Below are 71,754 nucleotides of genomic sequence, written 5' to 3'. Positions count from 1 at the left end.
CACACTCTCGAATAAAATGTAGCATCTCGTGAGCACGTTCATACATCTTGTTCCTAGCAAAAATTGAAAGCATGGAATTTATCAACACCAAATCAGGTTTATAACCATTCTTGAGGAATTCTTGAAATGCTCTCTCCATACCCCTGAGAGATCTGCACTTGAAATTTGCTAGAATCAGAGTTCTCAAAAGCATCCAACTAGGAAATATTTGACCGTCATAAATTTCTTTAGCAATCCTTTCAACGCCTCTGATATTTCCTCCTTTTGAGTAGCTATGAAGCATCAATGAGTATGTGGTCTCATTTGGCTTGAAACCCTTATTTCTCATGTCTAAAATAACAGATTCTGCAGCTCTCCAATCCCCTCTACGAGCCAATGCATTTAGAAACGAATTATAGGTTGTGATACATGGTGAAAATCCTGCTTTAATCATCTCATCATGCATCTTTCCAGCATTGATTTGGGACCCACACCTACCATATGCACTTATCAAAGTATTAAAAGTATCTCGATCAGGTTCAAAACCACAGTTCTTCATCTCATGGAAAACTCGGTTCACATACTTGTGCATCCCTCTGTTACCACACATTGCAAGCATGGTGTTCCAAGTGACACGATTGGGTGTGCACCCATTGGATTTCATATCAGAGATAATCTTCATCATCTCTTCTATGCGTGACTTCTTTCCCAGCATCCCAAGGATAGAATTATAGGTACACACATTAGGAACACAACCTGATTTCTTCATCTGTTCGAGCAGACTCAAAGCTTTGTCCTCCTTCCCAGCTTTGCCATAGGCATCAATCACAGTGGTATAAGTGACAGCATTTGGCATTATACCCTTTTGTGTCATAGTGCCAATCAATGCTGCTCCTTCCTCAAGGAAGCCTGCCCTTACATATGCAGCCACAAGTTCATTATAAGTTACCGAGTCAGGAGGGCAATTTTTTTCCTCCATCTCTTTCAAAACACTCAAGGCCTCATTGTAAATCCCCGCCTTCCCATAGACTTGAAGTAAAGCATTATAAGTGACTGTTCCTGGTACATAACCATTTAACTTAAGTCCATCAAAGAAACTCTTAGCTTCCTCCAACAACCCTTCTCTCCCACATGCCGATATCACAGTGCTACAAGTGAATTCATCGAATTCAAGCCCCACGCTCCTCATCTCGTCCAAAAGTTGTAAAATTTTATCCCAAGACCGACCCTTTTTCCCATAAACATCCAACATCACATTGTAAGTAACCAAAGTCGGGCATGATCCTCTGCATTTCATAAAGTCAAACAATGCTATTGCCTTTTCATACTTCCCACTGCGTGAATATGCATGTAAAATTGTAGTCCATGCTCGAACATCCAGTGCAAACTCCTTAACAGGGATCACATCAAATAATTTCGAAGTAACTGAATGCTGAGACTCCCTACCAAGAATCTTGACCATCAACTCAATAATCTGATTATCTAATTTATCACTATTAGACACATCCAAATTGAGAACAACCCATTCAAACAACAAAATCGCCTTGTCACTATTTCCAGAAACATCCAAACCTTTCAACAGACTAATCAAATCGACTTCTTCAAGCAACTCAAACCTAGCAGAATCGAAGAACGACCGCAAACTAGAAATGGGCTGTCCCAAAATCGAGTTAAGCAAGAACTTACATTTCAAAGGAAGAAAATCAAGCGACGCCTCATCTTTCACAGAGTTCTCACCAATTCTTTGGGTTGCAACAGAACTCCCATCATCTTTCCTGAAATGGGCGGACAAAGAATCATGATTATGGGAAGGTCCTATGTGGGAAGAAGTCAAAGACGACTTGACAGGAGAAGAAATATGGAGGAGGTGCTGAAGGAGGGAATCAAGGGGAAAAGTGTGCGAGGAATTGGAAGATTGTTGCTGCTGTTGCAAAGGAGGGAGAGGGAGAGTGGATGTGTTGAACTTGAGGCGCTGGTGACTTGGGTTGAAGGCTGGTTTTGTTGGTGGAACTGGGAGTGTTGGCCTGTTGGGAAAAAGGGTTCCTTCCATGGCTGAATGGGAAAGAATTCTCTGAAATTCTGAAAGATTGAAACTGGGCTTCACATTTGGATGAAAGAGATAACAAACAAGACAGCACAAATGCAATTCTATGGTGTTCTTGGGATTGGATTGTTGTTTCAAGCTCCACTAGATGCTTTATAGCCCCATCCTATCTCTTTATGCTCTCTGTGTGTGTACCTCAAGTTCAACCAGTATTGATTTTTCTTTTTTAACCATCGGTCCATCTTATTTTTACGTGTGTAAAATAAATAATTTTTAAAATTTTAAAATATATTATAAATATAAATAAAAAAATATAAATTAATAAATTATATTTAAAAAAATGAGATTAAAAGAATTAGTATAAAATATTATCAACATAATAAAAGAATTGATACGACTTAGAGACACCTTTTCTTTAAAAAGAATAATTATAATTAATTTTTAAAATTATCTAGTTAGAATTATACTTATTATATTTAAAAATTAGTATCACTGTTTCATTAAATCATCGTTTGTAATTGAGAGGGAATTTTTTGGATATTAGTATAAATATTATACATATAATCCATATACTTTTTATAAGAAAAAATTATTGTTTAGTCCTTTAAATTTATCTATTTTAGTTTTAGTTCGATAACTTTCAAAATTGATTAATTTTGGTTCTTTGAACCAATTTCGGATAATTTTACCCCTACACAATTTTTCGATAGCAGTTTTAATTCATATATATCTATTCATTTTGCATCTTGTAGCTAATGCTCGCTTAGAATGGTATAAAAGTCTAGATTTATTGAAAGAATATTTGTTTATATTACACTTAAAGTATTAGAATAGACTATTATCCTTTATCATCAAAAGGGCAAAAGAATTGTAAATTAGGTTAAAGGACAAAATTTACGCAAATTTAATAGATAAAGGACTAAATCTAATTATTGGCAAAAATAAAGGATAAAAATGAATTTAAACAAAAGTTATATGACTAAAATTTTCTTTTTTTCCCTTTTTATAATTAAAAAATTTTATTGTAGTGTCTTAATTTTTCAATATGTTATTCTTTTTATATTTTAAACTTTTTTAGTAATTTTTTATTTTTTTTGTCAATAGTTTCAATTTTCACATCCTACTTTTTCTGAAACCTTCTTACATCATAAAAGAAATTATTATTGGTTACAATAGGTGTTAAATAACTCTTATTAACCACGTTAAGTAAATTTGACGTGAAAAAAATAATTTTTTAATTATAAAAAAATTATTTGTTATATTAAGAGTCATAATAGAAATATTTGTCGTAATTTTTAGCCACTCTCGCAAAAATTATAGTTAACAATTATTGTGTGATCGTGTTAATAACTATTTGCTATAGCTATTTATTTATTAATCATGACAATTAGTCATAATAAAATATTAATTTTTTGTATTGTTATCATTTTTTAATATTTTTATTTATTCAATTACAATAAACATAATAATTATTTTTAATTTTTTAAAATTAATTGTGTACATATATATATATATATATATATATAACAAACATGCGTCATTCTCACAAGAATTGCAAAATGTTTTGTCTTTTTCCTCTCCAAGAAAGGCAAAAGGGCAGTTTTGATGTATGGTCCCTAAAGTTTTGGCTCATATGCTAAGTGGTCCCTTAATTTGGAGCTTCTTGGTCAGCTAAGAGATCCCAATTTTCACAACATAGGGGCTATATGAAAGACCAAAATTATTTTTTTTCCAAAGAATAAAATACCAAAAACAATTTTAATCACAATATGGGTTAATATTGTTGCATAATTTTCTCATAATAATACAAGTTTGTGTAGGTTCATTATTCGGTTCACTCTTCAAATCAGGAAAGTTAAGGAAATATGCGTCGTACTTGTTTGAGTAAATTACGGCTATCTCTCCTGAGATATGACATAATTATGAATACCTTCTTGTTGTTTGAAAAAGTACAAGAAATACTCCCATTAAATGAAAAACGATTATGTAGCTCCTAGACGATGAGGTAGAATCATTGTTGTTTTTTTAAATATTTGAAAAACTATAAAAGATATTGAGGATGGGTAGAGTAAATAATCCGCAGAGCATACTAGTCCAAAAAAATATTTTAGAGAATTTTAAAAAATATATGAAATTATAACTCATAATACAAAAGGGTATTTCAGTCAGTTCACCACAAAAATTAGATAAAAAACTAGACAGAAGCTAACAGAATGGGCTCGTCGTTAGACAGACGTTAAGATCATGGGGTGGGTGTGTATTTTTTCAAACAACGAGCCATTTGTGATATTCAAAACCTTAGGAGAGTCCAAACTATTTATTAAGGTTTAAAGCCCTCGAATAACTAATTTCGAGTCAACAAAATGTGGATTGATTAAAGTACCTTTACGTATACTTATTTCTTCCATTAATAACCATCTTCCGTTATTGATTAATATCAATAAATTTCTATTCGTATATATTTACAATTAATTCATTTTATCATCGGTGATTAATTGTTCAGCTTTTTGTTTCTTCTTCTTTCGTTTAATAAAAATAAACACAATAAAATTTAATTTATGTATACGTATTGGATGTGTTTCGAACGCTTCTCCAGTATGTATATATTTATCGTTTGCTCGTATGGACGTCCAATATAATTAAAGCACGTCCAAATGTATATATAAACAAAAAAAAAAAAGAAAAAAGAAGAAAAAAAGTGATGCTAAAAATGTAATATTGATGGTTGAATAATTGATTTAGAAGTGGAGGCAAAGAAAGTAAGAAGAGATCTTTGTCAGGAAAGCCAGCCGGCAAAGGACTGCAGAGTCTGAAGCGTGAGGTGCAGTGCAACTCCACTGTTTCATATTTCTTTTCGACATCTTTGTCTGTTTTCTTCCCTTCACATGCCAAAGGTAAGGCCTTGTTTGGTTGCATTTTGCCTATAAATATTTTTTTAATAAATATATTTTATATATATATATATATATATTACAATTTTTAGATTGGAGAAAAAACAAAAAATTCAATTTTGTTTAAAGTGAAAGAAGATGAAGCAAATAGTATTGGATTATTGTTTTATGAATTTTTGGTTCGCTGTGAATTCAATTAAAAGTTTGAAATATGTTAAGATATTATTTAATAAAAAGACGAAAAATAGAGCAATAATTAAAATTAAAAATTGCCATATAAAGTAATAACGTGACGTATTGGTATTTTTATTCGAGAAGAGTTAAAGTTCATTTTAACCTCATGTCATAAGAAAAAAATATCAAAAAATCCTTTATGAAAATTTAAACATAAAAAATCATATTTATGTTATAATCAATGACTCACATCACTTCTTGATCAATCTAAATCTATTTTTTTAATGACAATGATTAATCTAGTCAACTTGGTCAACCTAAGTCTATTAAAATATTATCTACAATATACAAAATTAAAATTTTATATAGAAAAATTGTATTTTTTAGCCCGTTAAATATGCTCAACATAAATTTTAGTATGATAATTGTCATTTTTTATAAGTCCATTAAGTTTTAAAATTGATGAAATTTAGTTTTTTAGTAGCCGAAATTTTAATTTTTGAGCGAAAAATGACATGGCATGCCAATTGAATATTTTTGAGAATTTTTAGCCCTACGTGGCTTTCGAAAATGAGTTGGATCACATGTTGGATACAATTATATTATATTTATTATTATACTTAATACAAATAAAATTATTATAATTTATAAAAGTAAAATTATTATTTAAAAAAATAATAATCAAAACCCCCCAATCCCTCTTCACAGCACGATCGGCTTCCCCTTCCCCCACCCCATCCTCATCGTCGCCCCTGTCTGGGCGACAGTGATCTCCCTCGCCCAGTGGTCAAGAAGGTGTGTACGTCCCCTTCTCTGCAACGGCGGCTTCGCCACTGCTGCTTTTTTTTTTTTCAATTAATTTAATAAAAAAATATATATTAAAAATATTAATATAATTATATATTTATATATAAATTAATATTTTATTATTAATAAATATTTATATATTATTTTAAGATTTATTGAATTATATATATTAGACGAGAGAGAAGGACAAAAATGTAGAAAAAAATACTTTTGATACCTATCTTCGCAGTCAACACATTTGCACTGTCAAGCCTAACCTTAGGGTGTTTTTTGAATTTTGTTTTATATTATAAAGGGTGTATAATTGATACTTTAATTTTTACAAAATATTTTTTAAATATTTCTGAAATCATAGGAGCTCCTTCGATTTTTCTCCAATTTTTTAGTACATTATTTTGAGTGTTTAGTAAGAAAATGAAAAGGGCCAAAAAGCTAATTGCCAAAATCCTTAAAAAAGACCTTCATATTTCTTTCAAGTTTGACGCTTTTCACCCTATTTTGGATAAAATTTATATACTAAAATTCAATTTCCAAATTTAAATATCTATATACAATAAATGTTACTCAATTATAATAATTATACATTATTAACTAATTTAAGTTATTATTTAGTTTAAATATATTTAAATAAATTATATTATTTACTACAAATAATATTTATTTTGATTTATTAAAATTCAAAAATAAAAATCTAAAAATTAAATAAAAAGGAAATCTGGGCGAGGATGATGCAATGGTTGTCGTTGCCACTGCCCACATCTTCTCTGACGACTTTTGCCCGAGGGTACTGGCGATTTGGGGGCTGGGGGCAGGTGGTGGAGGAGGAGGGCGTGGTAGCGTGGAGTTGGGTTGAAGTTAATTTTATTATTTTTATTTTTGTAAATAATAATTTTATATTCTATAATTTATAATTATAAAATATAATATATATATATATATCTAAATTGATTAAATCCAGACACTTAATAATTTAAGATCTAACGATTGAGATCGATTAATTAAATGCTACGATTTCTATGCGATAGTAAAAGATCCAACAATCACTAAATAAAAAATAATATACAATAGATAAGAGCATGCGTAGTATAAGAAGACAGAGGAGGTTTTTGTCCATTTTTAAAACAAAAAAGAGTTTTTAGGTAAAGTTTTTAAACACAGGGGGATTTTATGCAATTTGAACTTGTTTATATATATATAGTTATTTTTTATTATATTTGATATTTCATATTAAATATATATATATATATATATATATATATATAAAATATGATCCTACGGTTCATATATTTAATTATCCTAAATTAGTATTTGGCTATGCCTGAATATGTTATATCGGGACATTTTATTTTTAAATTATTTTGAGAAAAAGTGAATAACAAATATTGAAGAATGTACAAATGATTGATTAATAATGTCATATAAAAAATTATTAACAATATAATAATTGAAGGAAAAGAAAAAAGAAAAATAAGACATACTAAAAAATGAAAGATGGTGTTTTGGCTTTTTGGAGATTTTTTTGGAAATGTTCAAGAATGGAACCAAACACAGTGTTGCCACGCACTTTGGTTCAAGGCTTGCACATTCCGCTGTAAGAGTAGTACCTTGAGCGCTCTATTGTCACCGATTTATTCACATGCTTCAACATCGTTTGTTAGCTACTTCTCAGGAGTCACGATTGTACTACATGCAGCCGTCTTCTCACTCATCCCTCTTCGTTTTCTAGAGAGAGAGACTGAGACTCAGATTATTCATTGCTTTTCGTTAATATCGGAGCTCAGTCATTTTTCAGTTGCTGCAAATTCAAGAAACACAGATTAAAAATGGAGTCGTTGTTAATTGGGTCGTTTCAGAAACCTTCGTTGCTGCTTTCGTCTCCAATCACTGCTGAGTTGTGTTCACCTCCCATTGGTACGTGTATCTGTGCTTGCTAGTGTAGTTTACCATCTTGCAAATTGGAATCTTGGATTTTCGTCTTGTTTTCTTATTTTCTGTTCTGGGAGTTGAAAGTTCTTGGCTTTTGTCTTTTTGTAAAACTTTCTAAGATTGATTTCAAGGATTATCTGTGGTTTCAGCATTGAATTGAATTTTATTCAAGTTGCTGTCGTACAGTCTGGGTGTTTGGTACTATATCTGCTTATTTAGATTAGTTGGGTTAGTTTCCTTTCATTTTTTGATTTGTTTGTGACTTTGTAGTTCGTCATCCAGCGCGTGAATTTTGTAATTATTGGTTTCTATATGGATTTTTATCATGATTTGCACATTATATTTGTGATATAGACTGATGTATCTCTATGTATATTGATAATTGTGTATATATCTATATATATATATATTTACGTGTGTGTCCGTGCGCTCTAAGAATGGTCTTTCAATATCTATTTATGGTAATGTTTAGTATCTGGAATTAATAGGTGTACGTGCAGGGGGGCAGGTTTTAAAATGCAAAGGGTCCAGCAATACAGGAAGAATTTATGCCCTATCAATGAACTTGCAAGTAGAAAGACGGAATTTATTGCAGCTGCATGTCAAAAGTATTGGTGAAAGAATTGTCACATGTAATCCAAAACGTGGCTCGAGGCAAATAGCGAATTCAGCCTCTGGACATTCTCTTGAATCTGAACCTGCTAAGAGCCCTTGGAGATCAGTGCAGCATGCCTTTGATGCTTTCTACAGGTTTTCGCGGCCTCACACGGTTATAGGAACAGTTGCGTTCAGAACCTAGTTAACTATTTCTGCACATGTTTATGAATTTCTCTTAGTTTTGGTAAAAAAAAGAAGGAAAAACTTACAATCTGTTTTCATGAGCAGGCATTGAGCATAATTTCAGTTTCTCTCCTTGCAGTTCAGAAGCTCTCAGATTTTTCCCCTTTATTTTTTACTGGGGTGCTAGAGGTGTGAGGAAATTTAATTCATTAGAATCTTTGTACCTTGATTGATGCTATACTTACATTCTGAACTATTTTATTGCAGGCAATTGTTGCTGCACTGTTGATGAACATATACATTGTTGGCTTGAATCAACTGTCTGACATAGAAATAGACAAGGTTAGCGTTCAAAGATGTCCGTGCAGCGTTTTATGTTCTGAAGAAACCAAGAGGATAGTGTTTTAACAGAGGACTAATCTAAGATTTTGAACGGGGGATGTTTACTTCTTTGGAAAGTGTGGATATGTATCTGGGATTAAAAGACGTTTTATTGTTTCTTGTTTAGAGGAAAAACTTTGATAATGGGCTGTCAATTTGTCTCCACTTATATGAAGAACATATGTCCCTTTTGTGTTTCTGTTCTTCCTGTTAAACACATTTGCTAGTTCTTTAAGATGCTTGAACTCAGGTGAGATGATTCTTGAACTAAGGTTATGCAATGGAGTGCCCAATGACTGATATTAGATATCTATGCTGAAGCGATACATCTTTCTTGCAATGTCATCTATTTATTCCTTCTTGCTAGTCTTATTGATCATTTGGAACATCTGGACCTGAAAAAATTTGTGGGAGCTATTAGTATAATCAATGTATCTTCTATCAGATAAACTTCTTCTTTAGGAATATGAGTAGGAATTTTCTTTAGGTTTTGAAGGATGGCTAAAAGTGGTATGACAAGGTTCTATATTTGTCTTGACTGTATGAGCTCTGTTTTTGCCCATGCTGTTCAATTAGCTCAGAAATCTTCACCAGAAAAATTGTAATGATCTACAAATGGAGCTCTTTCCTATATTCTTTCGTTCAATCTTTTGTAGCATTTACCATTTCAAATTTCTTTGCTGAGGCTTATGCTCAAGAATATTATTCTTTTTTCTCTTATGTTCAATGTTGCCTGATGTTACAAACTTGAGAACATCAGGTAATATTTGGCAGCCCCTGCTGTCAAACATAATATTTCTTTTGAGTTCCCTCAAGAGATCTTGTTTAATTATCATGATTAGCCATATGGGTTTTATTACCTATTTGCTACTGGTGAAACTTTTTCTTCTTTCTTTGGCCATTCTTGTTATTCTTTAGTTCCAGTTCTGTTCAATAACGTTTTTCCCTGCTAGATGAAATCTCTGGTGGCATCTCTTATCAGGTAAACAAACCATATCTTCCACTGGCATCTGGGGAATATTCAGTTACAACTGGTGTAGCAATTGTCTCATCCTTTGCCATCTTGGTGGGTGAAAAGATATTAATTGACTATGTTTGTAAGTTTTTATGTTTGTATCTAATTATGGAAACCAATATCTGAAGTTTGGTAGCTAATTTTCTGAAGACGATGGAACTTCCTGAAGAACTTTCTCATCCTTTTCTACGATGAGTGTTCTGTCACCATATTTTACTGTGCAAAAATCTGACATTATGTCTTTCAGCTAGATCCAGGAGCATTGAGTTATGCTTTGCTACTAGATTGCATTGTAATACAGATAGAAAAAACTACTGCTTGTGCATTGCAATTTGTTGTAGCATTTGCTCATCATCTTGGATTGACATCTTAGTGTTTCAACTTAACAGAGCTTTATCCCATTACTCTATAAAACTCATTTAGTGCAACTATTTGCCGGCTTCTGCGGGAGTCATCTACATGTTTTAATGTGATGATGTAGTGAATACCCATGATGTTGTATTTTGCAGTCCGTGTTTTTTTTATCTATCTCTTATCTTTTGCTAATAACGAGGTTTGGTTATCGTCGAACTTTTTAAAGTTTGAATAAGTTTAAGCAATTCAGAGACTGGTATCATCCTTGCTAAAAATTTATTTGATTAAAAAATGTGTTTTTGACTAATTGCAGAGTTTTTGGCTTGGATACGTCGTTGGTTCGTGGCCATTATTTTGGGCTCTTTCTGTCAGCTTTCTACTTGGAACTGCATATTCCGTCAATGTGAGTTGATTCTTTTGATGCATATTTGTCTTGCATATGGTTTTACAATGAACAATTAATTGGTATCTAGACTTATATTTATGTTTTAATATATCCATTTATATTTTTATTTAGCTCATAGTGTAAGTTATTATTTGACATAACTTTTTGAAAATTTGATGAATTATTATTCTAATTTATACTCAAAAATATCTTTTTAATGCACTTGTTACTAGGCATATGATAGAACTACTTTGTAGTTTGTAGATGCAAAGTACTTAAACCAATATTATGATGTTTGTCCTCTAATGTTCCAATCCCTTGTTATTTAATTTTTTTTTTTAAATACATATTATAAATTTAATCTTACTAAAAAGATACCAATATTCTCTTTTAACATGTCAAATTTGGCAAATTAACTCCGAATTTGTAAGGAAAAATCATGATTGTGCAATGTTACAACTGTGTAAGAATATACATATTTAGATTGCTTAGCAAATTCAAACATATTAGTTAAATATTTTGAATATGACTATTAAGTTAAAAGTAGAATAAAAAATAATCTATATCGAACATTTAACACCCATTAGTACTTCTTATGAAGACTAAAATTTCTTGTACTAAACATAAAAATGATATAGTCTATACTTAAGCTTTTAAAATTGATCATTTAGATTTAAACGTTATTTTAGCTTACACATAATAAGTGAGATAAAGGGCGGTATTATCTTAATGATGAATACAAATTGTAACATAAAATAGTAGATAGTCGAATTTAGGTTTTAAAAAATAAAAAACTTAAAATTAATATATAAAACCTACCCAAGCAAATCGCAAAGTGTAATCTTAATGATGATCTTTTTGATCTTGGGCAACACAAGTCCAAAATCGTAAACATCGGGTTGAGTTAAAAATTATCAAAACCCTCCCAAATCTTAGCTTGAATGTTTCTATGTGAAGATATGAATTCATGTCTCTAATCAATTACATGAATTTCTGTAATTTTTGTCAAAAGCATTTGTTTATTTGGTGATCATCCTTCAAATTTTTAGAATACATCAGCATCTAAGAGGCAAGGAATTAGATTAAGTAAACTAAATTAAATAATTGAAACACATTTCTACATTTTCATTAGATTCATCCAATAATTTTACCAGTCCACAGCACATGGCTAAAAAGTGACAAAAAAAGATGCATGTGCAAAGAATATTAAGAAAATAACGTGACAAATATTAAAGAATGTGTTATATCTAAAATTAGTATACAAAAAGTGTGAAGGGGAACAAGAAGAAAGGATATTTGTAAAACGACATGATGAATTTCCATAAATGGTTAAAACCTCCATGACTTTGAAATCTAGTTTTTGTTAATAATGTCATTTCAATTCCAAACTTGGAATTAGTTGCTAAACTGGAAAAATAAAACTTAAAGATTGTTCTTACTTGTAGAAAAGGTAAACAAAAGCAAGTTCAAGAAGTGGGTAGAAGCCCAACTTGAAAGGCATCCAAGTGACTGAAGCTCTAATCACCCACTTGGTGACTTTTTGCAAGCACCATTCCCCTTCGTTTTTCTGTGGGTAGCTATTGTAATTGACAACATGGATGTGGGAGTGGAAGTTACTATACGGCAGTTATCTATACTAATATAAAAAGAAAAAGCCATCCGCACTTATAAACGGCAATTAATGACACAACAACACCAAATTTTTGTGAAGCAAAAAATGTTCTTCAACTAATAAAACAACTAACTTGTTTAACTTTATAAATTTTACATTAACTGATGAATTAGGTGTTTTTTTCTTTATTTCTTTTTTCTAATGTAATATAATGATTTAATTTTACTTTTATTTATAATATATTTAAAGTGTAAAAATATTATTTATTATATGCACGTAGAAACAACATATCACAACGGCTAGTATAGATAAAAGGATATGGGTAATTTTGTGACATCAAACACACCAAAATTAGATTAGGGGGTTGGTGCTTTATTAATAGTACAAATAGATATAGATTTTGTATTTTATGTTTGATTGAGGAATTGAGGGTAAGTAGAGATGTGTGATTTGTACCAATACTGGAAGGATCACTCCAAAAAGCAGAACTTATCTTATAAACGATCCTACTCGACATGGATGAAAGGATTCCCTTGGTAGTTATCTGATGCTCGAATCTCTTACTAGGTGTACTTGATGGAAACAACCAAAGACCTATATATCCTGCCTTTCAGTAGTTAGTTCCATTTAGAGATAATGTCAAATTTCTTGATATCATTAGTTAATTCTATACCAAATGGAATGCCTGTTAGTTGAAGCAGCACCCTGTTGTAATTATCAATATTGGATAGAAATACTCAACTTAGAGAATTATATAATATGTCGCTTGTACGCGGGACGTTTGGTTCATATATGATGCTGTATATATTGTCATCCAGCTTGTGATTCTAAAATAGTTTTGTGCCTCCGCAGCTTCCCCTTTTGAGATGGAAGAGATTTGCTGTCATTGCAGCAATGTGCATCTTGTCTGTGCGTGCAGTTATCGTCCAAATAGCATTTTATTTGCATATCCAGGTGTTAATTAGTTACTTTTTCTTATCTGGAATACGCTTTTCTTTTCACTATGTGATCTTTTATGGTGGTGCGCCGTACTGCTATCTGATCAAGTATTTAATTTGCTTTGCCATTTTCAGACATATGTGTTCAGAAGACCAGCTGTCTTTACAAAGCCTGTGATTTTTGCGACTGCATTCATGAGCTTCTTCTCAGTTGTTATTGCACTATTTAAGGTAAATGATTTTAATTTAATAGAGCTTACGGCCTATACAGATTTGCTATAGACTTGTAAAACAAATCAAATATTATTAGCAACAGATACAAATTTTACAAGATCTTTGGAAGCACGATTCTCCTTGTTGTATAATTATGATTATTAACAGAAAGTATACCTTAGATTAGAAGCATAAATGGGCTTACAAATTGCTTCAACTTCATCAGGTGATCTCTCTTCCAACTTCTACATAATTAGCATTGCTCAAAATTTTGAATCAATATAAACAAGTGAACACATGATATTTCATTCTTTGTTGGTAGGATGAGGAGCTAATGTCTTCATTCGCCTTGATTATGCTTTTGTAAAGTATTTAATGCTTGAGAAGTTTGTCTGACTTTGAAACTTCACATTAAAGGACATACCTGATATTGCTGGCGACAAGATTTATGGTATCCAATCTTTCAGTGTCCGCTTGGGACAAGAAAGGGTTAGTTATGAGCTAATACTGCAACGACTCTAGCACAAGCATCGCGTACAGTACTGTTGTTATTACATTTTCTGGGTTGATTTTGCTGAAACCATTGTGGCAGGTCTTCTGGATTTGTATATCTCTACTAGAAATGGCATATGCTGTTGCTTTGCTAGTGGGAGCAACAACTTCTTGCATTTGGAGCAAGTGGATAACGGTAATCCAATCTGTCATATTTCCATTCTCTAATAACAAACATGTGCATGAAGAAATAACATGAGCTATGATAAGTCTTAAAACTAGAAAAATATTTCGTGAAAATCAACAGCTAAGACCATTCTTTAATACTAAGCTTTTGAGTACCCATTCCTTATAAACATCGCATAAAAAAAGCATCCGAATTGATAACTTTTACAGGATCTTACATGAAACCAAAGAGATTCAAATCTCAGACTGTACAAATTGAAGGTTAGCACTATTTATTGCCTTACTTCTTCTCCCGTGTGTTTTAGGTTATTGGTCATACCCTGTTGGGTTTATTGCTGTGGGATCGAGCAAAATCCATTGATTTGAAGAGCAAGGCTTCAATAACATCCTTCTACATGTTCATATGGAAGGTAATTTTTCTTTTATTGTGCAAATGTGTAGTAGAAGCTTGGATTTTCTTTGTAAGAAACTGCCAATCTGCCCTTCTGTCGTACGCTACTAATTCAAGTTAACTCCATGAAATTATATACACTGTTGCTTTTATTGCTATCCTCTCACTTTCAGGTCATTAAACTTGAGATCTAACAAAGATTCAAGTTCTCTCATTTATGTTTGTGTGGATGAATAGGACACGAGGATTTCAAATCGATAATATCAAACCCATCTTATTTGTTTGGATAATTTCATTGTACGAAATCCTTGAACTTCCATTTTGAACGATATTTTGTGGCTTTAGAACTCCTAAATAGTTCCATATTCTAAATACTTCCTTCAAATCTAAATCTTTTCGTCCAAATGTAGCCTCAGAATTAGTTGCATATCTTGTCTAATTATCAAGGTACCTGAAATGAAATCTTGGTGAAGATAATATTCAGCTTGCACAAACCTATTAATATAAGAAGTTTGATTTTACATAACGTGGCTGAAACATTGTTACATTTAAAATCCAAGAAACAGGTTTTACATGGCATACAACAGAGCTTCTGCTTCCCTCTAGTTAGGCGCTGGTTTCATTTGAATTGTCTCAAATATGTAATCCCTTCTGCTCTACTGTGCAGCTCTTTTACGCGGAGTACCTGCTCATCCCTCTCGTAAGGTAAATAAATACACAATGCTCGTAGGAATTGACCCTGAAATCTGCTGCTTCTTTGGCTGCATCCTTGCTGCTCACTATTTGATGTATATACTCTATCAACTTACTTCCTCCGTATTCTTTCTCAACAAAAATGGGAAAGAAAAGAATATTATGATTTCTATCGGCCACTGTCATCTATTGATATTATGTGATGCACAAAGAGAAACAAACACATAAGCAGTTCCTGGTGATTTCCGGCTTATGCGCTTGTTCTACCAAACAAAACGAAAAAAAGTCTGAAACCATTGCTCTGTTACTGGAATGTAATAGCTAAGGTGTTAAAGTTGCTGCATCTGTGCTTAGATCATTCATTTATATCAAAAACTTATATTAATTTTGTGTCATTAGGGATGGTAGTTATGGTTATCAGTGTTTCTCTTGCTTTTCTTATCGATTATGTTAAAAATGTTAGTAGCTTCAACTTCAAAGTATCGATGTTTTAAGTGCATTTTATAAAAAAAAAAAAAAAAACATATTTGGTTATAATAGTAATTTCTTGGATATTTATAAACAATACATTGAATTTTTTTCAGATAATTATATCAATTAATTTTAAGGGAAAAAAAAAAGGGTAACCAAGTCTTGGGAGTCCGAGCAACGAGCCAGAACGTGGACTCCCGATCTCGCACAGACTCGTCCTATTGCCATCCTTAAATTTTAGCCTTTTATTGAAGGAGGAATATGAAACTTTGATGTCTAGTTCTATAGTAGATTATAGAAATCTAGCTATTAAGGCATGTTTGCAAGGGAACTTAATTAAAGTGCTTTGTAGCCTACATTGGATTATAGTTTTTAGAATGGTTGGTTTTTGTCATCTAAAAGATGAATTTCAACCAAAAAGTAAGCACTCATATGCTTGTACACTTGCGCAAGTTTTGTTGAACCAAAATGCCTTTTCTAACTATAAATTATGATTTTACTTATCATTAAAAATTTTCTGAAATTTTTTTATGGACTAAGTGGATAAATTCTTTTTACAATTTTTCCATACATCTCGTTCAATTATGTTATGATAACTTTGTCCTAAAAAACTAAAAAAAAATACAGTCAAAACAAAGTTGACAATTATACACCTCCATTCATCAAATACTAGGGAGATATTTATAATTTTTCAAACAACAAGTGAGTATTCATAATTATATCTAATCTCAGAGAGCTTGGCGTGACTTATCTTTTCTTTTCCCCTCATTTTTCACTTTTATTTTCAAACACTCAACTTTAAATACTACTTAAATTTACAATATTTCTCTACAACTTATCCTCACCGTAATGGAAACACAGCTCGTGGGAACAAAGGGAACCATCAACAACTCTAACACAAAAGAACTAAGAATAAAGCGAATACATACATTGAAAGGTGAGAAATACAAGATTGTCTCGAGTGTTTGACATCATGGGAGAGGTGTATAAGTACGTAATAATCTCTCTGACTGTGACCCAACAAAAGAGAGAAGAAAACAAAAGTGGTTTGATGTGCATATAGAGATTAGGCACTGGACCAACATATCTCATGTTAGGCACTGTGTCCGAAAGCCTTCACTTCACTACACAAACATCCACACCCTTTCATCATCTCAACACTTTAGCTTTTTCTTTATGTTTTTTGTGGTGTTAGAATTCTATGAATTGGGGCATCATCTTTTTCTTGCAATAACGAAAGACAAATACAAGTTTGCTTCTTGGTTGGTCAGAATTTTGACCTCTTATATAAGTTCATCGGAGTTGGTTTTTTAAGACCGGAGCAACCAACTATGTTAGACTCATCAGTCGATTTGAATCAATAATTAGGTGTGTTTGGTGACGACTTGCACTTATTGAGTTGCATTAAATGTTTTTTTCCTATAACCGATTGAATCCAACTGCATACGCCCTTAGACCTTGGAGTACAGAATCTTGCTATAGTCTCATGCTATGCGCGATTGTGAATCCCACTGTGTATAGTGACTAGACTTGTCCTTCATAGTGCATATTGAGTATGCAACAGCGGAATCCACTTGGGAAGTTCTCATACGTGTTGGGTCTAAAAATCATAGTATATTAAAGCGAGCATTTATATTATACTGATGTGATATGCTCGACACTGGTTGTCATTATTTCAACGATGTTGTTTATACATATATTTCAATTTCTAGCCAAGAAAAACAAGGGGGCCAAAATTCAAGATCCTTCATCATGGAAATGGAAGCCAAGAATTGAATGAAAACAAGCAATATTTGAGCATAAGTGTTGAAAAGAGAGATAGATGATTCTTTTTTATTGGCAATAATTCACTCCAAAGTCCTTTTCCTTGTCACCCCCCACAATCTGCATGCACTTGGACTCTCTCTCTCTCTCTCCCACAGTTAGTGGGCTATCATTTTTATCCCCCTTCCATGGTTTGATGGATTTGAAAATTGAAAGAAAAGAATGGGTAGGACCATTGGATTTTGGATGAATTTTGATGGAGAGCCTCACCTTTTTTCTTCCCCTACCCTAAAAGTTGTGTTGATAAAGTGAAAGGTAGTGTACAAGTGGAAGGAATATTGTCCTAAAACAGCACAAAAGAGCATCATAGATTTGCACTCTACTCCCATTCTTGTTTGCAGATTTTTGATCTTATGTGCTTGTCTCCCACTATACAGCCAATACATGGACCATGTCTATACTAGTTTCTCTACTATACTATACACCAAGTATAATACGAGACTCGATCATACTACGTCGTTTCATTAAGGTTTCAAGATGATGTATGGTGCAGATCAAGTACCCTCAACTCAAACTTTAATTACTCAACACACCAAGATCCGTGCCTTCTTATTCTGATCGTTGTGACTCGGGTCCTGCTCGGTTCAAATCCGAGTATGAATAAACTCATTGTGACCGTCTAATTAATCATAAATATATAGTTCACATGAAATCATACAAGTACAAGAATCTATAAGTACCGGCCCTTCATGACCCTAACCTTCCCGAAGGGATTCTTACGATATTTTGCCGTGCAAGAAGAATCTAAACATACCTAACCTGCATTGAAAAGGTAATTTTGAGATATTGAAGGGTTAACAGACACTTGCCAAAATACCAATCTTTTGAAGGTATAATTAATAATTAATATATTAATTAAAACAAAATAATACATAGTGATAAACTGTTAAATTTCACATCAAAGTCTTGGAGATAAGGAACAGCTGTGGAGTCAACTACATATATTTGCAGCTGACAACTACTAATTAAAATTCTTTATGTTGCAATAATGTTTCAATGTTGTTTGCCGGGGACGCTAACACACTTTACTTCACATCAATTATGGGTGACCTGACCTTTCTAATTAAATATTATATAATTAAATTAATAACCTTTCTATATAGTTAAAAGCTACCATCCATGTGTAATTTTCTTGATATTATTTATTAACAAACAATTCTTTAATTTTATGTCATCTAATATTTTTAATTCTCCAAAAGTTGTCGCATATATTTTATTGATTTTAAGTGGGACTATTAATTAATACAAAATAACAATGGTTTTTTTTTTTCTTTTCACTAACTTTTATAGTTAATTTATCATGATTTTATTTAAATTTTTTGTTAACAATCGACAAAAGTACCTTACTTTTTAAAAATTCGAAAGACATTATGTATAAATATAAGTACATATATAGAGCACCAAGAGATTTATAACATTATCATGGTTAATTGTCATAGTTAATAATAATTAATTATTGATCACAGTCACACAACGATTCTTTATCGTAGTTTTTTGTGAGGGTGACTTAACTAAGGCAAAAAAGTTTTTTTATGGCTTTTAGACGTGACAAATAATATTTTTCATAGTGAAAAAGTTGGTTTTTTATGTCGATTTTCTTTTACCATAGTTAACAGTAGCATTTACCATAATTTTTAGCCATTGCAACTAATATTGTAGCCAATAATAATTTTTTTTCTAATGGAGCGTGCGCGCCAACATCGTTAATATCAATATTAATTTCAGACATATATACCATATGAAATATATATGTATTAAATATATATCAGTAATTAATGAGAATAAATTAGTAAAATAAAACTACATTATTCTTGCGCTTTTAATGAAATTCGAACTCAAAATCTTTTAATTATGAGATTATATATATATATATTATTAACCTGATTATTGACAAATAATTGATAATTTTTTATAAAAGAGTCTAATTAAAACTTGAAATTTCATAATCGATATGTGGCAGACTCAAATCCCATAAATACGGCTTCTGTCTATTTTAATGGTAGTTTATATTATTTGCTTGTATCATTTAGGTATTTTTAATAATTATTTTTCAATATTTAAATGAATTGATTAATATAATGAATAATATTTACTTATATATATGTATATAACCAAAAAAAAAAAAAAGAAATCATCCACTAGAGTATGCAAATTATGTAAAAAATTGAAGTTGGGCATAATATCTGTCCTTAGGGATAAAAAAACTAGACAATGGACACTACAATCACTACTGTATATGACATAGACTAAGACAACTTTTTAACGTGTGATGTGTATATAAAATATTATATCTTTTTAAGTAGACTTAGAGAGGTTGATTGAAATAAAAGAATATATTGTTGACCGTACATGAAATAATTGATTTTGGATAGTATATATTAGGCAATTAGTAATCGTCTCATTATATATTTTCCTATTATTTTAAATAATTTACAACATTTATGAATCTAATTAGGAAATTATGTCTTCCATTCATGTTAGGAGATAGGGGTATTTATTCGATAAAATCGAACATATATTTTGGATAAATAAAAAATTCGGTACATTAAAATGTCAAATCAAATATTGAATTGGATTAATTGTGATTTTATTAATTATTTATTTTTTAAGGTATTTTGGTTCGATATTTAGTAAATTGATTTTTTTATTAAAATATAAAAAATGGTTAAAAAATAAATTTTAAAAATAATTATTATATTTCTTATTTTCTTTTTAATTTGTAATAAGTAAAACTATAAAAATCGTTATATATAGAAATAAATTAAAATAATATTTTGATATATACAATTTGATAATTCGAGATCTATAATGTAAGAACACTCTAAAAATTATCTGATGCAGTGTTGGACCCATGTCCGATATGAACACGTGTTGGACACAACATCCGCCTATTTGAATATATAAAATAATAATAATAATAATAAAACACGGACTCAGATACACCGTTGTTTTGGAGGCTTGTTCGATACATTTAGGATTTTTTTTATAATTTTAAAAAGTTTTTGTGTTGTTTTAATTCACTCATCTCATCTCAGATTAAAAGGTTTGAGATAAAATTACTAAAAATTTGAAAAATGATCATGATGATTTAACTAATTCAGATTATTAAAATTCGTTAATTGTGTACTTTTTAAATAAACTGATTATGTATATCTTTGAAACCACAATTTGGTTAAGAATTTAGATATGACAGATGCTTATTTTATGTTTTATCTTGATTTTTTCGTATTGCATATTTTAATTTCATGAGAATTAAAAATATATAATAAAAAAATAAATTATATATAGTTGTGCCAATGTCAACTTATCGTGCCTTAATATTTTTTTAAATTTTCCATGTCGCCAAATCTGTATTTTATCGTGTGTTTGCGTGTGTCCATGCATCATAGATCGAAACTAAAAATTAAAACCAAACCGATCAAATACCAAGAAAATTATAAAGTCGAATACCAAACTAAAATTTCCAATTGGTTTCAATATGTATCAAACTTTAGGTTTTGATTCAATCCGATCGATTTATCAGACTCGAAACATCCCAATTCAAAAATACAAATTAAGAATTTCCATTATGGCGATTTAATAGTATTAATTACTAAATTCATATATTAAAAAATACCAACTGTAGCCAGCACATACTTAAGGCAAAATTTATTTTGCCAGAAATATTAATATTACTGTATATTGGCAAATATTTTATCAATTTATGTGCAATGTAGAGCATATATAAACTATGTATGTGTTACAAATTTTGCTGCTCCATTCCATGTGCCTAACATGACCATATAGCATCATCAAAATTATTTAGTTTAAACAAAAAAAATAAAAATAAAAATCTTAGTCAAACTTGACAGAATAATTAATGTGAATGGGTTTGCAAGTAACATGGATCATATTATGATGCACATAATTATGTTGGTAATATTGTATAGTACTTGCGTCTTGTAATTATTGAGATTTTATGTTGATTATCCATTAATTTTATGATGTAATGCACGTACATTTTAAAAAATTACGTGATGTAGTGTTGGATATGTGTCGGACATGACATTCATGTATTTGAAAGTATATAATAAAATAGAAATTAAAAGAGGACACGGCACCGGACACGTTTGGACGCGTGTCGGACACGTTTCGGACGCGTTTAAGGGTTTTCTCTTATAGTTCAAAAAGTTTTGGCTGTCTATAAAAAAGAAAAGAGTTTTAGGCTTAATAATAATAACAAGAAGAATTAATTCACTCTTCTCAAACTAAAAATTTTGGGATGAAATTACTGAAGAATTTCAGAGATGGTTATGATGATTTAATTAATTTAGATATATTAGAAACTTTATATTGCGTACATTTTAAAATAAATTGATTATGAATACTTTTTAAGCCGATTAAGAATGTAGATGTAAGATATTTTATGTTTTATCTTGATACTTTTTTTATATTGCATATTTTAATTTTATGAGAAATTAAGAAATATATAATAAAAAAATATATTATATACAGTCGAATCAATGCCGTGTCGTGTCCTAATTTTTTTAAATTTCATGTCTTACGTATCGTATCGTGTCCGTATCCATAAATGACAGATTTTATGTTTTCAAACTTTGAATTGAATTATAAAATTATTGACAAAATTAATCATATATTGCCTTGCATGAAGTCATGGGTTCAAGTCCACGAGGCGTGTAAGTATTTATCTCGCTTGATGTGAGTTATTATAATTTATTTATTATTGTTAGTCATATTTATGTACTAGTTGAATCGAGATACTACTTAATTAGTATATCAAAATGAGTTATTGTAATTTATTAATCATTATTAATAAAAAAAACAAAAAAAAAGAGTCGATTACAAAAATTTCTCATACCCATGCAAGTTAAACTCAAAACTACCCAAATTCGATACTTTAAAACAAAAATATTCGTATTTTTTCACAAAATTATAGCGTTTGATTCAGAATCACGCTACTAACTCCCCAACCATAGTTACAAATTTTCAAATTCAACTTGAGAATGACGATATTTTCAACAAATTCTTCATCAAATACACAAATTGTAATTATCGATGAGAAGATTCAGAAAAAATGAAAAAAAATGAAGTTGTTGTTTATGTAAACACATTAATATTGAATATGTGTTAACATGTGGGAGTGCACATATTATATTTATAGAGAGTTGTGGGAGAATTAGAGATTATGGGGTGAGAGTTAATTTCGGCACAAACAACGGAAACATATATAAATGTATATATAGTTGTCATGAAAGAAGCCGAGTTGTCGGAAAAGAGTACATAATTGAAGAAATTGGTCCAATAATATTACTTCATTTTTATCAATTCATTACCGTGTTTTCTAAGTTATATATATTCTTCTGTTTCAACTTACTTTCAATAATGTATGACATATTTAAAGGTGTAAATAAGTCGAGTCGAGTTGAATGTGTTATTATTTAAATTTATTTGACTTATTAGTATATTGTCGAACTTGAAAGATTGTGTTCGAGCTTAGTTCGATTAATAATTAAGCGGGCTCGAATAATTTTGAGAATGAAATGCGTAGAGTCGAGTCGAGGCGAATTTGAGAATTTATCAAATGAAAAATCAAGTTCAGATTTGGTGTGTTAAATTAATAAATTAAACTCAGACGATCTTTGCCAATCAGTATTCTCAAATCAAATATCAAGTAATTTGATTAATTTTTGGGATAATTATACTTTCTTCTCCAGAGGTTTGGTGTAATTATATATAGACCACCTGTGGTTTGAAAAATTACATTTAGCACCCCTAAGATTTGCTTTCGTTTAACAAATGAGTCCCTCAGTTAGTAAAAAATCATCAAATTTGCTAATATTAATAAAAAAATCCATACAACCTTGATTGACTTATTATTGACTTATTTCAGGTCATATAAATCTTTTTACGACTAAATTACCCTCATACGCCTTCACGCGTTAATGCATTTGAAAAGTTATTTGACCTGCAATAAGTCAGTAATGAGTCAATTGAGGGCAATTATCAATTTTCATTCAGTTTATTTTATTAATGTCAACAAACTTAGTGAATGTTGACTAACAGAGGGACTAATTTGTTAAACAAAACCAAACCTCAAGGATGCTAAATGTAATTTTTCAACCTAGAAGAAGCTTACGTATAATTTCACCAAAATCTCAGGAGAGGGGACTGTAATTATTCCTTAATTTTTTCAGTTCTAAATATATTATAAAATTAATAGTTACACTAAGTATATTTGATATTTTGTAATATTTTCTAAGTTTTTATACGTCATAAACACGTATGCGCGCGCATACACACATATATACATATATATATATTCAAATAAGTTATGATTAATTCTCCAATTACTTAATCCATAGTATAAAATGATGCAACAAAAATGTGGCTAATTACTGACTTGTGACTAACCTATATTTCGGCTTCAATATTTGACCACATAAATTTTGCAACAAATAATCCCAGACATACACGACACTCAACTTAAAGCAAATATTTACATAAATTCCATAAATATTCGATAATTAGTTAGGTATTTATAAATAAATATTCATCTGTATATACTAGCTAGCTCGTAGGCTACTAGGCCAAACAACAACAATATCTCAAGATATTTTAAATGAGAGAAATATCTAAAAATAAAATCCACATTCATTTTAAAGTTTTTAAAAAAATGTCTAATATTTTTTCTCATTAAAATTTAAGATTCAAATGTGGGCCATGCTTAATTGGTATAGTAAGAATTCACAACCAAAAAAACATTATGAGTTGGAGGGGCACGAATGTGGATATATTTTTATTTCTATAATAGTTGCTTGTTAATTTGTGTTGTATGAATATATTTTTTGATCTGAATTATTAATATAATGAATTAATTTTTTAATTTGAATGACGTAAAAGAATTGCAAATATTAAAAAAAAAAAAAAGAAAAGAAAGAGGATGCAGGAGGAAAGAATTTATAGATATTTGATCTTATTTTAAAAATAAATTTATATGAAACTTATAAGATGTAAGTAATTATAAAATTAATATTAAATTTAAAAGAATTTTTTAAGATCTTAGGAGTAAATTGGTAACTTCTTACTTTTTCTGAAAGAGCTTATAAACTTGTAAAATCTTGTTTTCATAGCTTATAAGGTCTGTTTTCAAAATTTATCAAACACTTTGTAATATTTTATGAACTCTAAAAATCTAATGAGATATTTTTAAACAGCTTATAATTTCACCAGAACACCCTCTTATTAATAGGGATGGCAATGGGTTGGGGTTGGATCTAGACCTGGGCTCGAAACCGACCTAATTGGGTTGGTTTGGAATCTTTAAATGGGTCTTCGTGCGGGTTCCGGTGTTAGTGGTTTGAATTCAGCCGCACCCCAATTATTTTTTTAATTTTTTTTGTATATTTTATAATGGATGTGGCCTAAAAATGATTGGCCCAAATAAAAACACCAAGCCCAAGTCAGGGCCGTCAGCCCAAACTGGAGGCAGCCCGCCCAAAAATGGCGGGCTTAGCCAAAGAAGGGAGCCCCCTGCAGCAGGTTCGGCCCAATAAGGAAGTCACCATGTCAGGGTCTGTTCGAGGAAGAGGCACGGCACAATAGGTTTGGCTAAAGAAGGAGACCCATTACGAAGGTCTGCTGCCCCCTTTCAAGGCCAATATTGGAGAAGAGGCCCTCAACAAACGGGACTCCTCAGCCTAGAGAGACTCCTTTTTCAGAACAGGAGTATTCGTATAGAGGGAGTCCTCCCTCATCGGAAGACGTACTGCTCAAGGAGGGGATAAGGTTGCACCTTATCCCTAGATTTCCACCTTCCTTCTTGGATACGTAACTCCCGCGAAAGTTCCTGCGAAGAGGAACTCCGCCTCTATAAATATGGATGGCACCCCTTAACAGACCATGCTTCAACAATTTAGAATCTCTCTTGATGTCTCTCCGCGACTTCATAACTCGTATTCTAGCTATATTGTACTTATAATTTTTTTTTTGTACTCCAATTTCTCATTATAATTTATCTTTTCTAAATCGGGGACTAACTTAAGCATCAGAGAACGTGTTGCTTTGCAGGTCCTTTTTCTCAATTACTCTCACTCAATTAGCCCAAATCCAACATCAAGATTCAAGAACTTTGAATCCGTGCTAAAATCGCACACATCAACTTATATAAATATATTTGTACATATATAAGAATATGTGTAATTTAATTGTACTTATATATAGTACATAATTAGGTTTTTCATAAACTAAAATAATAATATAAATAGTTAATAAAGGTTTTAATGTTTACATAAGTAACACATATTCCAAAAATTTTAATATTTTAATGCTTGAAACATGCACATATAAATTTACAAAAAACAAAACATTTAACCTTTCATTAGTATTATTTTGTCAAATTTATAAAATCATAGCAATATTATTTTAATTTTTTTCATATTTTAAAAATATTAATCGGGTTACCAACTTCGCCAACTCCATCCCAACGGGGACGGCCCCAAGACGGGTCCGGAATATTTCTTGGTGGGACGTGGCAAACCCGTTCCACTGTCATCCCTACTCTTATATCCTGCAATCCATATTGTTTTATTTTTCTTTATAGCTTTTTTCAAAAAATATTTGTGGACGAGAGGAAACTAATAGAATATATACTAAAGGCAATATGATTTAGTCAAAGTGAAACGGAGTTCTAGTTTGGGTTGTGGATACCACAATCTTTGAAATTTCTGTTTGATTTAATCAAAAAATAATAAATTTTCTTATGGTTTTGGCTCAACATTCTCACAAAAAGACCAATTATATATATATATATATATATATATATATATTAATTAAATAGTGGGAAAAAAGTGGAAGTGGACTTTGACATTAGAAAGGTCTTTCCATGCCAATTTTCTCTTACATGACCCGTAGATTTTTTTTCTTTTTCTTTTTCTTTTTTTTTTAATAAATTAGGGATATGTATTTTAGTGTAGGATTTTGCCTCTTATATGCAAGATACGCTTTGATTCCTCCTATAACAAGGCTTTAATTCAGTGTAAGAGGCACTATAAAAATCGAGTTTAATGCAATTTACCCTTTGTGATATTGTAAATAAATAGATTGTCCTTTTATGATAAAAATAATAATTTAAAAAATACAGGGGAATAAAGTGCTAATTTTTTTTTTACAAATGGGTAATTTATAAATTTGCAACATCACAGAGGGGTAAATTGTACTTTTTCCTAGAAAAATTATATCAGGAAGACCCCAGTACTAATATTCCAATGGAATGGGTAAAATATTTAAGATCGTCGGAAATGTGATGGTAATAAAAATTGTATCTGGAACATGGCACACGACTATCTATATATTTATCGAATTCTATGTTTTTACTTGAATTTCAGACACGAAAATAATTGTAAGATCTCAGTGAGTCTATATATATTATGGTTTTTTGAAGGTATTGAAAAAGATCATGATGAATGATGCAGGTCTGGAGCTAACAGTAGTAGTGATAATGAGTTGGACGTCGTAAAATGCACACATCAAAAAATAAAGTAAAATCGCATTATCAATTTTAATATCGATAATCATATCAAACGACCAATCAATTATCACAAGTCAATCATATTCATAATTAATCAGTAATTATTATTATAGTAGATCGATACATATGTATGTATAAATGGATATTGAATCCATAATTTTATAGTCACAAATTCTTAATTTCAACAATCAAATAGTTAGATTTTACCGCTAGTACGTAAATATCCAAACTTACATACAACAAATTTTTAATGTCAAAATCTAGGAAATGAATTGACGTGAAAATTGGAGTTACTAGCAATATAATTATGTCCTAACTAGCTTGATTATGTACGGAGTTAGGCATGTTATAATATTAATAATTATGTCAATTTTAAGTTACTTCTTTTTTTTAAGGATAAAAAAATTGAAAAACGAAGGATCAAAAATTCTTTTTTTCTTTTCACTTAAAGGTAACACAATTAATTACTTAACGACGTGACACGAAATCTATAATTATGGGCTGACTATGTTGCCCTCGTAGCCATCAAAATGTTTCTTCTAGAGAAAAGGAGGGAGGAACTAGTTTAGGATACGAAGAATTTAATACTAAATTTGAGTTTGTCCGATGTAATTAATCATATAAATATATTGATATTGATTTTTTTTTCTAAAAGTTTTTACATTATTATATGACAAAAATGGCGGACATTTGACTATTATGAACTCGGTTAAATTTGGTTTCGGCTAGAATTTTCCGACGGGGTGAGGAGTATTTGTTTTTCAAGAATTATGAAGATTTGGAAAAAGGGGAATATTAATATTAATCGAGTAAAAATATGATGTAGGAATAAGTTAAATTTGGGGTAGTAGCTTTTAATAGAGGTGTGGGGACATATGGAATTTTACATATATGAAGGAGTAAAGGTCACCATTGAAACTGCAATGTATGATTGAGAGAGAGAGAGAGAGAGTGTGTGTGTGTGTGTGTGTGTGTGTGTAAGTGGTTTGTTTAAATGGTGTGGACTGTGTATTGGATTAGGGGCGATGACTTTCTATTATTGATGGCCCCTTTTTGATTAAAGTCAATATCTCTCCTCTCTCTCTCTCTCTCTCTCTCTATATATATATATATATATATATATCTATCTCTATTCTATCCTTTTGATTTCTTAAACAGCACTTGATAGACCTCTTTTTCCACGGCTAACATGGGACAACCATCTCTTGTGCTAGAGAAAACAAAATTATAAAAAAAAAAAAAGAAGAAGAAGAAGGTGAATTACACGCAGTGTTATAGAAATTTGTTATAATTATAAATACCCTTTTGAGATTAATAATAATCTAATGAATATTCTCTTGTGATAAGATATTGTATGTGGTATTTGTTAGACGATGATTCCTTTCAGATGAGTATTTATAATTATGACGATTTTAGGAGAGCTCGTTGTAAACTACTCAAAAGAAGTACTTACAAAAATCCCTCTGAAATTAATGACCGTATAACAAATACCACCCCCTAGTGACGGGTCATTGTAGATGGGTATTTGTCAGACGATCGTTAATTCTATGAGAACATTTGTTATTTTTTTCAAACAATAGATGAGTATTTATAGTTATGACAAATACCAGGAGGAGCCCACTGTAATTTACCGAAAAAAGAGTTATTTAAAGTCCAATTGTGTTGAACTAATTATGTAGCAACTGTTATGTGATTTATCACATTTTTTAAACTATATATCAATTAAGTCTGATTAATTTTAATCCAAACTATAATTTTCATCAAATATAATATATTATAATTTAATAAAATTTAATCAAATTCAATTTGAATTAGAATCCGAATGATGGGGTCACGAGTACTTGGCTTGCACACTTGGTTCCTTACGAGTATAAAATTCCACAAATATTTGGTGTGTAGCGAGGGGCCCATGACGGAGTAGGTTGATGTATAATCACATGGTCCGTTTTATTTTGACGCTTTCCCATCCATACCTTAAGCTTTAATAATATTATGTGTACGTACATTTTGCAAACTCTTTCATGTACTTCAAGTGAAGTCAAAACAATAAAAGAACAAAGAAAATTGTGTTAGTGATATTCTTTTTTATCTAAATGCTGCGGCATGTAATGTGATCGATGTCTTGTTGTGTGAGGTATTGTTCATTTTTATTTTTATACAAAAAATTATGATTTCTTTTCTAAAAATCATTAGCCCTTTGACCCTTGGAATGGGAACGCAGTCTTGTTCTCGTAGACGACAACAAATGATGGGATGTTTGAGTGATGGTATATCGTTGCATGAGGTATTGTTCGTTTTGATTTCATATGAACATCACGGTCTTATCTTGAAGAGTCGTCTCAGTAGGAAGCAAAGGGTGTCGGACATGTAAGCCACTAAAGCTCCTCGTCTATAATCGATATGGAATGAGTAGAAACATTATCATACTACAAATTAATTGGTGTGAAGGTAATATAATACTTTTTTTAGTAAATTTATTTTAAATTTCTTTAATCATAGCCGCTTAAAGAATTACTCACAAATTACCTATCAGCGTAGCCCTCATTAGAATAACGAACACATAATATTAAAAAATAAAATAATTCATCTTTACCAATTGAGCACACATAATAACAAGAGTATTTGAGCGAGACTGGTCGTATTTATTTATTTAATTTATTAAATTTTAGAACCTTAATTTTACTACTAATTAATTAGGGGAGAACCTCATTAATATTTATTTTTTCTTATTTATAGTGAATTTGTCTATATTTGATTTGTAATGGCACTATCCATCCACATAGTAAGTCAAATAATCAAATTAAAAATAAATCTTAAAGTAATTCTGACCTCTTATTCATTTTGTTGTTTCCTGTCTTTTTCATTTAACTCATCTGCAAGTGGAGATTCTGAGAATGATAGCTCTAAATATATAAATATAAAAAATATATTATTTTTGCAAATATATATTAATTAATAGGAAAATGGATTGTATTTAATTTTTAAAAAAAATCAGAAATGGAGAATCTTTTCAGTGATTTATTTTTGTGTGTTTTAATTTATTGTATGTGACAGTTAGGATCCTTAGCTGTTTTTATACTAAAATTAGATGAAATATCAACCATGAATCTGATGCTATTTAATTTGAATAGAAAATTTGGAAAGAAAAAAAAAAAAAAAAACAGAAAGAATCTTAATAGTTGTTCATCATGCTCTTTGATTTAAATATACCAATTTTAATCATTGCAACTATAAATAAAAATAAAATGAGGTCTTTTCCTTTTTAAATTCAAATTTAATTTGATCCCACCTAAGTTTTCAAGAGAAATTCGAGTTCGAGTTGGATTCGACCACAACCAAAAAAATTGTATATAAAGTGAATTATACTTATTATGGGATTATCGATTGACGGACAAGTAAATCTTGTTCGAATTAGACTTCTTTTCCACGTTAACTTTCTTGAAAATAGAGTTAATTAATTAAAATAACATCAATTTTCTTTTTTTTAATTCATATCTGATTTGGCTGAAACCTAAATTTTCAAGAAAATACGAGTTCAAATTGTATTATACAACAACACTTTTTACATGATTGACTAGATAAAGGACAAATCTGATTCGAAATAGAATTCTTTTGAGTGTCGTCGACTTTCTTGAAAATAGAATTAATTAATTAAAATAATTCAAACCATAAAAATAGGTAAAAGTTAAATTTTCAATGGTCAAAAAGGGTTTTTTAATTAATGAGATTTGATTATAAAGATAAATATAAATATTATCCTTGATAATCACAATGTAAATTACCATTAATTGCAATTAGATAAGTGGTTGAATGATGACAGTCAATATTCATTAATTAATTACTGCAACAACAATCAATTCAAATATTGTATAATACAAGTATGCCTATCCAACATTAATGAACCATATGACAAAAAATTAAATAAATAATAATATATGCCACTTGCCTTGGAGAAAATCATGACTACTTTACCTAATTCCCTCAAAGGAATTTCTATTTATTGCTATTGATTTAATTTAATTTTTCCATTTATTACCTTTATTATTAATTATTTATGGTAAGACCATCATCTCATTATTTCAAATTTACAATCCCTAATTCTTGTGCTCTTAAGACTAATTAAATTACCATTTTGGTCTTTTTTACATTTTAATACAACATTCTTTAACCATAAATTAAATCTAAAATGTAGTCGGATTTATTAATTAATAAAAAATAATTAAAATCACCAGACGAAATTTATTATTAGATGCAATTTTATTGATTATGGACTAAAATTATGGTAAATAATGATTATTAATTATGATTAAATAAAAATATGTGCAGAAACTTAGATTATTCACCGTGTGAATTATTTTGGCCATGATTTTTAGTTATTATAAATATTTTAGCCACTCACAAAACCTGCGACCAACAAACGTTGCGTATCTATAGTCAATGATTATTTACTGTCGCTGTTTAGTTTTAACCATTGCAATTGATCATGATTAGACAATATTTTTTATGCACTGAAATAATAAGTTACAATAGGCGATATATTAATTATCAATGTGTTTGTATATAATTATTTAGCAGCTACTATTAAAGTAAATAAATACTAATTAAGCAAATAATATTCAAATTAATCATTAAAAAACATAAATTAAATTTACTAATAATTAAGCAACATTTACTAAATTCTTGACTCATCAACTAAAATAACTGTAAGACATAACTGCCATGAATATTTGCTCCCAAAATTCTATTCCAGTAAAAAAGAAAAAAAAAAAGAAGAATTCTGCATTTATTACTATTGGAGATAATTATATTCTCATCTCCTGAAGTTTGGTGTAATTACATATAGATCTCTTGTAGTTTGAAAAATTATATCTAGCATCCCTGAAATTAAACACTTTCGTCTAACAAATAAGTCCTTTTGTTAGTCAAAATTCATTGATTTTTTAGATATTAACAAAAAAAATTGAATGAAAATTAATTTATTCTTTATTGATTTATTACTCACTTGTTGCAGGTCAAATATTTTTTTTCAGACTAAACTATCTTTATAATAGTAAAAATATAACTCCACACGTGCATTAATGTGTGAAGACGCATGAGTGTAATTTAGTTATAAAAAAATTATTTGATATGTGAAAAATCAATAATAAGCCAATTAGAGGTAAATATAGATGTTTTTTATAATATTATCAAATTCGATAAATTTGACTAATAGAGGGACTTATTTGTTAGATAATCTTAAGGGTGCTAAATATAATTTTTCAAACTATAAAGAATATATGTGTAATTATATCAAATTTTGGGGAAGGAAAGTTTAATTATCCCTTATTATTATTCATATGTATATATGGAGAGGTAAGAGCTGCAATAATGGCAGCCATGTTGAGGATTGAGGGGGGGGGCGGGGGGGGGGGGGGGCGTAGGGGGTGGGCCCACATAGACTCCCAATTTGGACGGCGTCTGTGTAAAGGTTGGCACCCCAATGTAACAAAGGACTGAGAAAAGCACCTGCACACCCCCACTTAATGCGCATATATATACATACATATATGTATACATTTATACACGGTGTATGTATGCATTGTACATGTATTTTGGGTAAAAGGGCAATACGGTCACAATACCCAGAACATGTACGTATAGAAGGGGGGTGGGTGGGCCCCATATGAGGTATAAACATACGGCGGGTATCATTGGTGGAGGGTATAAAAGGAGGGGTATAGGGGGAGTCCTGTGAGAAGAGGAGAGCAAAAACATTATATATATATTTGTTCTTTCTTTCATTGGGGTATGAAAAACCTCATTCGAATCAAACACTGAGAGACTCTCTCTCTGTCTGTTTCTTTTTCTTCTTCTTCTTCTTCGTGAATTCTCGTCATTGATAGAGAGAGCTGATCTGGTAGGAGAGGGGGAATCAATCTGTGTAGCGAAACATGGGTGGAGACAAGGCCATCAGTCTCGAGGAGATCAAGAATGAGACTGTTGATCTGGTAATGAAAAAAACAGGAGATTATTGATTCCTTTTACTGATTTTTTGTTTGGTTTCTGTTTGATGATTCTTCTTTTGTTGAAGTTGTGGATTTGGTTGTTTTTGTTTCGATTCTTACTGAATTCGCCTCTGAGAATTAAGGATCTGTTGGCCTGAGTTTTTTCCTCCTTCGTTTTGCTGTTTCGACCTTTGGCTTTTCTGCGGATGTGAAAATTGACATTAGGGGGGAATTGAAAAGGTTTCTCTATCTTTACTGTCCGTATCTCTGTGTGTGTGTGTGTGAGAGAGAGAGAGAGATTAGAATCAGAGAGATGCTTTGCTTCAACTTTCATGTGTGTGCGCGCGCGCGCTGTCTGTTTTACTTTTTTATTTTCCTGGTGTCCAAACAAACAAGAAGAAACGAACAACCTTTTACACAGACAGATGGAGAGTGTGGCTATGGGTTTCATCATTTCATCACTTTTTCTGGTTCAACAAAAAGCTTTTTGTGACTGAAATCTTGTACTTATTGTCTTATTCTGATCAACTCCAACTTCCATCTCTCTCATCTTTTTCAGAGAGAGAGAAACATTTGTTTTGTGTTACCATATGAAGGTTTATAGTCAAAGTTGTTATAATCTCTTGACCATATATATAAAATAGGAAGTGTCAAATGAGATGTATCCCACATAATCTGCAAAAGAATCACAATATATCTTGGGAACATGGGGGGTGGGTTTGGTGGGGTGGGGAGGAATTAATGGGGTAGCAAAAAAAAAAAAAGAAGGTATTTTTGTCCCTGATAATTTAGGCAAGGTAGAATACATATGTATATGTAAGAACATGAACCTATTCTTGTTTGAAGTATCACATGATGCTGTTGGACAAGTTGGTCAATCATTGTCAGCCTAACTGAAAAAAAAACCAACATGTTTTTGGTGAATAATATATAAGTTTTGTGATATGAAAATGATGGGGTTTGATCTATCGAAGTTACAAAAAATTTGAGTAAATTCGATCTAGTGGCTATGCAACCTGTGATTATAACACAATAGTGTAGCTCCTCATTGTACTGCTAATTCAAGAATTATGACTTTTGTTGTCTGATCATATGTATGATATGTGCAATAACAACGTTTTTAGAGTTTTAATTCGATTGATATTTTGTTGAGAATTCGTATTATTACTTAATAATAAAATTGTCTTTTTATGTTCTCTTTAAGAATAAAAAATGGGGAAAATAGGGAATCTATTTATTTTATTGCATTTGTTTGGAATATTTGAAAATTTATATATTTTTAAAAAATTTAAAAAGGAATTTATAGGAGGTACTTTTTCCGTGGTACTTGACCCCTTAATTTTCGATATTTGCGTTTTGGGAACTCCAACTTTTCATCAACGGTTACGGGCAGCTTTCTTTACATGCCAACAGCCCCTCCTGACCTCTGACTACTGATACATAAATATTACTATATTTCCACCAAGAATTAATTATTATTGCACAGAGACCCCTGGATTTCCTTACTATTACAAAATCACCACTTGGTGGATTTTTTTTTCTTGGGCGGGTCGGGGCCCACCCGGAAGTGGCACCCCGGAAAGCGTGCTGTGATTGGTGGGGAAACCAAGGCCATTCTTTGCGGGCTTCAACTGGGCCCCGCCCACTCGCACAAGTTCTAAAGTCAACTTTGGATTGTCCACACATCATGGTCCCACATGCCTCCATGTACCATTCATGTGAATCAATGGTCTGGATGTGCATGTACATGTGTGTATATATATATGTACTGAGGAATTTGGATGATTGATACATATGTCCGCATGTAGCATTCTTGTGGATGAACGGTATGGATGTGCATGTATATGTATGTGTGTATATATATATTGGGTATCTGAATGATTGATACATCCCATTCATGTGGATCAACAGTCTGGATGTGTATATACATGCATGTGTACATGTGTCCCCATGTACCATTTATGTGAATCAACCGTTTGGATGTGCATGTATATGGTGTGCACACACATGTACTGAGTATTTGGATGATTGGCACATATATCGTCATGATAGCATGTACTATTCATGTGAATAAACAAATTGGATGTGCATGTAAATGTATGTATTAAATTAATATTACATATGTATTTGGATAATTGGCATGTGCAATACGTCAATAGAAGTCAACTTTGGATGGTTGGCATATCATGGTTCACATGACTGCATGTTCCATTCATGTGAATGAACAGTGCTTCATGTAGGCAAGTGTGATGACATCCATATGGGAAATTAAATTTAATTAGGTAAACCCTGTTAAGGAAAATAATTTCAAGATAATCCAAATTTAATTAAGATTTATAATAAATTAAAAAAATGTTATTTTCCAAATGGTTGAGAGTATTATAGTTTAGTTGACTTTAATTACCTGATAATGAAAAGTGTAGTAGTAGAAGGAGAAATTGGTGACAATATTGTACTGAAGTCAGCTTTAACTTTTGGAAATTTGATTATGGACTTTTAGTATGCACAAGTTGAAATTTTTGGTGTGTGGTGGTTGGTGAAGTACTATTTTTAAACATCATGATTTAATCTATTTGAATTTGTGATTTAAATAAGGAAAGATGGATGATGGGTTATTACAAAAGTATTGACAGTAATCAATAAAATATTTTCTGATAATTCAAAATAAAATGAATCTATTTTTATTGGGAAAATCAAAGTCAAAATTTTGATTTTTGATTTTATTTTAAAGTTTTTCACTTTAAATTTAGATAAATGAAATCTTCTAGTGAAACTGTGACATAACTACAATAGTGATGGTAGTCAACAAGATGCAGACGCGACAATTGTATTAAACTTGTTAAGATTGTTTGGATGATATAAGGTGTTAAACTGCTCGGGTCGAATTGCAATAAAACTGAAATTTTGTTTGTTTTTTTGTATTACCTTATTTTTGTTTCGATTGCATCTATGATGTTTTGAGTGTACATACGTTGTTCTAGTTTAATTAGCTTGAGGAAATTAAAAAGGACAAGGTAGTGTGATGCATCAAGATCACAGGAAATAATCTCTCAGAAGCCATGAATGTATTATAGCTTGTCATTACACCATCTTGATCAGCTTATAGGCAAGAAAGTTGTTTCATTTGACAATGTTCATAATCGTATTGAGGTTTCTCAAGTAACCGTTTTGCGTCATGAATATGACAGGAAAAAGTCCCAATTGAGGAAGTCTTTGAGCAGTTGAAATGCACGAGAGAGGGGTTGAGTTCCGAGGAAGGGGCCAACAGGCTTCAGATTTTTGGTCCCAACAAGTTGGAAGAAAAGAAGGTGGAACTCTTGAGGATCGGTTTTCTTTTTATAAGTTTGAATTCTACCATGTTGGAAAGACTAGTGTTTAGGTTCCGATGATTGCTGATAAGTCTTTCTCGTGGTGATGCAGGAAAGCAAAATACTCAAGTTCCTTGGTTTTATGTGGAATCCGCTCTCATGGGTCATGGAGGCTGCAGCTGTGATGGCAATTGCGCTGGCAAACGGAGGCGGGAAGCCCCCGGATTGGCAAGACTTTGTTGGTATCGTTTGCTTGCTCGTTATCAACTCGACTATCAGTTTCATCGAAGAAAACAATGCAGGAAATGCTGCTGCAGCCCTTATGGCTGGTCTTGCTCCCAAAACAAAGGTATAACGTTTGTTGCATGACTGTCTTAAACTATAAGTTAGAGAATGCTTTTCCTTCATAATGTTCAACGATGGCTGCTTGACAACAGGTCCTTAGAGATGGTCGATGGAGCGAGCAAGAAGCTGCCATCCTGGTTCCTGGAGACATTATCAGCATTAAACTGGGAGACATCATTCCTGCTGATGCTCGTCTTCTTGAAGGTGATCCGTTGAAGGTCGATCAGTCTGCCTTGACTGGAGAATCCCTTCCTGTGACCAAGAACAATTACGATGAAGTTTTCTCTGGTTCGACATGCAAACAAGGTGAGATCGAAGCAGTAGTCATTGCCACTGGTGTGCATACTTTCTTTGGAAAGGCGGCTCATCTAGTTGACAGCACCAACCAGGTGGGACACTTCCAGAAAGTGCTCACTGCAATCGGTAACTTCTGCATTTGCTCGATTGCCGTCGGTATGCTGGCTGAGATTATCGTCATGTACCCGATTCAACGCAGGGAGTACAGAAAGGGAATCGACAATCTCCTTGTTCTCTTGATCGGAGGAATTCCAATTGCTATGCCCACTGTCTTGTCCGTCACTATGGCTATTGGATCCCACAGACTATCCCAGCAGGGAGCTATCACCAAAAGAATGACAGCTATCGAGGAAATGGCTGGAATGGACGTCTTGTGCAGTGACAAGACTGGAACTTTAACACTAAACAAGCTTACAGTTGATAAAAGCTTGATTGAGGTCTTTGCTAAGGGTGTCGATCCTGATCATGTGCTACTTCTTGCTGCAAGGGCTTCAAGAATTGAAAATCAAGATGCTATTGATGCCGCCATTGTTGGTACACTTGCTGATCCTAAGGAGGTATTTCTCATTTTTGTTCATTTTGCTTATGTGTTTTGAGTTATATGTTAAACATAAAATGGAGGAAAGCTGATTTCCCATTGACATGTATTCGATTTTCAGGCGAGAGCTGGAATCAAAGAGGTCCACTTCTTCCCCTTCAACCCTGTGGATAAGAGGACTGCTTTGACTTACATCGACTCTAATGGGAACTGGCACCGTGCCAGCAAGGGAGCCCCTGAGCAGGTGGGCTCTCTAGTTCATTCTTGGCCTACTGGTCCATCAACCTATAAATAATTTTCAAATGTACTCAGTACTATTTTATTTTCTTCTTTCGTTGGATCAGATTTTGTCTCTCTGCAACTGCAAGGAAGACTTGAAGAAAAAGGTCCACAGTGTTATTGATAAATTTGCCGAACGTGGTCTCCGATCATTGGCTGTTGCTAGACAGGTTACGTAGCGATTGAGTTCTGATCTTTTAATCCACGGGTGTTTTGCTCCTTATCTTCTTTTCATTAGCTCAGTTACCTAACAAACAAATGTCTTATGTTCTTCAGGAAGTGCCAGAGAAATCAAAGGATGCCCCTGGGGGTCCATGGCAATTTGTCGGACTCCTATCCCTTTTTGACCCTCCAAGACATGATAGTGCAGAAACTATCCGCAGGGCTCTAAACCTCGGTGTAAATGTCAAAATGATTACTGGTAAGTGAATTGTTTCATCAACAACCTACTGATCTTCTGAATCAATCTCCATACTCAGATCGATTCTGTTTCTGAAAATTCTAGGTGATCAACTTGCCATCGCTAAGGAAACCGGTCGTAGGCTTGGAATGGGAGTAAACATGTACCCATCTGCTTCCTTACTTGGTCAACACAAGGATGAGTCTATAGCCGGCCTCCCTGTCGAAGAACTGATTGAGAAGGCAGATGGTTTTGCTGGGGTCTTCCCAGGTCAGTTTTGTTAAGTTACATTTCATCCTCGACGTTGAATGGAATCTCAAATCTTTATGTCTTTTTCACTGGAGAGGATAGAAAAATTTACCTTCTTTCTTGTGCCATGCAGAGCACAAATATGAAATAGTGAAGAAGTTGCAAGAAAGGAAGCACATTGTTGGAATGACGGGAGATGGTGTCAATGATGCCCCTGCTCTAAAGAAGGCAGATATCGGAATTGCTGTTGCTGATGCTACTGATGCTGCAAGAAGTGCTTCCGACATTGTGCTAACTGAACCTGGGCTCAGTGTTATAATTAGCGCCGTGTTGACAAGCAGAGCTATTTTCCAGAGAATGAAGAACTATACAGTTAGTCTATTTTTCAACTTTCTCTTCTACTATGCAGCTGTACTTTTTCACTTGAAGCGGTTATTAAGACTATCGTTTTCTGTCTGGCAGATCTATGCTGTCTCCATCACCATCCGTATTGTGGTAAGTTGATTGTGGCATTTCTAAAACGTTTAACTGGTGACTATAATACCTCCGAGAGAATGATTCATATGTTATTCCCTTCTGTTTTGCAGTTTGGTTTCATGTTTATTGCTTTGATTTGGAAGTTTGACTTCTCCCCCTTCATGGTTCTAATCATTGCCATTCTGAATGACGGTAATATTCAATTTATTTGATGTTAGCTTTGTTATGTCTTTGAAAATGTGGATAACTAACAGTTAAATAATTCTGGTCTCCTTAGGTACAATTATGACCATCTCAAAGGACAGAGTGAAGCCATCTCCATTGCCCGACAGCTGGAAACTGAAAGAGATTTTTGCCACCGGCATAGTTCTTGGAGGCTATCTTGCTTTGATGACTGTTATATTCTTCTGGCTGATGCATAAAACAGACTTTTTTGCTGTAAGAAGTCTACTGTTCTTCTCATATGCTTTTCTTTGTTCTCCACATGAAACATACTATGAAAATTTCCTATTAAACCACTACTAGTAGTCCTCGAATCTTATTCACTTTTTGCTAAAAAAACGCAGGACAACTTTGGAGTTAGAAATATTAGAGATAACGAGGACGAAATGATGGCTGCTCTATACTTGCAAGTGAGTATTGTCAGCCAAGCCCTTATATTTGTGACCAGGTCACGGAGCTGGTCATTCGTTGAACGCCCCGGACTTCTGCTAGTGACTGCTTTCATCATCGCCCAACTGGTAACTTTCTAAGGAACCAGACTTATGATCTGAAATAAAATCAGCTTACCATGAGCTGAAGTTGCTGATAAACGGATTTACTTTGTAGGTTGCAACTCTAATAGCTGTATACGCCAACTGGGGCTTTGCAAGAATTAAGGGATGCGGTTGGGGATGGGCTGGTGTGATCTGGCTTTACAGCATCGTCTTCTACGTGCCCCTCGACCTAATGAAGTTTGCCATCCGTTACATCTTAAGTGGAAAGGCCTGGCAGAACTTGTATGACAACAAGGTATACATACTGTTGGTCCTCATAAAATGCTTACTGCTTCGTGCTTGCTTCTCCATTCCCTTCTAAAGGTTGAAGTTTTATTCCATTGAATCAGACTGCTTTCACCACCAAGAAAGATTACGGAAAAGGGGAGAGGGAAGCTCAATGGGCTCTTGCTCAGAGGACTTTGCATGGCCTGCAAACACCAGAAGCCACTAATATCTTCAATGAGAAGAGCAGCTACAGAGAACTGTCTGAAATTGCAGAACAGGCCAAGAGGAGAGCTGAGATTGCAAGGTACCAAGTTCGATCCTCTAGCACTTCTATCTCCTTTGTTAATACGGGATCTCGTTCTCTTTGTTTAACTAAAACACGACTTCGTTGCCATTGCACAGGCTGCGTGAGTTGCATACACTCAAGGGTCACGTTGAGTCTGTCGTGAAGCTGAAAGGCCTAGATATTGAGACGATTCAGCAGCACTACACCGTTTGAAGAAGCCTAATGAATCTTTCGCGAGTAACTGCTCAAGTAACTGAGCAAATGATTTAGAGAACAAAAGAGTGCCTCTCAGATAAAACTGTTCCTGACAGGAGGCAGTAATATTGCCATAAGCCCTGATCATCTACTTTTTGCTTTTCTGATGTATCTTGAAGTGCCCCAGACAGGGTCTCTGTCTGATATTTGGCTCATTTATGAGTACAATTCCATCTCCTTGTAACAAAGTTTTTCAACTCAAAGCTTTCATTTTGTCCTGGTTTAGCTTGTGCTCTGTTGTTCTCTGGCATTCTGTGTCCATTATGGCGTATGTTGCTGCATCTGTTGATCGAGTTGACCTGATATACTTAAGCTCAAAGGTTTATGAAATGAGCAAATGTGATGATCACCTGTGATTTAGATTGTAAGATTCATTGTTCAGTCTATTATTTTAATGTGAAGGATGAAATGAAATAAAAGAAATATTGGTCGTCTAAAATACAATGCCTACGGTTATATATCAGTATATGTAGTCTTAGTACTCCACCATTGTGCAATATACAACAATCATGTATAAACACATACAACTCAATTGCTGTCCCGAATCAGTATCTTTCAGTTCAGCAGTTTCTGCTGCTAAGTTTTGTTCTAGTATTCATCATAATCGTCCCTTGATCCGAAGAATTTCCTAACAACGGCAGAAACTGCACCCAGAACAATAAATAGAAGAAAGAGATCAAATCCACCTCCAATGCCTATCGCCACACTAGGACCTGGGGCGAAAAAGGAGAAGGGAGACCAACCCCATCCACCATAAAACGGCACCCCAAATCCATATCCACCAACTAGAGGAGGGGCAACGGGTGGGTTGATAAACACATTGGTCCTGCAAGTGAACCAGTGTTAAGCTCGGACAGATCGTAAACAATGCATAATCTTAGCAAGAGGACGCATGAATTCTGGCACAAATATCAGTCCCCATAAAATGAAGAATCAATCCATTCTCAAACTAGTTTATCCAAAATCGTAGTGATTTCGGTAAAGGCATATTGGTTTCCAATTCCCACTTTTCACTAAGGTTTATCTAGTATCGTTCCCAAGACTAGCAAAAAACAACATTCTGAAGACAATCGCATATTCAGCATAATAGACAGCTTGTTAAGAATAAGCTGAACTGCTTCAAAGAATACAAGACATGGCGTATTGAAATAGGGAGAAGGGGCTGAGGGTGGATAGAAAACAATTGAATGTGGTTCTTTCAAGTTAACTCCAAGCTTACATAACTAGATCATCTAACTGTTTATGATCTGGAGCCGGATTTCACTGAGTCATTCTCCTCTTCTTGGAAAGCGAACAAATGCTCTAAATAGTTCACAAAATCCTTAAGAAAGACTAAAAGACAGAAGATACACTGCACACGAGTATCCTGCAACTCTCACTCATTAACAAACAATAGCATTAGGTTGTAATGAAGGCCTTTCACAACAGGATTCTCAAAAACTTTGCCTAGTTAGACGAATTAATCAGTCATTCTTGACAATTTACGTGAATCTGGCAACTCCAATGGCTAATTCACACAAACCAAACACAATCCAAGATCACAGGTTCCAACTCAAGTACACACATTGCAAATTAACTACAAAACACCAATTCTTGGTATTTGTTTACTTAATAGTTACCACTACTGCAAATATCAAATCACCAAGTAAAAACATAGGAAAAACTACCTCGAATTGTTGATTCTGGGGCCAGAAGACCGTGGCGCCGATGACCGGAAAGCCTGGCCACCAACCCTGCCACCAGTCTTGGCAGCTGCAGCAGGATCAACAGAGCCCAGTGTCAAAACCCCAGCTGCAATTGCAACCAGCGCCACTTTTGCCAACTGATTTTCACTTCTCCTAATATCCATCAACCCCAAAAATCAAGAGTTCGCTACAAGCACAATAACAAGAACAAGATAATCCAACTAAAACAAAGACTGAGTAGTTACCTTGAAGACTCACTATCTTCATCTGGGCTGTGCCTGCAAGATACGGAAACATGTTTCACAAGAGCTGGAAGAGTTCTTCTTTGGGATCTGAAGGTTGAAGTAAGAGGGTTTGAGAGGAAGCTATTCTCAAGTAAAGCAACTGACATTTTCCAACAGTGATTCTGGGAAGTAGGCAGCTTAGTGTTGGGGTTTTTGGTAATGGAGGGCTGAAGTTGTAAGGGGTGTTGATATTTTTGGTTCTTGAATGTTGAGGCTGATCTAACTGATGATCGTGGATGTGACACGTGGGGAGACAATAGTGGATGAACTGGAAGTTTCAAGAACCAGGAGTGAGGTACTTCAATTTGATATTCTCTTACGTTGTTTTTATGATTTTCACAGCAGATAGGAACATGATTTTATAGCTCTCTCACAAGCCTAAAACTCTGAGGCAAGTTATTTAATTTTTTATTAATAAAAAAATTATATTAATATAATTATCTTAAATATATTAATAAAAATATGACGAATTATAATTTAAAATCACGACTCGTCATTAAAAAATTTTTTTTGAGCATTTTTACTTGGTGTCGTGATTTAAAATACGACACCACCATTTTATATTGTTTTTTTTAATTTTGTTTGTTTTTTTTTAGTTGGTGTCGTGATTTCACGACACCAACTTTTGTTTAGTTTTTTTTAATTTTATTTAATTAATTTATTTTGTAAGCTAATTATATAAAATTAATTTTTTAACAACTTATCAAAGTTCAAAAAATTATAATCTTAAAATTATATTAATTTTAAAAATTAAAATTAAGTAAACAAATATAATAGTATATATTTTTTGTACAATTTAAAAAATATAATAAAATATACAATAGACGTAATTGTGGAATGGGTGGACATTACATTTGTCTTCTTAATTGTATACTTCATTGTATTTTCTTCAATTGTACAAAAAAAAAATACACTATTATATTTGTCTACTTAATTGTAATTTTTAAAATTAATATAATTTTAATATTATGATTTTTTGGATTTTAATAGGTTGTTAAAAAATTAATTTTATATAATTAACTTATAAAAAAAATTAATTAAACGAAATTAAAAAAAAATATTGTCGAATATAGTTCCGCAACAACATCTAATCAATTCGGTGGTGATGAAAATGAGGCGCAAAATGAGCCAATACAAAATGTAGGTAAGGAAATAAGAAGACCTCGGCGTCAACGCAACAGACGCAATTGTGGAACGGGTGGACATTTTTAACATTAGAAATTGTATACTTCATTGTATTTTTTTCAACGAAAATTAATAAAAAAAATGGTTGAAGTTGTGATATTTTACAATTGTACAAAAAAATACTCTATTACATTTGTACCCTTAATTGTAAATTTTTAAATTAATACAAATATTGTTAAAAATTAATTATATATAATTAATTTATACAAAATTCAATTAAATGAAAATTAAAAAAAAAAAATGGTTGAAGTTGTGATATTTTACAATTGTACAAAAAAAACTCTATTATATTTGTACCCTTAATTATAAATTTTTAAATTAATACAATTTTAACATTATAATTTTTTGAACTTTAATATGTTGTTAAAAATTAATTATATATAATTAATTTATACAAAATTCAATTAAATGAAAATTAAAAAAAAAATAAAATGGTTGAAGTTGTGATATTTTACAATTGTGCAAAAAAAAACTCTATTATATTTGTACCCTTAATTATAAATTTTTAAATTAATACAATTTTAACATTATAATTTTTTGAACTTTAATATATTGTTAAAAAATAATTATATATAATTAATTTATATAAAATTTAATTAAATAAAAATTTAAAAAAAAATATTGAAGTCATGATTTCTGATCACTTCATGTCGTGATCAGAAATCACGATATGAAATCGTGATTAAGAATCACGACTTGCCCATTTTTTTAAAAAAAAAAAATTAATGTCAAATCACGACTCGACATATTATTATTAATGTATTAAAAATGATTATATTAATATAAATTACTTTTTTTTAGTAATAAAAAAAAAATAACTCCTGAAAACTGCCTTCAAGCCGGCCAAAGGTATGGAAATGTTCTTTATTGAGAATGACAAATTCCTCTTAAAATTTTTGCATACCATTGAGGGAGAACCAGTGTTTGAAAGCAGTCCTTGGGTCGGAGAAGAACTTGATCGTGCTCTCAAAGGTATCCTAGGACGAGAATCCAATTGAAGTGGACCTTAGCCAATGCGACTTCCGTGTTCGTATACACGGGTTCCCCATCAGAAAGTTGACTAAGGAAGGAATTTGATCAACAAAAAGGGCTGGCATCATGGGGTTCTTTTATGCGACTACAGGTGGCACTTGATGTATCGAAACCTCTGCCTCGAGCTCTCAAAATATGAATTATAATGGGGGATGAACATCGTGTATCGTTTACCTATGAGTGACATTCTGAATTTTTGCTATTTGTGCGGGAGACTTGACCACATTTCCAAGTGGTGCGAAACCCATTTTCATGATGGCTTCATTGACCCCGGTGATGATTCAGCTTTCGGAGGGCGGCATTAGCCCTGCTTCAAGGAACCCTGGTTCTCAGTACAAGAATGCTAATGCCCAGACATAGGAATGCAGACCTCGTTTCATATCTCGCCCCCCCTTTGGGTCGCCCAAGCTACTATAGGCACAACTATCTTTGGGAATTTCTATAATATCATTCAACCTGCAGTTGCCTCTCCGATCCCTCATGAGATTTCATCCCTTAATCACAATGTTTCCAGAGAGGCAATCCAAATTTCCCCCAACCCCATACAAACTCATCCTACTGCCTACACACCGAATCCTTATAAGGAACCTTCTGCCACCCATGACACACACTAAACTCCTCTCAAACTCAAGCCTTTTGCTGACCAAATTATGCCTGTTATACAACCGCCTATAGTCACGGCTATGCAGCCCCATGCACTGAACCAATCCCTTGCCGCCGTGGAAATTGGAGGACCAAATTTGCCAACCCCTTATACATATATGACGAAAATTGCAATATTGCCATATTATTAAAGAATAATTATACAACATTTTATCCCTTGGTATAATTTAACGTGGACTCCATGTGATTTGGAAAATTAAATCTAATACTCCTGATGTCTGTTCTTTTATAGCAAATATATTCCTTTATTAGTCAAAATTCACAAAATTTGTTGATACATTAGCAAAACAAAATATGAGCAAACTACTCTTATAAGGTAAATATATGCCTTCTCACTTGCATTAGCATGTGAACATGTATAAGGGCAGTTCGTCAGGAAAAAATATTTAACCTGCAATAAATCAGTAATGAATCTATCAGGGATAAAATAAACTCCCATTCATTTTAATATCAGCAAATTCATTGAATTTTGATTAACGAAAGTGTCGATTTGTTAGACTAAAACAAAAGTTAGGAGTACTGGATGTAATTTTTCAAACCAGGAGGGGTCTATGTATAATTACACTAAATCTTAGGAAAGAGCAGTATAATTGTCCCTATTATTAACCCTCAGACGAGCAGTTTGAGATAATACATAGCCTTGTTCCCGCAAACGAAACTAATGTGATATGATATTGCTTGTAGTGAATATGCGATGTAGTTGACGCTTGTAGTGCAAAATATTGCTTGTGTAACTGAAGTTACATAGGTTTTATCCTGAAACAGACACTTGATTAGGAAGACAAAGCCTTTCAACTTTTCACTAATAATTAATTTGAAGCTCGATTCGCTTTATATAAAAGTATATTTACATTTAATTCGATTAAATTTCACTGCATTTTACACAATTTATAATTATATAAATTGAAATCAATGAAAATTTAAATAAACTAAAGATAACATATTGGAATTCAACGTGTTCACATGGTCAATTTGATGGTGATTTTTTTCCCCATGATTTATTGTCATTTACTGATATATAATTATAATGATGGATACTAGCAATTAATGGCGTACGTTTGATGGCCTTAGCAATTGGAATAATTTTGAAGTTTAATTAATTAGGTATAATTGGACATGTTGGGCGTACGGGAATTTGAGTTTGACTTATTAGACAACTCTTTAATAGATGGATCCCATCCTATTATACCATATTAATATTTTATAAAATAATTTGAAAACTACTTTGATCTTGGATTCATATCAGTGTCTTCACAGAGTTGGAAAATTGTCTAAAATTAGTTTTTTAATAAAAATTAGTGTAAATTATAATGGGGTTCACTTGAAATTTATCATAATTAAAGATATATCTCCCTATTGTTTGAAAAATTACAAATATCTTCTGAAATTAATGATTTTCTAACAAATAATCCTCCGGGGCTGTCATGAGCATGAATTTATTAGACGATTGTTAATACATGCGAGTATTTATGATTTTTCAAATAATGATGGAACAATTATAATTATAATAAATTTTTAAGGAATATTTGTTAGACGATTATCATTGTGAAGAAATATTTATAATTTTTTAAATATTATGACTGTATTCCTGACAATTCTCGCATGAACCTCTTGGTTCACATGGGTCTCTATATGATTTTCTTAAAGTTGTTCTTGGGGAATGAGAATTGCATGAGTAATTTCCACAAAATATTACTACCTTTTTCTTATTTCCTTAATTTCTTAAAAGTTATTCTTTCTCCATTATTATATATATATATATATATATATTTTTTTTTTTTAAGAAGAAGCGAGGATATTTATTAAGAACCAAAGTTATATCAGGAATGAATAAACACAAATAAAGCACTAAAACTCAAAATGCCAAAGCAGCAATCCTAGGCGAGGTAAGGTTAATGAGACAGAAGAAGATCTCGTATCCTCTCCCTTGAAGACTTGATGAAGCCGTCTGCTGTGGAGCACTGATTCTGCAGTGATGGATGAGTGGCCTTCGGATATCATCCTATTCCTTGCACTCCATAGAAGCCAACAGATGATGAATAGTAGGCTAAAGACATCCTTGCCCAATTGCTGCCTCAGCAAACGAAGCCAATTCTCTACTTCCCCTTGGAACTTGTTGGGTATATCGCCAGTAGTGGCCCGAAAAAAAGGAAAGTCTAATCAACTATTACAAGAATGATTGGTTACGAAAATCTTTATAGTACAGACCAATATATAGGAATATTAAGAAAATAATATAGACCAAGAATAACAGAATATATATATATATATATCTATTTACAGATCTATATGTATATAATGCAGTAATGGATAAGAGGTTGGCTCAGGGAGCCAGATCCGGAGACGGAAGCCCACGGCCATAAAAAAACAGGCAACCTCTCATGGTTTCTTAGAACCCAAATAACTACAAAGGTCAGTCCATAGAGGAAAACTCACAACACTTCATATTCCACTCAGGAATGAGTTCATAAAGAACCTTTTTAATCAAAGCAAAAGAGAAGAAGGAGAAGAGGATGTCGTAATTGGTTATTCTCATCCAAAAATCTCTTGAGGTATTTATATAGATAGGGTTTAGAGATCAAAGAGAGGGACATTGATTATCAAAGAGAGAGAGAGAGATGAAGGAGAAGAAATCGAGAAGAGAGAGAGATAGGAAATCGGCAGATAGAGAGAGGGAAAGAACCAGTGAAGGAAATGAGGGGAAGGGTACATGAATTAGGGTTAGGATTCAAAATAAGGAGATAGAAATATAAGACAAATCGAGTCGGGTAAATGGGCCGAGTGGAGAGAGCGGGCTGAGCCAGTAAGTGGACCGAAGATTTGAAGTGGGCTAAGCCATCCATGTGAGAGGATTGGGCAACTTTGGGTTTGGGCTTGCTAATAAGGTCATGAATCATATTTTATAACAAAATTGAGAGACAATTGACCACAGAATCAAAACGAGAGTCCAAACCTGTCTGGAGAAGGGGTAGCGTAGGAGAGTGTGTTCCATATGTTCCACTTCAGATAAGCACATCGGACAACCCCCCATCACCTTCACTTCTTGCCGTAGAAAATTCACCGATGTAGGTCAAGCATGTTCCACAACATTTCTTGAACATCTAAGTGAGTTGTCCGATCTTGTAATGATCCTCCACAACTGCTTGGCGAGCATAGCGTGGTTGAAAGCCTTAAGAGCTCTGAAACCCAACCCACCGTCATGTTTTGTGTGGCATACCTTCCTCCAAGCAACCAAATGAATCTTCCTCGGTTCCCATTATTCCAAAAAAAAATCAGCCATCATGCTCTTAATCTCACGAAGGAGCATGTCGGGAATTCAAAAAACGCTCATCACACAGGAAGGAATAGCTTGGACTACAGCTTTGAGAACGCCCGCCCACCCTGCCTGGGATAGGAACTTGGTGCGCCAGTGTTGCATTTTATCCCAAACTTGATTTTTTATGTGTTCGAACACCACTCGCTTAGACCGGCTAATAACTGTGGGGAGACCTAAATATTTCCCATATCTGTCCACTACCGTAACCCTTACCACCCTTCCAAGTTCCTCACATGAATTCTTGGGTACATTTGTTGAAGAGCACGCTTCACCTCATCATGCGTGAAAGGTAAAAGGAGTGTGTCATTCATCTCCAAACTCACTTTAAGTTTCAATCGCATTGAGTGTCTCATCTATCACATGAGGGCTAGGGTTAGATGACTAAAACAGTGAATCAAAGTGCTTCGTGATCACCCTGTGAATATCCTGCATATTAGTATGCTTATTGCTCTGATAATCTATAATGGTGGAAATGGAATTCTTGCGATACCGGCTTGAAGCTTTGTGATGGAAAAAAAATTGTGTTACGATCCCCTTTTTTAAGCCATTGAGTTTTACCCCGTTCTTTGCATAGTAATTCCTCCCTCTCCCTAAGCTCCTGCATCTCATGTCGAATTGTTGTTGTTTGCTTTTGAGACTCATCCGTAATAGGGTATGCACGAAGATGGATGATATCTTCCTCAAGAGACCATATCCGTCGCCGCACGTTTCCAACACTATTTTCATCCCATTGTAACGAACCCACATGACATTGCTGAATTTTCTGCTGGAGAACTAAGATGGCCGATCCTTGGGAAGCAGACCCCAATGCAACCAAACAACCTCCTCAAACTCCTCCGATTGTAACCATATAGCTTCGAAACGAAAATATTTCTATTTATGCTCAATGTGCTGGTCGCGTACAGTTTCTACCAGAATAGCCAAGTGATCAGAGTGAGAACTCAGAATAGTCCAGACAATAGCTCCCAAAAACAGATCCGCCCACGCGGCCGAAGCAACAGCCCTATCCTATCTTGCCCGCACTGTATGGAGGTTCTTCCCTATGATTGCACTAGGTGAACTGCGATCCCTTGCTACCAAGATCAACGAGATTGCATAATTCCAAACATCTCCTAAAATCATTGAGCTGCCATTGAGGCCGTCTGCTCATGCCACCTTTTTTTTTTTTTTTTTTTTTTCTGATGTGTATCTCATTAAAATCCCCAGCCACTAATCACGTCGCACCGAAAACTTACTGAGTTTCACAAGTAGAGCTCACGTCTCCTTGCGCTTTGTCGTCTCTGGGTGCCCATAGAAACCCGTGAACCGCCATTCGTCCCACTGTTATTTATTACAGTCACATCAATATGGAAGGAAGAAAGGGTTGGAGCTGTAAATTAATAACGTTGTTGCCAGAGCAAACATAAACCTCCTAACTTCCCTTTGGCATGTACACCTATACTAAACATACCAAAGCGGCCTCGAAGATTAATAATTCTCCTATATTGGCACTTAGTCTCGGAGATAAAGACCAAGTCAGGGTGAAACTGCTTGGTCCATGTCTCAAGTGAACGAACTGTCCACGAGGACCCCAACCCCTTTCAGTTCCAGCATAGGATTTTCATGGTTGCTGGCATTCGCTAATGCGATATTAGAATCCTCATCAACCAACTGGAATCATCGCTTACTCTCATGTGCCCCCTCATTAGCCTCTATGAAAACAATACTCGGACCTCACTTATGACTATTAGAGTGCGATGGACCTCTACCTTTCCTCGGTCTCCCACAGCAAGAGGTGGGTTTAAGCTTAATTCCAGTAGCTGCAAAAGTAAGGGGGATATCCGTCAAGTCCACATCACACAAGACCAACTTATCGGCAGTGTAATCAAATAAAAACACCGGGTCCACTGATTTGAGTCAAGAATCGCACTGATCGAGTCCTGCCAGTCAAGTCGTGTCAGCCTCTAAACTTGCTTTTGAGGATAGAATTAGATCTATTAGCATCATATTGTTTCCCATCTGATTTCTTCTATACTCCTGCACACGCTGGGCACAAGTGGCCATCTCTTTCACAACAGTATGCCCATAATCCGGTTCCTTCGACGTTGCATCCTCATCCCTCGCAAGATTACTGTGATGGGGCCTTAAGATTAGGTGGGGTGATACTACCACTGCATGACCTAAATTTGCCAAAGATCGCTTGACCTTCCTTGTTGTCCCGTTGTTGAGACGCCATCGACCGAGGGCCCTCCTAAACCCGTGTCATGCTATCTTACAATACATGACTTTTTGTAGGGATCAGTTCACGCAGCCAAAGCCTACAAGGAAGATGCTCTCCTGAGTCCACGAGACCCTCTTGAAATTGCTCTTCACAGTATTTGGCGATATGTCCTAGTGTTGCACAAAGGTAGCAGAAACTAGGGAGCCTCTCTTAAGTGAAGTGAATCATGTGTTCCTCACCCAATATAGTTATGATCTTTAGCACTCTTTTGAGTGGCTTATTCACCTGTAGTCCTACTTGGATACGAAGAGAGGCACCCCAAGAACATCCTGTATCATCTATCTCCAAACCACACCCCAACTTATTACCGATGAAAGTAGGCACCCCTAGCTTCATGCGGCTCAGTGGTAAATCTTGAACGTGAAAATAAAAATCACAACACGTGCATGGGGTTTTCGTCTACCCGTATGCCATTCAATATGAGGACGTGTTAGTCAAAGCTCCATGGGCAGCTCTTAAGCGCTCGATCTCGATCAATGATATGGTTGAATTTGAACAGAGTCGGCCTTCTCGCAGCTGCTTGATCTCCACCCCTTTGACAACATTAAGCATCCCTTGGATCGCAGCGCAAAAACCATTAAAATTATATGAGTGACTCGATAGAAGCCTGCCAACTAAACATAAGTGGAAAGATCTGGTATCCAAGTTACACAGGCCATCAGGCACAACCATCCCTTCCTCGTCATCATACGGAGTCGGATACTACTACTGAACCGCCCTAGATAAGCCGTCGTTACCCTATTCTCCACGTGATAAGTGAGACAGATAGCACCACCAGACCGACAGACTGCCAACAGATGAACAACTAACTAACTACCTCCACGCCCAACTTGACTTCCCATACCCAGACACAATGCCCCCAGACGCTGCGGATTTGGGACTGAAGACATAAACAAGGAATCAAAATAAATCAGAAAACACACTAGACTAAAACAGAGTAGAAAAGAAAACACAGAAAAGAGTAACCTAGAACAAATAGAAGAGAAACGATAACAGATATGCAAGAAAATGAGTGGTACTATAACAAAAAAATAGTAACTCTAGAAAGTACAAAATTGGATGAGGGAAAGTGGAGCCTCGAAGCACACGCTAGTAAAGTCTCGTATCATGTGGAATTGCAGCAAAGCTTCTCCCACCACGGTAGCAACGACCAACGAAATTCACCGACAGACGCAATCCTACGAGAACAAGTCTCTCATGAAGAGAGAAGCAATACTTCCATGCAGAGAGGATACACTTCAAAAATATTCTTCTCCATTATAACAATCAATATATCAACTATCAAATTTTTAATAATAATTTATTTCAAATAAACAAATTTTAAGAAAACCTTCTGTACAGGTTATCCAATACTTATTGTATTCATTGGAACATGAAAAATTCTAGGCTATTATTGGAATTAGGTGAAAATTATTTTCTTGATATGTAAAAAGTTAAGATAATTTCAATTTTGATCACTATTTGGGTCAAGACAACAACCACTACTATGTGTCAAGACATGCATCCGAAACGATAGGCCACTTACAGAGGTACTTATATATTACCCATCAATAAAATATACGTATTGAAAAAGAAAAATCGAATTTATAATCCTGTAATTGAAAGTGATTCGTTCTTATCAATTGAGTCAACAAATATTGACGTGAGGAGAAAATTGCTTATAATAAAGAAAGATGAGTTTGGTATTACTTATAAAATAATAAAAATTACTTTAAATATCAAACTATATTTAATAATAGAATATTCCACATTCATAATTTAATAATGGGTGGCTGTTAGGTATGAATAACTATTACAGCCTGTATAGTATAAATGGATGAATTTTACATAATTGAAATAAAGTTGGAAACTTGGACCACCATTCAAAGAAATAATTACTTCAAATTATGTTAAGTAGTTCTCAATTATTATTATTATTTTTTTAAGATAAAACATTCAAACCCAATATTACGTACTAATAGTTATAGGATACTCGATCTATATATTACAATTACATTCTTTATTTATAAGCAAAATTTACATAAATAATTCTTAAAATCATTAACACCTCTCAAGTGGTGTAGCTGTAATATAAAAGACAAAAAATACTGTGTAGTTTGGCATAACTAAAGAGGGTGTCCATTTAATTTATCTTAAACTAAAATGCAACCAATGGAGTTATTCACTTATTCCAACTGATAAGAATCGGAAAAACAAATAAATAACGGGAGACGTAAAAAAGGTGCTGTCCCTTAATATATAACTAGTATATGCATCATATTTAAATGTGTGCGCAAAACTAAATTTAAATTTTAAAAAGTAATCATCTTTTTAAAAAAATATTTTAATTAGATAAATCTAAAATAGAAAAAAATTATGAAAAATTGTTGGGAAAAAATTAAATTAGATTTCAGGATAAGAGGAGTTGTAATGTCGATTCAACCATTGATAATTTATACTATTATAATAAAGGGGGTAATTAGACACAAAGCGATGATTTTGACATATTATGTCAATTTTTTATGATTTTAAAAATAACGTACCATTATGAGATAATTAATTTATTTAATTTAAATAAATTATATTAATTTAATTATTCAATTAATATAATTTTTATATATTAATTTTATTTATAATATATTTTAAAATATAAAAAATTATTTATTATATACATGTTGGGACGTGAGGCTGATTTGAAGAGAACAAAACAAAGTGGTATATTTATGTTGGTTAAGAAAAATAGATAAGTGAAAATAGTCGCTTTCCATAAATGAGTCTGGGTCGCGCTAAACCGCAACCCCACACTCTCTCTCAAAAAAGCGAAAGAGCGAAAAAGAAATACAAAACTAAAATTGCCTCTGCGGTTACATAATTGCTTCACTAAGCAAGGCTTCGAAGAGAAATTGAGAGGTACATACTCCAAAACACACGCAGAGTGCTTTTTCGAGGAGTCGATCAGTTCGGCGGAAGCGACGGCGACGGTGGCGGCGGAGGCGGCGAGCGAGAAGGCTCCGATGGAGATTTGCAAGGGAATCAACGGACTCGAGAAGGTTATCCTCCGTGACGTCCGCGGTAGCTCTGTTGAGGTAGTATTGTTCACTTACTTTATTGTGTGGTGCTGCTTTTTCGGTCTCTTTTATGTCTTGTTCGTGAAGTTGTGAAGTAGAAGTGGAAATGGATTGATCTCGATTTAATAACTTTTGATCTGCGCTTTTAGTAGAATGTGATGATTGATTGTTCGTTTGTTTTGGATTTTGGATGTGTATGAGCTCCTTACCGGCATGTCGTACGGTGTGCTCTAGTGCTTGTACAATGACATATTTGGGGGAACAATGTGATGTGACAGGGGTTTTACTGAATAATGTGGAATTTCATGCAGTTCAGTGCTATTTGTCATGTAAATATCTACTTAAGGTTATGTTGCATGTATCTGATTGCTTGAGATGATGTGTTCATAGGAAAAGCATATCTGGTAGGTTTCATTTGTCGTATATCTATCTAAACTGAAGTTGCTTGCATAACTTGAGCTGCTTATACTAATATATCTTGTCGCCTCAGCATCTTGTTGATTTAGTAAGTTCCATTTGAGAAGGTATTTTTATATCTTGTCAATTATTTTTTTGTATTGTGTGATTTGCTGTTTAAGATTAGCTCTTTTCACTTTATCTCCTTTATAGATCTACTTGTATGGTGCTCAAGTGACATCATGGAAGAATGAGCACAGGGAAGAATTGCTTTTTGTCAGTAGCAAGGTATTTCTTTGACTTGTTGATGGCTTCATATTATTTCCTGGTTGCCCTTTGGCAAAACTTATGCACTTTGGTTTTTGTGTAATTGTGTAAGATTGTGCTAATTATTCCTAACAGAGCATACAAGTGACCAAAGTAAGAGCTTGTCAAGAGATGATCTATATATGCTAATTGTAAAATGAGTGTGTTTACAATGTTTCCTTAATGAGAGCATGTCAAGAGATCACTACTAGAAATCATAACAGAGCATGTCTGCACTTTTGTCCTGATTCAGTTGGATTATTCCCACTTAGTAGCACGTGCTAGTATTGCTGCAGAAGTGGGTGACTGGTTGTGAACATGTTTCGCCATTTTGAATGAGTCTCTTCCCTGAACTGCCCACTTGCGGAAGAATGGCTTCTTATGTCCAGAAGTAGACCTTATTCTAAGATGTGTCTGTTGTGGCCCATTGCGTTAAGATGGATTTCAATGTCTTAACTTAGGCAGGTTGACCATAATGGGAACAAAGAGGTGCTCTTTTCGATTGCTTGGAACAATGGCAGAAAAACCACACTACTTATTTGTCTTCTTCTCCACTAAGTTTTCTATCACCTATTCTTTGCTACACTTCCTATTGCTGGTATAAAGGTGATTGGTGGTTTAGGAAGAACAAAGGAATACACGTAAGACTTCTTTTATGTACATTTTATTGAAGCTGATATAATAATTAACTTAAAGCTTCAGATGTACTGCCAATTATAAGTTGGAGGTTGAATGTGAGCTTTTGAGAAACTAGAGTGCAGAGGTCAGGTCACTGAATTACTTATGCAAGAAGTAGTCCTCTTTTATTGTTCAGATCTGGTCCTATCTCTGGCTCAAGATATTCCTAATCATAATCTTCTGTTCTGGATGGATGTCTCTTCTTAATTTCTTTGCTTGCCTTTTGGTCCACTAAACATCAGAAATTGGCTCATATAACCAATGAATTAACTACAAATGTAGAAACTACTTATTAGTGGCATTGTTTTTCCGAATGTTTTTGGGATGGATAAGGAATTAATTCAATGGTTCAGGACTCAAGGCAAAGGTTAAACTGGCATCTACCTTATCCTGTCCGGCTATAAACACGCTGAGTTTTTTCAATTGAATTTCTTTGATGTATTTTTTTCAGGTTAATTGTCAGGAATTTTGTGCTATTCTTCCCTTTGTTAGTTAATTTTAATCTGTTGAAATTGAATGCTTACCTAGTCTCAGATGAGTCATGCCATGTTATGACGTATACATAGTCTCTTGATGGACATTGTTTTCATTCCTCAGGCCATTTTCAAACCTCCAAAGCCAATTCGTGGAGGCATCCCTATTTGCTTCCCCCAGGTCTGTGTTTCTCAACTTTGCTTCTTATGACACTCCACTTGCCTTGTCTTAATCAGGGTCCTGACAAGGAAAAAGCTGCTCTGTAATTTCAGTTCTCAAACCATGGATCTCTTGAGGCCCATGGATTTGCTAGAAACAGGTTTTGGAGCATTGACCCATCTCCACCTCCATTTCCAACCAATTCCTCCAATAAGACATTTGTAGATTTGATTCTGAAGCCCACTGAAGAGGACATGAAAATCTGGCCTCACAGGTGACAGGCTAGAAGACTTCTTGTATTGGTGGGACACTTACTCCTTGAATAGCCTTTTAATTTCTTCTTTGGTGTTCTTCTGTAGCTTTGAGTTCCGCCTGCGAGTAACTTTGGGACCTGCCGGAGATCTGATGTTAACTTCTCGTATCAGAAACACCAACACCGATGGAAAGCCTTTCTCGTTTACATTTGCTTATCACACCTATTTCTCTGTTTCTGATATCAGGTACTTAATAAGTGGAAGGACCTTTATTCTTTTATGTGTATGTGTTTGTTTCCTGATAGCTATGAAAGCTCTAATTCAACGTCTTCCTGATAAGAAAGTCATTGGCACAGTATTTGCTAGCAATCAAAGCTCTAATTCAACTTTGCCCTCGTTAGAAAGTCATTTGATCATGTTGAGATTTTCAAACTCATTGTGTTGGCACAATATTCCAGGATTATATTTCTGTTTTATGAATGAATGTTCAACCATGCTGGATAATGTTATAAATATCACTTATTATGGACTTCTTCACTACATCCAAATGATGGAATTGCTTGTTCAGTGAAGTACGGGTTGAAGGATTGGAGACACTGGATTATCTTGATAATCTGCAGAACAAACAGCGATTTACTGAACAAGGGGATGCAATCACCTTCGAGTCAGAAGTAAGTTCAGTAGTTCAATGCTGCTTTAACCTGCTTATTGATTCCGTACTGGCTGACATCCTTGGCTGGTTACTACTTGATTTGTTGTTTATTAGGTGGATAAGATATATCTCAGCACGCCTACAAAGATTGCAATTCTGGACCACGAAAAGAAGCGAACATTTGTCATTCGTAAAGATGGTCTTCCTGATGCCGGTAATGTTAATGATATCCAATTGTATGTTCTTCGACTGCATTTTTATGAATATTTGATACAGCAAGGTTTTTGTGAGAACTCTGCTTTGTTTCATCAACAGTATTGTGGCTTTTTTTTATGCTGGTAAGGTTTTCTCTGCCATTTGACAATAGTGTTAATATGGGTCTGAACACAGTGAATTCCTAGATGCAAAAGAAACTGTAGGAATGCAGTTTCATGTTCATGATGTCGAGGATTTTAGTTTGGTGTCTGGCCTTGTGGCTAAAGATTTACTTCATTTGAATTTTCTAAGATAATAGCAGATCACTTGCATTGTCATTATGAGAAGGAATATGCAGACGTAGCTACCTGTGCTTAGGACACTGCTTTTTTCATTCTTGTTAACTAGGCTATTTCTCTGTCTTCAATGTTGTTTCTTCAATTTGGAGCTTGCAGTATTTTATCAAAGTTCTGTATTGTATTTGTAGTTGTCTGGAATCCTTGGGATAAGAAGGCAAAGGCAATGGCTGATTTTGGAGATGATGAATATAAGCATATGCTGTGCGTTGAGGCAGCTGCTGTGGAAAAACCTATCACTTTGAAGCCTGGTGAAGAGTGGAGAGGAAGGCAGGAACTTTCAGCTGTGCCTTCAAGTTACTGTAGCGGCCAGCTTGATCCTCAGAGAGTCCTCCAAGGCAGCTAGCTTCAGATATGCTTACCTTTATGATGTACAGGTACTTCTCCGCACTGACTTTTAACCTCTATTTTTCTTTAAATATGATGTAAAGTCATACCAGTTACTGATGGAAAATCTTTATGGATCAGCCACGTTATGTTTTGTATTATGAAGCTCCTGAACTGCCTATTATAGAGAGGAAAAAGAGGATAAAGACCCACATCCTTCTAATGTCACTTTACTCTTTCCCCCCCAGACTCTAGGATAGGCATGCTTGCACTTTAGTCATATTCAGTTTTATCTGTTACTTCAAGAACATTTCTTTATATTCAGATAAATCTGTTCAACAGTGGTTTTTTTCATACAAAATACTTGTCAGACTCAAACTTCTCTAGTGAAAATATATAAGGATTTTACTTCTTATGTTTTTTATCTGAGTAGGCATATATATGAGTTTATGGAACTTTCGATTTCCAATCTGTTTCAAAGGTAACTAAAAATTTAACTTGTTTTTTTTGTTGTTGTTTGGTACTCATGTTGTTTGCTTTAAGAAAATTTATTGTGTTGAAGACCTATCTTTTGCGAAGTTGCTGCTTTAATACTCGAAAAGTTGGTCTTTTCTACGGTTTCCTGTTAGGTGTGTTCTTAATGAAATTATAAAGATGCAATAACATGCTTTTTGTCTGTTTTGTGGCCAGTATGATTATGTATATCTATTTTCTCTTGTGCTGCTTGTTGATTTCCTGTGGGAATCTATTTTAAGATGTGGAGAAATGGGTATATATTCTGCTTACATAAATTACTTGCTGCTCTTCACTTCCGTCAATTCGATTACCTCAGAAAAATGCTGTTACGTGCTGAGTTCACATTCCGTTCAATTAATCTCATACTTCTCACTCTTCACATTGGTTCAGGTGGTCGACTACAATATTGGGAGGTGTAAGGCTTGGCATCAATATCCGTTACAAGACCTCTTTTACCGTCTTGTCCTTAATAGCGTAATCTTTCTTTTATTACCTGGATGAAATGGGGCTGTTTTAGCATATACTTACCAAATAACGTTTGCTTGCTCTAGTTGGGCATGGGACAATATGTATCAATTGTAATGAAGAAGCCTAGGTATGATGCTAGATGGTTTTTGAGTCTCAAACTGATTCTTCCCTGAAGTTATTATTGAAGGGAGTCATGACCCATGACTGATGGCTCATACCTAAACTTGGTTCAACTATGAATCAGGTGTTCACTGAACATGTACCAAATCATCTTTTTCGACATATATATTCACTTCAAACTCAAGTGGTCATTGATCCGTTTGTCATCTGAGTTGGTCATCTCTATTTCTTTGGATGGACGATCCGAGTACTTGCTTCAGTGGGCGGGTTAAGTCAGCCCAGAACTATTTTAAAATGGGCCAATCCGAGATTGGGACCACTGGCTCCCATGGGCTAAGGACCATGTGGACTGGTCTTGGGCTTGGATGAGTCTAGCGGTTCAAGTTGTTGAATGGGCTGAGTTGAGTTTGCTGGCCTCTTACTATTTATTTTTGGATAATACACTTATCATTTCTTGAGGTTGGAGTAATTGTATGTAGCTCCGGTGGTTTTTAAAAATTACATTTGGTACTCATAATATTTATTTTTACTAAATAGACAAAATTTATCAAATTTGTTCATATTTATCTTTGATTGATTTATTACTGATTTAGGTCAAATATTTTTTTTTGGATCAAGCTATCCTTATATATCTTTACACGATAATGCATGTGGAAAGTATATTTTCATCCTTATAAAAGTATTTTGGTTAAAAAAATTTATTTAATTTGAAATATGTGAGTAATAAGTCAGTTGGGATATGTTTTGTTGAACTTTGTTGCTAATATCGATAAATTTTGTGAATTTTGATTAACTAATGGATTTATTTGTTAGATAGAAATAAAGTTAGAGGGTGTTAGATGTAATTTGCAAATCATAAGGAGTTTATGTGTAACTACACCTAATTTTATAGAAAGGTAGTGTAATTATCCCTTTATTTTTTTTGGTTGAGAAATGATATATGTTTCTCTTTTAAGCTTGATTTTTATCTTTATTTAATATTTGTCTTGATTCTTAAAAATAAAATTAATCTTTGTTCTTGATTGTTAACAATTATAGTTGAAAAAAAAAAAAAATTTAGGCTGAGGCGCAGATATCTCGCTCTCTTTAATGAGATTCAAGTCCACAACAGTAAAATTATCACTAGTCCAGCAGTATCACTCTTGACTTGTCACATCTAGTATACAACAGCCCGACAACATCATATGATTCTCACTCACTTTGGATAAGTAGTAGAGTCCAAAGTTTCACAAAAAAAAAACACCTTCCGCTAATTAGTATAACTCTCTCTTGTAGAATAATTGCGTGTAGTATATGTGTATATCAAGATAAGTAGAACGGTATCCCTTTTGTAGGTGTAGAGACTATCCACCATTTTAGAACTAATTGACAATAATATTATAGATAGTGGTGATCCATAATGCACGGATACTCTTGAAAAATTACTCAATACAGTATTGGATACATGTCAGACACAGACACGGCTCTGCCATGTGTCGGACACGAGAGGTGTGTTCAATAGATTTTGGACATGTTTCAATTTTTTTTTTATAATTTCAAAAAATTTTAGACTGTTTTTAAGAAAAAGTGAATTTTAGGCTTAATAAAAAAGAAAAAAAAATAATTCACTCCTCTTAAAGTAAAAATATTATAATCAAATTATTAAAAATTGGAGAGATGTTCACAATAATTTAACTAATTTAAATTCTTAAAAAAATTTCATTGCGTTTTTTTTTTTTAAAATTAAAGTGATTATACATATTTTTGAAGCCACATTCGATTATGTAAATGTAAGACATGCTTATTTTATATTTTATCTTAGTATTTTTCATATTGCATATTTTAATTTTATGAAAAATTAAGAATATATATAATAAAAATATATTATATATAGCCGTGTCGTGTTCTATTCTTTTTACATTTTTTGTGTCCCCGTGTCCGTGTCCATGCATCATAGACGGTGATAAATGGCTAGTAATGTCTATGAATAAGGTGTAGTAGTGGGATGATGGTATTGACGAAGAAAAGTTACAAATATGACAGCCATAATCATCCATCAACACCGCTAACCTCAACATCAATGAGAGGAATATGAAGAGACATATATATATAATTTAAATATTAAAATGTAATATATACTAAATCATGGGTTCGAATCGCTTGAAGGATAGTTGGATAACCAACATTGATTCCCTTTAGATTAGAGGAAAAAAAAGAAAAAAACGCCACCTTTGCTTGGGCCATTCCAACAAATAATTTACAAGTTACAATAAATAGGGTCAGACTCAGACCAGGTCTTTCTTTATACTCTTTTGCTACTGATACTGCAAGTTTATTTGTTAGCAAATTCCATTTACAACGACAGTTAACCTAAATATGTTGAATTTTGTCGAAAAAACTTCACAATCTAAATATTGTCGAATTTTGTATTTCTATTTCCATATATTGCTAAAAATTGCTTAGCATTTATTGTCATGCACACATTTGACAGGAAACGTTATAATTAGAATCTTGTAATTAGCAAATGGTTGAATAAAATACATATAAACAGGTAGGGAATATGTGAATTATATATATATATTATATATTATTGTGACCCATGTGAAATTAGGTATGTGAGGATAAAGTAGCAGGACCTGATATCCAATCATATACTACATAAATCATAATTAAATAAAAGTAACAGCATGTTCAATCTGTAGTTAGTTAGGCTTGTGATTTATATATATAATAATAGTGTTAATTATATTTAGGCCCTTTTACAAATATAAAATTACTATTCTCATGTCTTTTTGTTAGGATTTGGACAAAAAATACTGGTATTAGTAAAAAAATCGTATAAAGTTTCAATTGTACCCTTATTTAACACTCCTATATGGTAATTGTGTATTTGTAAGGAGGAAAATGTAATGATGTTAACCTCATTCTATAAATATATATATTATATTTATTTTTTTATAAATATAAAAATATACATGTAAATGTTAAATGAAGAACAAAATTAAAATTTTATGTAATTATTTTTGTTAATATCAGTATTTTCCATCCAAAACCTAAGAGAAGGAGTTTAGGTATAAGTAGAGAATTTTCAGAAAGGGTGTAAGTGTAATTTCAAATTTTTAAAGGGAGTTTAAGTGTAATTAATTCTAAATAATAATCAATAATCGAGCAGGTGGGCATCCACAGCCATGACCAATTCTATGACGCCAACACCATTTTTAATTTGTCTTATTTCTTGTTTTATATTTATATTGTTTATTAAGGCTCATATTCCTATAGAAACAATCTTGGTTGGCAAAATATTATATTATATTGAAAATAATATTTTGAACATACTTATAGGATATTTTTTTCTTTTAATCAATTAACTCTTTTAATAATTTTCTATTCATTATGTTCAATACTAGTTTACTTTGTTAATTTTAATTATTTATTTATTTTATCTTCAAAAAACTTTAGTCAATTAAATTAAAATATATAATAAATTTTATGTTTTGTTTATGGATCAAGTGTATTTCGACTGCTAGTATGCATTTATGTGTACTGAATTATCGTTATATATCTAATAAATTTAAGAAAATTTTATATAGATAAGTGTGTGTTAGTGAAATAAAATAAATTGTATTATGTACTTTCAAATATCAATGAGTTGTTTTTTTTTTTTTGGGAGACTCGAAGGTTGAGGTTAGGGTCCCAAAATTTTGTGGGTACGAAGTTTTGAGTTCGATTTTTACCATATATGTCTCACTTACATGAATTTAAATTTTAATTAGCTTACTTTTTTTTTATTTTTTTAGTTTTATATTTGTTTTTATCTAAAAATGTATTAAGTTATTGATTCATATAATGATAAGATTATGACTTCTTTAAAAAAAAATTATACCTTTAAGATTATATACTTATTCAAGACACATATTGACAATGAATCATGTATAGTTCATATAAATTACTAAATAATTAATGTTAGTTACCTCGAGTAAATCATATCTGAAGTATTTATAGGATCCAATTTGACTCTGTAGATTAAACCACGTGTCTTCATTTGGGATTCTCCCAACTCTAATCATGTGGCATACAATCCTTCTTGGTATCGGGTCGGATTTGCGGGTTCAGGAGCCGGGCGGATTCGATCGACCCGACCTCCGACCTCACATGCGGATTCCGCTGAAAATGTCGATTTTGCCTTTAATAAAGAATTTTTTTATCTTTTTAGTAGGTGATCCCCATCCGAATCATATATAGCTTATATAAATTACTAAATATAAATTGAAAAAGTTAACTAAGTATTTCGATGGTATGGTATTGTCCTATTTCCATCAAAATTTTCAATAAGAACTAACCCTAGTTTTAAAGAAGTTGAACCTACAAACTTTATAATTAATATCCAACCACATGGTATCAACACTATATCCTAATTAATTGAGATGAAAAATATTTATTAACTTATTAATCTTGAGATCCGTATAACAAAACTACCAGCACGAAGTTAATTTTACTTTAAATTTCACTAAGTACACGAATAATATCCTATTATTCTTCATCATGATGTATTAATCTTGAGATTCGTATAATGAAACGCTACCAATTTTGAGTTCAAATTTCACTAAATACACGAATAATATCCCATTATACTTCATCATTTGTTGGTTGTTAAAAAATATATATTAAATTATTATTTTTTATAATTGATATATAATCTCTTGAAGCTTCTTGAAAAAAAATAACTAAAATTGTGTCCATACATGACAACCTTTGAACAAGTTAATTGACCTATTAGACGTTGTAACGTTACAAGAATAGATTGTGAACTAAATCATTGCAATATAAATGGGATAAAAGATTACATTTTTTGTCACGTAATTTATCTGTACACTTCAACCCTATTACTTAAGAGATTCCTAAAAATATTCTTCTAACTTTAAAAAATTATCACTTTCAATCATTCTATCAACTTTTTTGGGAGATATATTGGAAAAGACCACATATAAGCCATGTGGTCGTTTTCCTCCGTTTTTTAAAAGATAACAGGCACATGACTTGCACGTAATTTTTTCCATCAATTTCCAAACAAAAATTGATAGGAGGGATTGAAAATGAGACTAAATTTCGCAAATAATGGAGCTACTTTCGAGGATTACGTAAGCAATGAGATTGAAAATATATTGAGACTAAATTATGAGACGAAAAATATAATTTTTTCAGTTAAATTAACATAATGATATAAATTGACTTGACTTCTTATTGCAACTTTCTAGTTCTCATTAATACAGGTTTAATTTTGTTCTACATTAGTCAGTTCCTAATTTTTATAATCCCTCTGACTTTTCCTTAATTTCATAAATGCAAGAAGTCCATGTGCTCAGCACAAAATGCATCACACGTTGTTGCTGCATTTTGTCATAAGCAAGTGGCACACCCTACTTGGAAATTGACTTAACCATACAATAATTCCAACCATTTAAAAGAATAATTATCCATCTTTAGTCTACTCCAGGCCATAGTTTCAGATTAATATTAAATCATCAGATCCAAGATTAAATGTAATACACTAGTTATGTGATTGATTACTTTTTCTCAATTATACGACTAAATTCAATTTAAGTTAGAATTTTTGAGATGAGGACAACCCCACCTCAATGAAATCAACAACTTGGTCATAAAACAAGTGGCCAGAGTGTAACTGCTTGAATTCATTCAAACAGGGCCATTTGGATTCTTGTATAAATAGGCCTTATTTTCAGACATGCATAAATAGACAACCAAGAACAACAAAGATCTTGCATGTGAAACAACAGTTGAACAAGAATGAGGAACCATCAAACAACGTTGATTTCTCTGTCTCTTTTGCCTGTTCTTGTCCTCCTCCTAAGTAATACAGCTACCCCTGCCAATGCTCAGCAGCCTCAACTCACGACTGATTTCTACAGAACCACTTGTCCTAATGTTGAGTCCCTCGTGCGTTCCGCCGTGCAGGCCAAGTTCCGTCAGACATTCGTGACGGCTCCGGCCACCCTCCGCCTCTTCTTCCATGACTGCTTTGTCCGGGTTCGTGCATCATGATTAGGAAACAAGAACCTGCTCCATCCCATTACTTTTTGTCCGATGTTTTACTGACCAAGTATTCATTTTTTCTGGGATTAGGGTTGTGATGCTTCTATTATGCTGGCGTCGTCTAACGGGCAGGCGGAGAAGGATCACCCCGACAACCTTTCGCTTGCTGGAGACGGATTCGACACGGTTGTTAGGGCCAAGGCGGCGGTGGACAGCAATCCTCAGTGCCGGAACAAAGTTTCATGTGCTGATATATTAGCATTGGCTACAAGGGATGTTGTCAACTTGGTACATATGCTAACAAAATCCACTCCTTTTGTTATCATGAAATTCAACACTAAGATTATCTTAATCGAAGGTTCTTGATTATGTTAATGGTGAGCTAATTGAGCTTAATTCATTTGGCAAAATTGATTGAGGCCCTATAATCATAAGATTGGATCCAAATCTACCAGAGTGATAGTCTATTTTATTAATAGCTGTTCCTCAATTATTAATTATTGAAATTTATGATATAATTACGACTGATTCAGTTGAGGTAATGATGGTTTGAATTTTGTATGGGCAGGCTGGAGGGCCATTTTACCAGGTGGAGTTGGGAAGGAGAGATGGGAGATTTTCTACTATTGCCAGTGTTCAGCGCAGTCTTCCAGGTCCAGACTTCAATTTGGACCAGCTCATTACCATATTTGCCAAACATGGCCTCAACATAACTGATGTGGTTGCATTATCAGGTATTAATTACAGGAGACCCCTTCAATTATGGTCAAATTACAAAACTTTTCCCCTATATTTTGAATAATTGCACTAACACACCTACCTGTTATACTTTTATTACATTGTGGGGGAGCAGTGAAATAGAAAGATCACTAGCAAAGCTAGCATGTGTTTCTTACGTGGCCTTTAACCCAAACGATAGTCGTATAAAACACGAATGTTCGTATTATTCTCCTCCAAACTACATAATTATCTTTATGTTCTTGCATTGTTATAACGTGTCGTTTTCTGCAGGTGCACATACCATCGGGTTCTCCCACTGCAGTCGGTTCTCCAAGCGCATCTACAACTTCAGCCCCAGAAGCAGAATTGATCCCACCCTCAACCCGCAATACGCATTGCAACTGCGGCAAATGTGCCCCATAAAAGTCGACCCAAGAATCGCCATCAACATGGATCCAGCCACCCCTAATACGTTCGACAACGCCTATTTCAGGAACCTCCAGGGGGGCAGAGGCCTGTTTAGCTCGGACCAAGTGCTGTTCACGGACAGTCGGTCCAGGGCCGCCGTCAATCTCTTTGCATCGAGCAATGTGGCCTTCAGCCAGGCGTTTGTCCAGGCCATCACCAAGCTGGGGAGGGTTGGAGTCCTGACGGGGAATCGGGGCGAAATTAGAGTTGATTGCACCAGGCCAAACTAGAAGGATTGTTAGGGTGTTTTTGGGTGATGGGATTGACATATGATTCGTTCTTTGTTCTTTTTGTCTGAATTCAGATTCATAACGACTAGAATTCTTCTAGTTTCTTGTTCAGTCAAGGCCGTGTATTGATTTTGTATTTAAGGAGATTATGTAACTTATCTTTTACAAAATAAGGTGCCACTATTAGGTCACTTGATCATCTGTATATTGAATTTCAGAAAATAAAAGTTCTAAATATTTGAATCATATATATTCGGAAAAATTACAGTTTTAGGCCGATAGGATTGTGGTTCAACACTTTTAGTTTACTATTTTATAAAATTTCTAAAATAGTCTTAAAAATAGAAAAACTTCACACATTTAACCCTCTATTTAACGAAATTTTCAAAATGGTTCAAAAACTGAAAAACTCAACACATTTAAACTCATGTCAAAGTTTCTGTAATGAAAATAGACAATAAGGACGCACGCATTGTGTGAGCAGCCAAGCTAATTGACGTATAAATTGTACGTGTTCTTACCATCTTTTTTTTTTTTTTTTTTACGAAAGTTAAAACATCGGACTAAATGTATCGAGTTTTCTCAATTTTAGAATGATTTTGAAAATTCCATTAAGTAGAGAACAAAATGAGTCGAATTTTCTCAAGTTTGAGACTATTTTCAAAATCCACAAGTAGAAGACTAAAATTGTTGAACTCTCTATCCTATGGGACTAAAACTGTAGTTTTGCCGATATATTTTGTTAGCTTAAACATGAATGTGGTACAATGAAAAATCTTCATTCCCATTTTAGTCTTGTCACATCCGCACGTGTATTATATGTAGCTCTATTTTGAATTTAAATTTAATTATATTTTTTTCTAATGTTTAAAAACAACATGTGACATCAAAGTATGATAAAAAATTTTGCCGATGTTATCACAAAGTAATTAAAAGATCGGTCTAAGTAATGGATATGGATACTGGCTAAGGTTTTGACATATTATAGAAAATTCCATAAATTTGAAGATCATCAATATAATTAAATTTGATTGTAGGGATCTAGTGCAATATCTTAAATCTAGAGTTGAGAAATTTAAAATTTTTTCAAAAAATAAAAATTCATAACTTTAAATACATCTATTGAGATATAGTCTTAACGAATTATATGATTAGTCTTTGATATTGCCACAAACATTAAACCTTGGGCCTAGCATGCCCAAAATACGGACTTCCTCAATTATATATACTCGAAACTTAATGAAATTTGTCCGAATTTTTTTTTTTACAAAAATAAATTATTACATCAATATTTCAATAAATACACGCAGAATTGGTTCGAAATAAATTAAAAAAAAGTCACCACTTAAAACCAAGAATTTTGAGGTGAGAAGCACTTAAATTCTTTCTTGTACATAGACATATAATTCCCCAGACAATTATTCGGAAAGGAAAGTAATGAATTTTTTATGTTACGAACAACATAAAGTGGTCCAAAACATATCCACTTTTTATCCAACACATGAAGATAATTATACATTAATGTCCAAGAAATAATTAATGTCTAATAATAATACGTACAACAAAATATGAGAAAAAGAGGAGGAAAACAAAATGTAATTTTAGTCATATAAGGCATTTTTTGTCCTTGGACGCAGTTTAAGTTTCGGGCAATTTAGTTTTGTTTTGGTTAATTTAGTCAGAAAATGACATGTATTTTATTCGTGATACAATTAAATTATAATTTTAGTCATGTAATTTAGGATAAGTTCACTAAAAATCGTGATAAATAATTATTATTAATTATGATTAAACAAAAATCGATATAAAAACTTCATTTATCTACCATGAAAACTATTTTGTCATGGCTATGAGCCATAACAAATGCTTTTGCCATGGCTATGAGCCATAACAAATGCTTTTGCCTTGGCTTTTGGTCATACTCGCAAAAACTATGGCCAACAATCATTGCATGGTTGTAGTCAATGACTATTTACTACGTCTATTTATTTTTTATCTAGACACTTATTCATAGTTAAATGTTAAATTTCTTTTAGTAGTTGGCATTTGTTGTCCTGCACGAACTGACTTATAGGAATGAATCGGAATTTAATTGATTCATATGCAAGTCATATGCAATATGAACTAAAATTGTCAAAATTTTAAAACTACAAAACGAAATGAAAAAAATTAATTCATCTAGATAAGACTAAAATTACAATTTTTTTCGAGAAAAATTCATCTTGCACAAGATAAAATTGCACCTACCAATGAAACGTAACTCAATTGACAAAATTGAGACTCCATGACTCTAAGGTTATGGATTCAAACTCCACGGTACATGGAAGTATTGTTCTACTTTCATAGTAATTATCGATTAAATTAATTATCTAATCATAATTAGTATATTATTATTATAGTTACTAATTATTATTGAATATATTTTTTTATATTAATAATTATAATTAATTTATTTAATAAATAATAATTTATCGCTCCACCCCAAAATAAAATAAAATTGCTCCTCGACATCCCAATTAGTCTTAATCTATTAAGAAATTCCATTCAAGTTCAAGAATCACGGCAGTGTTTCACCCACTTGTGTATTTTATATTTGAATTACTACACAACAACATATTCTACTCCAAATTGATGGAACCTAAACACTTCTAATCAAACAACTAAGTGTTAGAGAAGTTTATACAATCATTACATGATCTACAACACTACAGTGTTCCCACTGTCCCAACTTTCCAGTTTACTACTTTCACTAATTCACTATATCAAACGTTTGGATTAACCGGTGTACACAAACGTTCCATATTAATTGCACACGAGCAGCTTGTCATGTTCGATTTAAGCTTAGATCTTGTAGTAGCCAATGTGGCCTCGTATTTTCTTGATAGACTGGTGAACTGCTAGTAATCGAGCCTGGCTCGCGGTATTCGTCCCCTTTATTCGTTCCAGTTGAAGACAAACCAACTTCTCCGACCTGATTATTCAACTGATCATCAGAATCATGTAACTGATGTCTTTTTTTCGATCTCTGTTTCCTCGTACCATGGCCGATGCTAAGTGTTAGTTCCATTTCCACATCACTTTCCTCGTCAATCATTTTCAACTCCTTTCGCTCTTCAAACGTCTGAACATTCGATGGGGCGATCGTCTCTGCTGGAATTTCCAGGTCGAATTTGATTGGCATTCTTGGCGTCTCTTCCGAGCAGCTACCGCTAAGTTCTTTCAGATCATCTCTTGCAGCAAAAGCCTGGAAACATCGTCCCGTTTCTCTTTCTGTCTTATTCCAGGCAGCAATCCCAGAATCAGTTTTATCAGTCTGAGCTGCTATTTTTAGGCCCGTTTTGAGTTCTTGCATCAGCTTCTTCTGAAGATTGTATATTCGGTGCAGCTCCTGAACCTGAAATCAGACCAAATTAACTTACCTCAGATCAGTTGAACTGAGAAAAAGTAGATCTTGTTCAAACTATTGCATATCTCATATGTTAATGAACCTGCTGCTTGAACACTTCTTCTTGCATCAGAATCATCTTCCTCACCGACTCGATGTTCTGAAATTCTTGCATTCTATCCATTAATGATAACGACACCCGTTTCTGCAAACCACTTCCTAGTTCTAGACAACACTGATGACTAATTGTGCACAATGGATTGTTGTGTGGAGCTATGGTCAACGGATTTATCGAACGTTGAAGTTTGGTTGTCATTCCTGAAATTAGACAAAAGATTGTGGCCACTTAGACTTCAACATATTTAACAGACTACATCAAAAACCACATCATTACTGCTGCACAACATGTCTGTAATTGTCAAAGCTGATAAGTCTTTACTAAATATTTGACAATTTTAAGGTACTTTGCAATATTAGAATCCCATGCAAAGCAAGATATATATTTATAGAATACAATTTTTCCGCTTCCTAATCAATCATGTGTGCTATCATCATCCAAGTCTATCCATTTCACTTTACAAAGATGAGAGTGAGGTGCAGATAATGTATTAAAACCAGTGGTTATCATAAAAATCAGACACCATTTGAGGTTCCTGTCCCTGGGAAAAGTCAAAAATTGAGGCCCTGAATTCTTTTATATAGTGTAATGGGCTCTAGAAGTGATCTAAAAGCTAGTTGCTAAAGAAATACATCATGGGCATCTCTCTTTTTATCTCTCTGCATGTTGTAAGTGTCTGAATTCGGCATCGAAAGTGAGTAGATCTGTCTGTTTTCCCTGATGCAGACAGTTTAAATCAATCATGGAATTTCAACAGGACTGTTTACTCTCAGATATACAACTATCAGGCAGTTAACTTGCTCAGCTTTGTCTGAAAGCAGATCAGAAATCATTTCTCTCTCCATTTGCTCCGTTGGACATACGAAAACGTCAAGAAATCTAAATCACGAAGTCTTCAGCATAAGACAGTGCAACATTTATGTCAATTCTACAGCTACAAGATCAGAATGAAGCACATTGGGAGGAAGAAAACAGACAATGTTACCTGAAAACGAACGTAGAACTCCGGTATGAATCTCATTGAACCAGAGATGCTGATCAGCATGGATCAGAAAACCAATCCAAACGCGAGCACGCGTTGAATTCAGGCAATAGAACAGAGAAAAGAGCACATCAGAGAAACAGTCTCTTGGCAGGATAAAACTTAGTACAAAGTTGTGTTATACTTTTCTTGGAGAGACAACAAGAAATGAATCATGTATGTAGCTATGACAACATGCGTATGGTTCTGAATGAACCGGCAATCTCAGGATACAACTTTTGGTTGGAGAAACAAGAAATCAATCTTCTGGTAATAAACTATGACAGAAACCATGATGTTCTTAAATTATTCAGATTGACAGGCTGTATTGTCTATGAGCATGTGTTTGTGTATGAGAAAGAAGAAGAGGAGTAGCTGTTGCTAGTTAGAATATTGTGCTTAGTTTAATCTATGCATTGTATTTAGGAGTTTTGTGTTTTAGAAAGATCAATTGAGGGGCCCCATTGGAGAATCAAAAACAATATGTAATGAAATATTTATAATACGTGCATACTACTGTCTCATATCGGATGCAGACAAGCAGCTTGATCAGCAATACCTTTTCTTACTGTTGCGTAAGGACGAGTTTATAAGAAAAAACTAAAACAAATAATAACTCGTACAAACAAGAATATCCGATCGAAATGAACAAATACACGTCAATCACATGATATATATATATATATGTAGACTTGGTGAACTTGAGACAATGTGGGGTATGGACTAAATATTCCAGGCAGGTTCTTGGCAGGAACATGAGAATGTATACATATGATGTAGGAAAAAGCTGCTGCTTTTCTGGAAAAACTAAAAAAGAAAATAATTAAAGGTGGAAAGATGTTAAAGAAAAAAGGGAAGTTGGTGTTTCCTTTTGCTGACAGTACAAATCCCTTTCTTTCCCTCCTCATCACTGGTGGAATCATCTC

At 33.2% G+C, this 71,754-nt stretch overlaps 7 protein-coding genes across 10 annotated transcripts in view; 4 read left to right on the top strand and 3 right to left on the bottom strand.

The window, feature by feature from the left end:
- Nucleotides 1–2,213, bottom strand: part of LOC105155710 (Tetratricopeptide repeat (TPR)-like superfamily protein) — a 3,080-nt gene extending 867 nt beyond the window's left edge. Inside the window, exon 1 of the mRNA XM_011071632.3 lies at nt 1–2,213. This exon is cut by the window's left edge and continues 867 nt beyond it. Within this exon, the coding sequence (XP_011069934.1) occupies nt 1–2,029 (2,029 nt within the window). The 5' untranslated portion in view covers nt 2,030–2,213.
- A 5,249-nt stretch (nt 2,214–7,462) lies between these two features.
- LOC105155709 (homogentisate phytyltransferase 1, chloroplastic) lies at nt 7,463–15,656 on the top strand. Of its 2 annotated transcripts, none has more exons than XM_011071630.3 (12): nt 7,463–7,806; nt 8,310–8,602; nt 8,707–8,790; nt 8,869–8,943; nt 9,965–10,048; nt 10,665–10,754; nt 13,201–13,302; nt 13,422–13,517; nt 13,917–13,988; nt 14,092–14,187; nt 14,483–14,587; nt 15,236–15,656. In XM_011071630.3, the coding sequence occupies exons 1-12, from the start codon at nt 7,719–7,721 to the stop codon at nt 15,275–15,277; spliced, it is 1,227 nt and encodes a 408-aa protein (XP_011069932.1). In that variant the 5' UTR covers nt 7,463–7,718; the 3' UTR covers nt 15,278–15,656.
- A 17,150-nt stretch (nt 15,657–32,806) lies between these two features.
- Nucleotides 32,807–40,708, top strand: LOC105155707 (plasma membrane ATPase 4). Its single transcript, XM_011071628.3, has 16 exons — nt 32,807–33,069; nt 36,255–36,374; nt 36,487–36,723; nt 36,812–37,573; nt 37,676–37,798; nt 37,899–38,003; nt 38,110–38,254; nt 38,339–38,503; nt 38,616–38,854; nt 38,945–38,977; nt 39,070–39,151; nt 39,237–39,397; nt 39,526–39,699; nt 39,788–39,970; nt 40,065–40,246; nt 40,345–40,708. Exons 1-16 carry the CDS (start codon nt 33,013–33,015, stop codon nt 40,439–40,441), a joined length of 2,865 nt encoding a protein of 954 aa, XP_011069930.2. The 5' UTR covers nt 32,807–33,012; the 3' UTR covers nt 40,442–40,708.
- A 200-nt stretch (nt 40,709–40,908) lies between these two features.
- LOC105155708 (uncharacterized) lies at nt 40,909–42,645 on the bottom strand. The gene is made up of 3 exons (XM_011071629.3): nt 42,414–42,645; nt 42,151–42,321; nt 40,909–41,309 (listed from the first exon to the last, which is right to left on the bottom strand). Exons 1-3 carry the CDS (start codon nt 42,557–42,559, stop codon nt 41,072–41,074), a joined length of 555 nt encoding a protein of 184 aa, XP_011069931.1. The 5' UTR covers nt 42,560–42,645; the 3' UTR covers nt 40,909–41,071.
- Nucleotides 42,646–53,660: 11,015 nt separating this feature from the next.
- Nucleotides 53,661–59,062, top strand: LOC105155706 (Galactose mutarotase-like superfamily protein). Its single transcript, XM_011071626.3, has 9 exons — nt 53,661–53,973; nt 54,565–54,639; nt 55,933–55,989; nt 56,082–56,242; nt 56,328–56,468; nt 56,791–56,893; nt 56,989–57,088; nt 57,557–57,802; nt 58,659–59,062. Exons 1-8 carry the CDS (start codon nt 53,902–53,904, stop codon nt 57,769–57,771), a joined length of 924 nt encoding a protein of 307 aa, XP_011069928.3. The 5' UTR covers nt 53,661–53,901; the 3' UTR covers nt 57,772–57,802; nt 58,659–59,062.
- Nucleotides 59,063–64,575: 5,513 nt separating this feature from the next.
- Nucleotides 64,576–66,550, top strand: LOC105155705 (Peroxidase superfamily protein). Its single transcript, XM_011071625.3, has 4 exons — nt 64,576–64,880; nt 64,977–65,174; nt 65,455–65,620; nt 65,898–66,550. Exons 1-4 carry the CDS (start codon nt 64,641–64,643, stop codon nt 66,302–66,304), a joined length of 1,011 nt encoding a protein of 336 aa, XP_011069927.1. The 5' UTR covers nt 64,576–64,640; the 3' UTR covers nt 66,305–66,550.
- Nucleotides 66,551–68,814: 2,264 nt separating this feature from the next.
- On the bottom strand, nt 68,815–71,366 carry LOC105155898 (ras guanine nucleotide exchange factor Q-like protein). Of its 3 annotated transcripts, none has more exons than XM_088877383.1 (3): nt 70,793–71,366; nt 69,793–70,700; nt 68,815–69,698 (listed from the first exon to the last, which is right to left on the bottom strand). In XM_088877383.1, the coding sequence occupies exons 2-3, from the start codon at nt 70,003–70,005 to the stop codon at nt 69,129–69,131; spliced, it is 783 nt and encodes a 260-aa protein (XP_088733509.1). In that variant the 5' UTR covers nt 70,006–70,700; nt 70,793–71,366; the 3' UTR covers nt 68,815–69,128. The 3 variants fall into 3 exon arrangements, with proteins under 3 accessions (XP_088733509.1, XP_088733511.1, XP_020547206.2); XM_088877385.1 differs by having other exon boundaries at nt 69,793–70,686; XM_020691547.2 differs by having other exon boundaries at nt 69,793–70,007.
- Between the last annotated feature and the right edge of the window lie 388 nt (nt 71,367–71,754).

This window comes from Sesamum indicum, linkage group LG2 (assembly GCF_026168435.1).
Source record: "Sesamum indicum cultivar Baizhima isolate 11 linkage group LG2, ASM2616843v1, whole genome shotgun sequence".
NCBI classification, from domain to species: domain Eukaryota; kingdom Viridiplantae; phylum Streptophyta; class Magnoliopsida; order Lamiales; family Pedaliaceae; genus Sesamum; species Sesamum indicum.
Note: the sequence above shows the minus strand (reverse complement) of the source record. Positions and strands in the feature narration are given on the sequence as shown.

Coding starts and splice junctions, on each gene's coding strand:
- LOC105155898 (XM_088877383.1), bottom strand. CDS start 70,005: ATGACAACCAAACTTCAACGTTCGATAAATCCGTTGACCATAGCTCCA. Junction 69,699..69,792: donor AAGAAGTGTTCAAGCAGCAG/GTTCATTAACAT, acceptor GTCTGATTTCAG/GTTCAGGAGCTGCACCGAAT.
- LOC105155709 (XM_011071630.3), top strand. CDS start 7,719: ATGGAGTCGTTGTTAATTGGGTCGTTTCAGAAACCTTCGTTGCTGCTT. Junction 13,518..13,916: donor TTGTTATTGCACTATTTAAG/GTAAATGATTTT, acceptor TTCACATTAAAG/GACATACCTGATATTGCTGG. Junction 14,188..14,482: donor TTTGGAGCAAGTGGATAACG/GTAATCCAATCT, acceptor CGTGTGTTTTAG/GTTATTGGTCATACCCTGTT.
- LOC105155708 (XM_011071629.3), bottom strand. CDS start 42,559: ATGTCAGTTGCTTTACTTGAGAATAGCTTCCTCTCAAACCCTCTTACT. Junction 42,322..42,413: donor GAAGATAGTGAGTCTTCAAG/GTAACTACTCAG, acceptor GATGGATATTAG/GAGAAGTGAAAATCAGTTGG. Junction 41,310..42,150: donor CCCAGAATCAACAATTCGAG/GTAGTTTTTCCT, acceptor GTTCACTTGCAG/GACCAATGTGTTTATCAACC.
- LOC105155705 (XM_011071625.3), top strand. CDS start 64,641: ATGAGGAACCATCAAACAACGTTGATTTCTCTGTCTCTTTTGCCTGTT. Junction 65,175..65,454: donor CAAGGGATGTTGTCAACTTG/GTACATATGCTA, acceptor TTGTATGGGCAG/GCTGGAGGGCCATTTTACCA. Junction 65,621..65,897: donor TGATGTGGTTGCATTATCAG/GTATTAATTACA, acceptor CGTTTTCTGCAG/GTGCACATACCATCGGGTTC.
- LOC105155706 (XM_011071626.3), top strand. CDS start 53,902: ATGGAGATTTGCAAGGGAATCAACGGACTCGAGAAGGTTATCCTCCGT. Junction 56,469..56,790: donor TTCTCTGTTTCTGATATCAG/GTACTTAATAAG, acceptor TTGCTTGTTCAG/TGAAGTACGGGTTGAAGGAT. Junction 57,089..57,556: donor AGATGGTCTTCCTGATGCCG/GTAATGTTAATG, acceptor TTGTATTTGTAG/TTGTCTGGAATCCTTGGGAT.
- LOC105155707 (XM_011071628.3), top strand. CDS start 33,013: ATGGGTGGAGACAAGGCCATCAGTCTCGAGGAGATCAAGAATGAGACT. Junction 38,255..38,338: donor AAATGTCAAAATGATTACTG/GTAAGTGAATTG, acceptor TGAAAATTCTAG/GTGATCAACTTGCCATCGCT. Junction 39,700..39,787: donor CTTTCATCATCGCCCAACTG/GTAACTTTCTAA, acceptor TTTACTTTGTAG/GTTGCAACTCTAATAGCTGT.